Source organism: Sprattus sprattus (genome assembly GCF_963457725.1).
Source record: "Sprattus sprattus genome assembly, chromosome: 8".
Lineage (NCBI taxonomy): Eukaryota > Metazoa > Chordata > Actinopteri > Clupeiformes > Clupeidae > Sprattus > Sprattus sprattus.
The window spans coordinates 25,800,439-25,866,149 of NC_137927.1; the positions used below are offsets into that span (position 1 = coordinate 25,800,439).

Genomic DNA, 65,711 nt, shown 5'->3' on the forward strand with positions numbered 1-65,711 from the left:
GCATCTTTTGTCATTTTACCCATGATAACTGACAATCTGCCTGGGGATTTCTCTCGACAGTTGAGTATCGTTCTTGCAGCTATGCTGGTGTGTTTCATGTGCGGGTCAGTTCAAATTCCTCGCTGACCTCTCAGCAGGCGGATGAGCTGTGTCAAAGCCTGTTCAGCAGCCTTGCCAGCGAGGAACAGATAAGAGAGGCCTATAGCAAAGGATTGGAGACATGCAGGTAAAATATTTAACAGGACCACAACTCTGAACTTTATTTTTAAGGAAGTGTGTGTGTGCCTGTGTGTACATTTGTGTGTGTATGTCTTTTTCATCAATATTTTAATAGATTTCATGAGGGAGCCAACATTAGTATTTTGGGCATCATATAATGATTGACATTTGCTCAGGTATGGATGGATCAACGACCAGAGAATCTTAATGCTCCAACATGAAGTTCAGCCAGACTGCCCCTCCAATGGAACAGGGGTGATTTTTCTTGAGGACACACCAGAATCTGTCTCAGATGCCTACTGCTATGACACGTCAGGTAAAATTGCAAAGGATTTAAGAAGTCATGGTACTAGTTGTAATAGAACTACATGTATTGAATGACGAATTGTTCTTACCCTGGTATCATGAACAGTTACATCAGATTTGGACTGTAACGAGACCATGATACCTGGATCTACACCACCAGACGCACAGACAACAAAAGAGCCTACAACAGTAACATGTAAGTGAGACCCAGTTATTGTCCTGTCATTAGACAAACACTTTTATCTGGCCAGTACAGTGCAGATGTAGTGGGAAAACACTTGGCTGACATTCTTTGTTTGATTAAACATAGTCACTAGTCACTAGGGCTCATTTCCAAATTGAAGGTCATTGCACAGTTTGTGACGTCGTCCTGTAGGTGTGTCTCGTGAAAGTAGAATAGTGAAGTGGGTGTGTGGTTGGCATGGTAACAGCAGCAGCCACACCTTGCCCTGGAGTTTAGTCATCATGTGGGCAAAGCCACACCTTCATTTCACATATTTAGAGATTTGAAAAAGGAGTTTGCGGTGACCTTGTGAATACTTATAATCCTTCCAAAGTAAGGAAAAGGAAAAAACATTTTAATTCATAATAATTGTTTCAGTAATACTTTGTAGTGAACTTTAAGGAATACCTGAAGGTAGTGACACACACAGTTGGTTAGGAAAGACACACTTTCAGTGCCAAAGAGAGTGGAAGTATGTCATAAAAACACATTTTCAAAGGGACCTTTAATCCAAATGTATTGAATTTCCCTTCTTTTCAACTTTTCAGCTAGTCCTGGTGCTAGTGACAATGGTATCAAAAAGGCCACAACAGAAGATTCTTCAGAAGGGGACGGCCTCGAGACCAAAAACCCAACAGTGCAAACAGACACGGAAATAACCCCTGATGCAGTAGAGCCAATCCCCGAGGTCCAGAATCCCACAGATGACCCTGAGGATGGTCAGGAGGGCACCACAAAGTCTTCAGAAATGGCCCCCACTGATGGGGAAGAGTTTGTTAAGGACATTGAGGTCCCCATGGAGCCAACCACTGAAGGCCCCATGACAGTAACCCAGCAGGGGAAAGAAGACGCTGAGCAGGAAACGACTGAGGCCAACCCTTCAGAGGACAACCAGGCTTTGGATGCTAATGCTGCCACCACCAGTTTTAATGAGACCACTACAAACAGTGACCTTGAACTTCCTGTGGCAGAAGATGCAGATGATTCAGTTCAACAAGTGAATGGTACAGAGACAGTCAATGCCTCCACCACTATGGCACCTAATGGAACTTTGGAGCCATCTGAAGTACCTCCTTCAGAGGGAGATGGAGATGAAGATGAAGATAAACCCCTTGGGCTCTCTACCATCAGTCCAGTGGAGGGCGATACGACGGTTGCTGTCACATTTACAGCTTCTTCTTATGCAGATAGAACAGAAGAAAACACAATGGTACCATCCAGTGATGACGTGCCAAAGACCACAGAGACTCCTGCTGACCCAGATTTACAGGAAGAAGTTCCGAATGGAAATAACATAAGCCATGGTACTTGTCCATAACACATTTGTATTCCTTCTTCTTTCATTCGTGTCATTTAGGAGGTGATGCAATTGTGGTAACAATTTTCATTATTGTATTGTGAGGGACCAAAACCGTAACAAGGACTTAAATGTGCCTTTAAACTGAAGGAATTAAGTAATCATGGATGTCCTTTGTGACAGAGAAATGAGAAACTCTGACTTAAATCAAGTATGTGTGTGTATAAATGATATGCCTTTGTGTCCGGAAGCATGGCTTTTCTGAGCATGGCATACAAAATCAGTGTACTAATCCAGATACTTGCATTGTCCACAACTTCCCCCACAGGTCTTCCTGCTCCAAGAGGTCGAATGGGACCAAAAGAATCAGATGCCATACCAACCCCAGCAGCTCTAGAGGAGAGTGGCACACCTGGTGAGTGTATTGTGTAACAGATGCTTTCATTTCAAGCATCAACCAAAAGCATTTTGTTTAAATAATAATCATCATCGACATGTTCTGACAAGCATATCCCTTGTCGGAAATGGTGCATTAATGGAAATGTAATAACCCTTGTTCTGATTCCTTGTTCCCTTAGCTTGGCTGATAATCTTCTCATTTGTCCTGGTTGTCGGTGCCTTGCTCTGTGTATTTGCAGCTGTTGCCACCAAGGAAAGGTATGATTCACACTGTTGAGTAATTGGTTTTGTGTTCCCATTCCCAAACACTGAAATCATCAATAGTTCTTTGTTCACCTTGTACTTCCTCTTGAAATTCCACATTCAGGTGGTATGGACCAAGTCGTCAGACATCAGCCACAACCAAGGACGGCGGTGACGATAGTGAGAAACAAGCATCAGTGTCACTGTCTGTGGAGAACCAAAACGAAATGGCGACTCTCATGAACAAGGGTCAAGTCCAGACAAACGGCAGGACGGATGAGTTCACTGTTATTGCCTTGGAGGAGCCCCCAGAGAAAGAGTTCTTGGCATGAGAGGGGAACCACAGAGGCTAAGTTTAGTTATTTTCTTTGATGAAGCTGTTATAATGGTTGCCCCCCCCACCACCACCACCACTCACAAACACACCTATGCACACACAAATGAAGCAAGGAGAACAAGTGAACAATGACGTACTATTTCATCAAACCTACAGTAACTGTAAGAAAGGGCACTGAATACCAGTTCTGGGAAAACTCTTCCTTATTGCACAGCAGGGCATCAGCTTACATGTGCATATTTCAATATTAGTATTCATAACGTCAAGTTCTATGACTATATTTGTTTCAGAAATTATCAACAAAAAAAAAATCGTTATAACAGTGTTGTAATGAACTATTAAATGTTAGAATTATCTTAGAAATCTCTTAATATTCAATATTCAGGCAAGATCACAAGGGTTATATGAAAATGTCACTAAATGTATACGATTACACGATGGCAGAGGTTCTCAATCCTGCTGTTGGGGCAATCCTGCTCTGCCTACCTGACTGGCCTCCTTTGAAGCACTGTTCTTTAGCTGAGAACACCTGATAGAGTTTAACAAAAGCGTTATAATTATATATTATATTATATATTATATATTATATTATAATTATAATGCATAATCAGGTGTGCTAAGAGCACTGGCAGACAGAAGATGTGGATGGCATGGAGACTCCACACGCAGGGTTGAGAAACGCTACATTATGGGTTATGACATATTGTAACATATCATTTTTTATCAGGATTATGGATATGCCGTCAGGAATCTTTAGACACATGTACATATGCAAAGCCATAATAATGTTTCTCTATTTAACAAATGATTTGTCTAAATGTATATGTGTATTAATTTATAGTACAGCATAAACTGCACTGAAATCCAGAGAAAATGATTTACAGTAAATGTTTGTTTCATACAATTTGTCGACTTGGTTAATCTATGGGATCACTTTAGCCATTCAGCTGAATTATTACTCAATGCCATTACTCTGTCATTTTCGGAATTCTTTGACCAAAATACATGTCATTGTTCCAGAAACCAACATGACAGACTGCCTTAAGTGGCTGGGTCTGATTATTTACTAGACAGTCTGAAGATGAAGTTAGTAATGTGAGGCACTGTTAAAACAGATGAAATGACCATAGAGGTATTCAGTAAAAGGATAGAGATTTGAAATGATAGTATAGAATTGTCAAATAGAACTAATGAGTCCTTTCTTTTCATAACTTACAAATACAATGTACAGTATTTAGAATGAAATCATGAATGACAAACATAGCGTCTCATACAGAAACTTTTATTAATATTCATAAGTATACAGTATGAACACAATAAAATACATTTGAATACATGTACATTAGTTCAGTTGTTGCAAAGTAAAAATAAGTCTGCTTTTGATCTGTCACACTGGAACACACACGAAACATTCACGCATGCATACACAGAGACAACACTTATGCAAAGACATGCACATGGATCACGCACGCTCCAGCCTGTGGCATGAATATGGCTCTATTGATGATGTGAACTTGAAAAGACATGAAAATATCTGCAAATGCTTCTGCACAAACAGTGCTTCTCATCAAAAAAGAGATAGAAAATAGAGACAATATTTGTCTTTATTTACATTTGTCATAACCATAGAAAAAAACAAATTTAAAAAGTGGGTCTTGGTATGCAAGTTACACACTGGCTGTTAAATAAAATTATGTGAGCACAACCTTGGTCCCCATATAGCGGTGAAGAGCAATACATAAAACATTACCAATGCAGGTAACACTGTCAAAGTCATTTGACCTTTTCCTCTGGAGCCATAAATTCTAGTAAAAACAGACAAAAACACGAATCCTGAGACAGAAGACAACTTTGTCATAGACAAGTGAAAAATATTTTTAATATGTTTTTAACCTTGTTTTTTTTTCTCTCAATCTGGTGTGTCTAAAATGTAGTTCATCATAAACGATTATTTACGGACCAAAAAAATGGATATGAACACTGTAGAATAAACTACAAATACCAGTTATGAACTATCCAGAATCAATTACAAACAACCTTTCTCATATAAATGTATGGATATATATTTATATACATATATATATATGTTTTTCTATTTTTAGACACCATGAGCAAGACCTAGCCATTGAGTTACAAAAAGTTTACTACACACCAGATCACCAAAGATGTTTTTTTTTGTGTCTAATATACGATATATATACACAAAGTGCAATGAGGCACTTTAATATGAACATGTAAGATTACAGTGCAAAAAAAAATCAGTAATGCAGCTGTAACAGTTCACTGGTACAGTGTGCCACACAGATGCACTATACTCTTCACGGATACTTGGTCAGTATCACACATCTAACAAACACTTACTACATTTTGAATTCGCCTTTGACAGTGGAGCAAGTGATTTGTAAATATTTGATCTGATAGAAAGATTTATGTTGCAGTGAGAATATAGGTATCCTATCCACCAGAGGATATGTGATAAAGTTGGGCTTTATTTTATAAAATGCTAAAAATAAAATTAATATATTATGGGAATCAGTATTGTCATTGCTGTCACACTGACTGCACACAATGCAGTTGACATCTTCAAGGCAAGGTTGAAATATACAGTAGCATATAAGTACAGTTAACAAAGCACACAAAACATATGCACAAACCTATGGTCTCTTTAGGATGAGCACATGTTTGCAAACTCCTGTCTTCAGACATAAGCACACTTACATCACATTTACACAGACATGCAAACATTTCCCAAAGCTCACAATGACAAAGACAGTGTACCATATAATCCTGTCTAGTCAAGCTTTGAAGCCATGGAGAAGTAAAATAATCCAGTAATCCAAACAGCTTTCTGTGAAATACAGTAAAACATGCTCACATCTCACGGTCAGGATTTACAATAAGTCTTTGGTGCGTCTTGGTCGTAATTGCTAATGCGGCATTTGCGTTGGCTGCTATCTAAAAATACTCTGCAGTACTGGGAGGATTCACCTTTTTGGATATTCTCAGCGCAGAGGTAAGCTCATGTGTTAAGTGGCTGATCATGTGCGCCAACCACAGGGGTTAATCCTCCTAAGCCAAACCAAACAAAGGTTACTCCCTGAAACAATCTGATCCTTTCTCCCTACCCCTGCTGGCACAAGAGGGTCATTGCTTGCCTGTGAGGTGACTATTAATTTGTGAACTTAGAGTGATGGCAGAATAGCCACTTTTTTTAGAAGCAATCAATCAAATTCAAGGACAGCTGTGGAAGAAATAAAAACATACTTTCATAGACATTCAAACTTTCTATTAAGATTGTTGTCAGAAGGCAGTAGGGTTCAGAATGCTCTCGAGACATTCCTTCACCAAAATTCAGATGAAGTAATCATCTAAAAAGACTACAGGGGATATCCTTAGACATTCATGCTAAAACTCTTATGACAAATGACAGTTCTTCTGTTCTAAGATTGTTTTGGTCGTTTGGTCCTTCAACATATTTGCAATAGGCAAGGCCACAACCTCCCCTCTATTGGTTGGGGTGTGCAGCTCCCTCTGATATCTCATGAGGTTTATCAAGAAGTTAGGAGTGCTATTGTTCTCGGCATATTTTGGGTCCTTCCTCTAAGAGGCCATTCACCAAAAGGTAAGGCTTACAGTATAGCCCCCTGTTATGGTCCCTTTTCCAGTATGAAAACAGATATGCTAATGCCCCCTCCTGGCTCTGTGTGCGAGAGCAGTAGGAGCGCCATTGCCATGCGCCATTGACTGCAATATATATGGACTACGAATATTCCAGTGGAGAGTGTCAGAGTTGCATGTGTACGTCCAGTTCACTGTTTGCTTGTTTTAGTTCTGAGAAAGTGATGTTTGGGTTCTTTCATTTTTCACCATGGAGGGGTAAACCTTGAGAAACTCAGGATAAGGCGAAGCAGGATCTGTGTGATGTATTACTCGCGTATCCAAGGTTCCTCCTCAACAACAGAGTACTCCGCAGGGGAGCCATTTGAGGTGACCTGAAAGCAATTATCAGGAACATCTAACTGTAGGACCAAGGCACAATACATATTACATTTGTCTTATCAAAATGTCTAGGATTTGAAGCAGAGAAGCCATTTGGAAATACTCGTAGTGTCACATCCATATCCTACATGAACCTTGTGCAAATTGTTAGTGCTTCAGAGGATACTCAGATAGCTCAATCCATGAATTTGCTCTGTTATGAATAAGACTTACTAAAGTCGGCTATGCCACCTTATTTTTAAATACATTATGCTAGTGTCAAGTACAGCATGGATTCTCTGCCCAAAAATGAGTTTCTAAAAAAACAACAGGGACTTGCTCACTGTCACATAACCACAGGCAAAGGATTTCATGACACCAAACACAAATAGTATGTTCACACTACTAGAACGAAGCGCAGTTACATAGAAAAAATGCCAGTAAGAAAATGATGTATATCAAAAACACATATAGAAAGCATGGAATATGGTTGTTGGTACAACACAACAAAACTCTCCCCAAAGATTGCACATATATTTGAAATTAAATGAAATAGCACCCTTTATGTCCCCACTATTCTCTCAAAAGAAAAAAACATATTTTTGCAAAAAAGAACAAATGCACTTATTGTACAATTACCTAAGTCACTGTTCTTCCCAAGCCACCGACAAATGCCCAAGCCAGCTTGGCATTTTCAACACAAATCATCATATCTATCTCCATAGGTGTCCTGCAAAAATCAATTGTTGTTGAACAAAGTGCCTTCTTCATCTAACTTTGTCATGCTTTCATGACATAATAGGTAATATTTTAACTAGTGACATCTTTTAAGTATGGTAACACCAAATGTAAGTGGTATAATGTCCTCTCCCTGCATTGTCTTTTTTTATATTGATGAGGTTTTGTAGCGGGTGTTACTTTTAGAGGGTTGCATAAAAACTGCTATTTCATCCAATTGGTTGACAATTAAGAAATTTGCATCTCTTATATCAATTCTTTTTGTTCAAATATATCTGCATGCATTCACATAGGGATGTACAACTTCACATGAACAGTAAACATGAATGTGACAATGGACGACATGGGAGTCTCTACATGCAAGTCTCTATATCTGTGAGTTGGAAATGTACCTTGCAGTCGTCTATCAGTACTTGTGGGCAGGAGTGGCGGTGGGCATATACGTGCTGGTTGGTATTGTTTTCATAAAAGGACTGCGTTTTTGACATTTCCATTTCATCCATCTTAGACTGCTGCGCATCAAATTGGTCCAACTCGTCTTTGGAAAGGTGGTAAACAATTCCAGCACCGTAGGAATCACCGACAACGTTCACCGAAGTTCGGAACCGATCCCTGTTTTTTTGGGTGAGACAGACAAAGACATGTTCCACAAGACCTCAAACTAAACTGTCTGTTGAAATTGCAATGGTCTGCAGGTCTGTTTCTTTGGATGGCAATGCACAACACCCAACTTTACCAAGAACATTCAAAGGTCGAAAGTTGCTGCTATGAAAACACTCACATCAAGTCAATGTACAGCATTTAAGTATGATCAGAAATTAGAAGTAATAAAAAAATCACTCAATTATAATACAAAATATAGAATAAATCCTTGTAAATCGGATGTAGAAATAATGTAGCTGTATTTTAGGTACATGAGGCCGTAACACTAAAACTAGCCCTTGCATGAAGCCCATTCAAGTGACTTAATGTACTCACAGTAGCCAGTCAACTGCCACCAGTAAACTGATGTCTGAAGTTGGCAGTCCCACAGCAGTCAGGATCAGAATCATGGTCACCAAACCAGCGCTTGGAATACTAGCTGCACCCACACTAGCTAGTGTGGCTGTTAAGCTATAGTAAAAGGGATTGAGTTTATCATGTCAATGCAAACCACCAAAGATAATCTATTATTAAAACATATTACACAGACAGACATAGTGACATTAACATTTGTCTGGCTTTGCAGATGGCTTAGCCTGTAACAAAAACATGAACATAAGGTGGCAATGGACCTACCTGACTGTGACAATCTGACCATAATCAAGTTCAATCCCATTCATCTGAGCAATGAAAATGGCTGCCACGGCTTCATAAAGAGCGGTACCATCCATGTTAATGGTCGCACCGACAGGGAGCACAAAGCGAGTCACTCTCTTGTCAATGCCAAGATTCTCCTCAAGGCATCGAAATGTGACTGGTAGTGTGCCAGCACTGTGGGGTGAATTGCATGGGGAAAAAAAACACATTATAGTACAGAACAAACAACATAAAAGCATCACAGGAATGCATAGAACCCTTAATTTCAGGACAGTGAAATAGATTTGTTTATTAGATTTTGAGGTTATTTTTCTTCAGTTTGTTGTCACCCTTCAGATTTTGTAGATTGTCTTTCGTGAATTTAAGTAGACAATAAATAATGCCAATGAATCTCAATAAAAAGTGGTCCTCTTTGAAGGGTGTAAATAGAAAATCCTTTGGGTTCTACCCAGAATCCTATTTGTAGGACTCTTTTGTTAAACTTACACTTCAGAACACCCGAGGAAGTTTAACACAACCTTTCTCACACAAACAACAGTGACTTGCATTAAAACACTATGACGCAAACTATACCTGGACGCTGTGCCCAAGGCAGTGACCCAGGCTTGGAATATTCCCATGAAGAACGTGTAGGGATTTTCTTTAACTATGACGAAGTAAATCAACGGCAGGAATATAGCACCATGGATGATGAGACCCACGATGACTGTGACCATGTACAACCCCAGCTGACGTGCAACCACCTCCAGGTCAGCAATGGAGATGATCTTCCCACAAATGAGACAGGCAATACCAACAGGAGAGTACCTACAAGATTGGAAAGCAAGTGAGGCAGAAAGAGTCAACTGGGGCTCTTTACTTAGTCATTTGAAAAGTGTTTGTTACATTCACAGCCCCAAGTCCCTGAGGAGAGATTCTGAGACATTTTACTAGACAGGTCTGGTCTGATCAGTAAGCAAGAAGTCAGAGAGCTTAGAGGTTAGTCAATAACCTACAATGCCCAATTAGTATCAAAACTACTCCAAAATAGAGAAAAGAATGAGAGGATGTACTAGAGTGGTCAATAGAAAGATGACTGATGTGACATGAGAGACTGACCACATGATCGCGCCAACGAGTCTCATGACGATCTCATTCAGGCAGTTGAAGAAGTCCAGCATCAACTTGGCTTTCTCTCCCATCTTTCCCATGATGATCCCAAATGCAACAAAGAAGCCAATAATGCCTGTTTCCAGACAAACCCGGGAGAAAAAATGAAAATGGGTAAATGGATGAGCATAAAAAATAAATGGAAGACTCAAATGCATGAAACAATGTGTGCAATTCCACCCTTTGGATTTGATTTCCACCAATACATGACATCCTCACATGGCAGTCACCAGTTACACATAAAGACACCACGTCGCAATGCCTTACCTAATACATTCATTCCACTCCTGAATTGCAGAGATTTTTTAACAGAAAATGTTGGCGGTGACCTGGTTACATTTCGTCCATTCCGCATCATAGTAGGGGCAGGAATTTCAATCTTACTCGTTACAGTTGATATCTATGGAGAAAAAGAGAGAGGGGATGGAGGAGAGAGAAAATACATGGAGAGATGAAGTTAGAATGCTATTGTTTTATTGCTAGTATTGTTCTTCGATTTTATTGTTCTTGTTCTTATTGTTTTTTACATTTGTTATAAAACACTTCAGTTTTTAAAGCATATGTTTGGCATGCTCAGTCAATCATCCACATGGTGACTGATTGAGATCTTTTTTTGGCGGTTTGTGGGACAGGGCATAGGCAATTTGGCATCTTTGTGCATGTCAACCATTTACGTCAAACACCATATTCCAGCTTATCCTTGCTACAGCATCTCTAGGTGTGCTTCCTGTTGTCTCCCCTGATGTCATACGTGTGACTGCGTAGCAAATCAGGGGGTGTGGTGGAGTTCATTCATCTCTGACATTGTCCATGAGTATTGTTGACATTTCACAGTGACATTTGGAAAGCACCTACTTTGCAATTACTGGGTTTATTATACGGCTCTTTAGAATGTTCCCAAAAAGTTCTGTTGATTTGAATGGGCCACCCCAACATTCAACTGCCAAGTCGGGAATAATGTTTCGATAATGACCGCCGGACTATCCATTATCCCTTACTAAACACACTTGAGGCATATCACAGCCACAGAATGCACAGTTTCAAAAAATTGCACTATACACAGTAATGAAAAAAGTGGTAGGCTACAGTGTAACTGATAATACACAAAAACTGACACTTGCAGTTTCCTACACTTAAAGGAGAGGTAAGAGCACAGACCTCTCTGGGGCATTTTTTGAAAAGATGTATGGTACGTGGTGGTGAGTGAGGGAGCAAGAATACGGGATCCCTTAAGAGCGTTAAAACTCTCTGAACAGCCACTGCTTAAAAGCTATCAAGAGGGCAAAGACTTTTTTGATGTTATAGTAAAGAAAAACTTGCATGTTGACACACAAGTGAGCTGACAAGAGAGACAAGGTTGACAAGGAAGAGTAATAAATAACAGGCTAAATTCATGTATATTTGGACAAATACTTGACCACAACAGGGTAGGCCAATGTCACCATGAAAAACATACCTGCTGGAAGCAAGCCTGCACCAGATTCTCTGGAAAGAGGTTCCTGATGAGGTCCATGAAAGCATCTAAACTTGACACCTCGTCATTCCTTTTTCCTGGACCAAGATTTGTTTTTAACTTAGGGTTGCCTGGGTGAATGAGAAGCACCAGGACCACCCCCAGGATAGCAGCGATGACTGTGGTTGACATGTAATACACCATGGCTCTGGTTCCCAGACGCCCACTGTTCTTTGCATCCAGTCCTGCCAGACCTTCATTGACAGAAAGAAACGTAAATGTCTTGTTGATGTGTTAAAAAAAAAAAGTTTTTACAAAATAACACAAGCTAAATAGTACTAAATATAGCAGTTACAAAAGCATACATTTGAAAAAGGCTTCGGAGGGTGCACATACCTGTGATTAAACTGGAAATGATGAGAGGTAAGATCAGCATCTTCAGCATTCTCATCAGGATCTCTCCAGGGAAGCCAATAACCATTATCACATCAGGTGGAAGTGGCGAGATATAGCGCAGTAGCCCTCCAACCACGGACCCAACGATCACACCTAACCAAGAGGGATTCCAGACAAACATTTGAGCAACACAGCATGAAAAAACTGGTATGGCCTGAAACTGACCTAAAAATCCATTATAGAACTATGACAATAGAAATGTAGTAACAGTTGGCAACTTAGCTTCTCCAATAGTGCTCACTGTTTAATTCAGGGTATCATCATCATCATAGTCACTGGATTCACATGATGCCTAAAATCCATGTTTCAAACTAAACTCCCCTAGTCCCCCTTTTGATGTAATTAAGCTAACCGTATAAGCATTAACCAGATATTACTTAGAATGCAGTGTTTGAATTAAATCTGTTACCAACAGTCTTCACTCACAGGCCAGATGCACAATATTGGATGCAGCCATGGACAACTGAGGAATTTGGCTAAAATGTGAATGGGAACCATTCCAAAGTTGAATTTTGTTTGTTAATCCATCACCTTGTGGAGTTAGAGAAAGCCAGCTTTATCTGTGACAGAGTTTCAACTTTTTGTCCAAATATGTGTGCCTTGAACAACTACCATACGTATCTTTCATAAATCAATCAATACACATTTCTTAAAATCTCAATAAGAAAGCATTCAAATACTTTGTCCACTTTCCAGAGCTGATTAGAAACACCAGGAGCAGAGTAAACTAATTTCGGATGCGATCATGTCCACAAAGGCATGATGAAGCTAAATCTTCAAGAAGCCCAGGAAACATGTGCCATTTTGATATATACCATGAAGCCAATGATATTTGGCTGGCAATACAGGATGGTATAAGGCATAACTAACATTGTTGGTCACCAGATGTTATTATAACATGAGTCTGCGCAGACCTGACTCCTTTTCCATTATCCGATTAGCACTGTTTATTTTTAGCTTGATGCTCACCTCTTAGGGACATTAATAGCACATAGAATAGTTCCTGTCTATATTAAATAGGGGCTGTCTATTTTAACATGTGCACTGTAGCACTGCTCAGATATGCCTTGAATTGTACAAACCTAAAACCAAACACACACTGGAAAGACCACAAAACAAAGTCGACAGTGAGCCAGTGTTGCATCGTTTTGAAATATTCCACAATAACCAGGGAAATTCGTGACCGGTGACGGTTTCGTGATTGGGTGTAAACGTGAGAGGATATGCCAGTGAGTAAACATGCGCTTAATTGACTATCGCTAAGAACGATAAATAAATTGTAGGCTACAAATGAAATAATAACAGAGTATTCTACCCACGGACTGAGTATCAAGTCTATTGAGACCAAGTAGGCCTATATTTGCAACTCAAAACATCGCAACCCGGAAAGATAGAAACATGCCTCTGTCCCAACTGTTTTTGAGTGTGTTGCATGCATCAAATACGAAATTGGTTGATATTTACAAAATACATTTAAGTTGGTCTGTGAAAACACTGGAAATCCTTTCCTTGTACTTTTGTCAGCTACACGGAGGTTCAAGAGAATTAACAAATTACAGATCTTTGATTGTATTGCATTTTACAAAATGCTCCAACTTTTCCTGAAATGTAGGCTACATTTGCACATAATTACTACATGAAGATGTATATTACTGTAAATAGTTGAAGTGTTCCACAAATACTTGGTTTGAAGTAGTTACACTGTTTTGTGTGCCTTTTGTTTGTTTTGCTATTGTGCAGAGTTTTATTTCATCAGTAATCTCCTTTTGAATTCTTTCTTGTGTTGTTCTAGACTTTTGTTGAAGTGTCAGATTCTAACAATGTCCACAGGCAACCTATCTTTGTTTAAGACTTTATGTATCTTGTTTACATATCTTGCAAAACACCACAGTGCAAGACTTAAATAGAGAGAGAAAAAGAGTGAAATAACACTTGGCACAGGTCAGTAAACACAACACAAAGCACACGCCATACAAGAGCACTCACTTAGTAACGTGTGTAAACATATGATGAAAATAAAATTAGTGGTCTGAACAATGCAAATAGTACACTTGATGTAGGAATGTCTGCTCCTTTGCAGAGTTTGGATATTTTGCCGACAAATGAGACTGACCAGATGCCCAATGAATGACAAAAGGCAGTAATTGTTGAAGAAGTGCATTTTTGGCCACTGCACAGCAATGTACCATTTGTTGTGAAAGCTGCTCTGTCATGTGAATCAAGTTTGATGGACATCTACTGCTACTCTAAAAGACAGAACAGAACAGAAACAGAAACAGGACATTCAAAACACACAACTGAAAGGTACATACCGAGGATTGTTACTGTTAGAAGAAGGTTCTTCCTGAGCCCAGCACAAATGCCAAAACACATAGGCTCGGGTTTCTCAATCGTTGGGTCCAGGTGGTTCTCGTGCATCCTGACTTCAACTTGCTTCTCCATAGTGTTCGCACTGGAGAGAAAAGGGCAAATATTAGTCAAACTCCAACGCATCCATGCATGTTTACATGCAACATTAAAAGAAAAAACATTATGCCTACTTTCCATGCACAGGATAGAGTAACTTGATGACTATTTTCAGAAATGTGCCCATGATTATCTGAAAACATTTGACATAAAGTATCTTAAAGTATCTTCAAGTGTTAAAAATATGCTAATGCTATCAATTCAAACCCTAAATCGTTAACTTTACTACACAATTTGTGTTGTGTATATGAATGGCTTCACTTCGCTTAACTTCTGTCTAATATTTGACTGTACTCTGTCATTACATTATGATTTATGTTATATATTATTATACGGCTCTTCAGAATGTTCCAAAGAGTTCTGTTGATTTGAATGGGCCATCCCAATGTCCGCAGGTCTGTAATTTCTAAGGTTCAACGCTGCGAAAAATGTATGACCATTGTCTTTGGAAACGGGTTTTGTGCTTCTAATTCACGTACTTTATATCATTCCACAAGTAGTCCAGTAATTTAACGTAACAGAAAATCATTGTAATTTGAAGTCAGCAAGTAAAGGGCAACAACATCATTTAAAAAGGGTATTTTGGAGGAATGTCTCTTATGGTTTTGGCAAGTAACCGTATAATAAGCGGGATAATGTATAGTCCGCCGGTCATTATTGAAAAAATTAATCCCTGCAGGACGAAACAGGATTTATTTTTTGATGATGACTGCCAGACTATACATTATCCCTTACATATACGATAAAATTTAAAACATAATATATTTTCTAAACTTAAGCAGAGGCTGACATATAGTGATCAGAGAAAAACCTTTAAGTTCCCAACTCAATGCAGAAGATCCTGCATGTGTAGAAAAGAGGTTTTTTCATCTAATTCGATCTCATATTGTGTATTTGAATGCAGATTCTGGTTGGTGTAATAGTACTTTATCTGCAGCATTTATGTGCTAAGAGTGTTCCGGAGTGATCCCTGTCCTTTGCACAAGCTGGAGGACACCCTGTGACCATAGTTCAGTGAATGGGCTTCCAGGTAATCCCATGCCTTTGATCACCTCTCACTTTCAGGTCATTCCCTTTTCCAAGACACCTCCAGCTCATGCCCAACTGGAGATGGTAAACCTTGTCACATGACACAACAGCAAGGAGACCTTCAGCTTTGTTGTGATCTGGCCTTAAACCTCTTAGAACTGCACCCCGCCCTTACTGGGTTTAACCTTGGCTGGTTACGTAACTATTCGCCTCAGTAATTAAGCACAGGTATGGAATCATGCACTGCACACTTGGCAGCGTTTGGGTTGCAAAAATGCCCCCTTGGATCTTCTGCCGTGAAGGGGGCGTTTGCATTGATATTCTGGTTTGCAGTTGGAAATTCTATTTGAAAACAATGGCTTTTAGTTCAAAGTCAATATCAAGGTTCCAATACAGAAAAGAGAATAGAAATGTTATTACTGTGTTTTGAGTCTGTGTTTTAGTCATTAGTTTTACTCTGCACACTTTAAAAGTAAAGAAGACCCGTGAAGAACATGCACCTTATGCACTCCTCAGATTCCACACACTTCACGCGGCAGTACAGGATTTAGGAGCTCAGTGGTGCAAAGTAAATCAGAGGCAGTCTGATACACCTTGCGCCCACTCTAATGGGACATAAGCTCGTTAACTGTTTAAAATTAGAGAATGGAAGACTACAGTGGCTAAGTGTGTTGTGTAAGAGTGGGGGACTGCCCAGCAAAAGTCAAGGGTTACCTGTTGCACTATGACTATAACTCAGTGCTTTCCATGTTACGTTCCCTAACTTCAACCAGTATGCAGCCTGGTAGATATGTTAGAATACACTAAAACTCAGTGAACAATCGGGTGTACATACGTAGGCTATCATAAACACTGTGTTTGGTCAGTGCGAATACCCATGCAGCAATGATCGCTAAACATCACGTACTATGCAATGCGATCAAGGCTCCAGCCTTGAGTAAATTGATGCTGATGTTATGATGAGATCAATAATGCATATAAGATTGAGTGCATGTGTTTAGCGGATGCTGGGTGAACTTCAAGCTAATTCTATTACATTTCCAATCTGCTCAATGATCTTGGCTGGATTGCTGTCAAAATCCTACGCATCAGTGATGTTGCAAGACTGACGCAGAGAGGTCATCGATTTGAAGTCTGGGAAGTGACACTAACAGCTTGTCGGAGGTTAATTTTAGGAAAGGAATGACCTCTGTGGCTTATCCAAAAGGTCAAACAACATATCATTATTGCTGATACTCGATTCAAACACAATCTCTGCTTGCAATCTGAAGAGTCTGCACTCAGTCAAGTTAAAAAAATTCTAACATTTCCAAAGCTAAATGTATACACTTAGGGCAAAGATTATCTCACATTATAATACATTAGTTGAGGAATTCTCCACATCTATTGTTCTTTAGTCCTGAAGCACCTGAGACTAAGCACGAAACTAATTGAATTTAACTTTTCTTTTTTTTTTAACTGTAAATACTGTCACTGTAAAACTTGATCATCTTACCTTGCTGTCGTTTGTTTTTAGGGAAAGTGACTTTGAAATGAATTACTGCGCGGCCATAAGCCACAATGATGTAGCAAAACAATAAAAACAAATGTCAATGTTATGGTTTATCCATCTAGTCACTAAATCCGAATCCTTAAAAGTCTGGGTATTCCTGAACCAATAGAGAACTACTGTAGGACGGCAAGAGCCTGGTCATCAAGATGAGAATAATTCTACTCCACTTGTAAGGGAAGCGTCCAGACAGCGTCCACATTTAGCGAAAGCAGTCCGATTTCCACACAGTGCCGGTGAAATGGTGTATGGCAAGATGAGAGCTCCCCAGTGATCCAGTGGACTCGGAGGGAGGAGTTAGAGCCTCAGATTAGGTGTAAGTACAGCACCAGGTGAGGCTCTGCGTAGCTCTCCTTGGAATCCCCTAATCTCTCTAAAAAGCGTGTTTGAAACGATTCCCCTTTGACTGCTTGATGACTTCCACAAGATGCTAAACACAACCAGACCCCCCCAAAGGGCTATACAATTATGCCTTGGGGAAATGCAATTTCATTGTGTGAGTGCAAGAAGAAAGAGCCATCACTGATAGTCTGGTAATATCACTTTTGCATATCATTCATGTTCATGAACATCTCTACAGTAGCTTTGCCAGTACTTTGATCTGTCACTCCATCACTGTGTGAACCTGAGACAGGACTGAGGAAGAAATTTAGATCGGAGTTCATTGCAGGGTTCAATACTCTTTTTTTCATCAATGTCTTGCCACATGATACTTTTTAGTAAGATAATGAGTGATATAGACAGCAGATACATTATTTGATTTTATTTGATTTTATTTTAGATTTATTGTCAATGTTATATATAATGCCTTTTTTAGGTTGTATAGCCATTTTCACTCTGGCCAATGGAAACTAGCCTTTTAGCTATAATTGGTTGCATTTACATTTTAATGTTCATGAATGTATGCTGTCCCTCTTGATCAAATAAACACATTGATTAACTTTAATTAATTGATTGACTGATGAAATTAACTTGGTGTGGACATATCCATATCTGCATCCATAATACCAAATAGATGTTTGTTGATGTCACTGACCAATAATTTTAGACTCAACTTCACCAAAAAGAGATGAGGAGAGTACAAGGATTTAGTTTTTATATGAGAGATTCGATTTAATGTCTTCGTCATCAAAAAGATTGTCCTTAACGGAACTAATTATTTAACTAAGAACTTTGATCTGCATCTTGGAAAAAGTTAAATATCTAAACTAATACAATACTCAACAAACGTACACGCAAATCGTATACATCCAAATGTATAACCATGTATGTCTTCTGAGGAAACCTTTATTGTCTGTCATTGTTACTTTTTAACAACAGAGTACAACTTTGTTGTACAAATGCTTTGCAAAGAAAAACTTTCCTCTGCAGATGAGCCTCTTACTCCCTAGGCCGTAGCACAGTGTAGGATTCAGACAGACCTTTGACCTAAGATGGCTGGAGCATTAGAGGCAGGTTTTGTGAGGGATGTTGCTGGAAGTGACGGGGAGATGGTACTGGAGCACATGGCCACATGGTTGCTACCTGCTAGCTCATGCCTGCATCAACAACAACTCTCACGTACATCCACCTGACCATACACCATGCTTAGCAGACACGGGTCTATAATTAACTAATCTGTCCTGATCTTTTTCTAATCCAACATACACTCACTCAAACAGACATGAACACACACACGCACATGCACATGTACACACACATACACCCCCCCACACACACACACACACATTTACATGTACACACACATACACCCCCCCCCACACACACATGCATACACCCACACACACACACACACACACACACACACACACTCACACCCACACAGAGAGAGCCACAGTCTTGAAAACTCACCTTGGTTCCTTTACTATCTAATAAATACCAATACATCTCCTTGGTATCTTCTGGACATTACAGCACAACAGTGGATGCCCTGGCACAGCTAGCATCACAGAACGGTGACGATTCAGGAATATCTTGGAAATAAAGATCTTTTATCAAACTACGCCTGAAGTTTCTGCTCGCAATATAGATTAAGAAATATCATTGCAAAGTCTTATAAGGAATACAGTTCCCAGAGATCATGTACTCCAGTTAAATAACATCAACCATGGTTACATAACAGCCTCACATGCGTGCCTGATGCGTGTTGAACAGACAGGATGGTACAGTAATCAACAAAGTCTCAATGCCACTTCTAGTTTGGATAGGTGTACTGCACCTGGACTGCCCTCACTGCACCGCACTGCTAAAAATACTCAGTATTTGTGGGCCTTGAAGTTAATTATGTTGACACTGGTGAAAAGGGTAACAGCTGTTCAAATATATACATAACTAGAACTATGTTATGGTATGTTTTGAATGATGGCTTTAACATTTAACTTTAACATTTAAGTGCCTGAAAAAAAAGAGATATAAATCCATCAATCTACTCATCTAATCGTCATCTTGTCACTGTCACTTTAACAAAAGATCATTGCTCCTTCTGGGTAAGTAACAAGTCGTTGCTTGCAGCTGTTTGAGGGCAAAAACTTTTTTGTGGCAAGAGTTGTTTGTGGCATAATTGACAATGGTGAAAATAATTCAATAGAAGAGAAAATCGCAAACAGAGTGTGAACACTAATACCTTCTACTTTGAAGAAGTGGTGGTGTCGACTGGAGGAGTCATTGCAGAGTGCAACATCATAACTACTGCTTAGAGTTTAAAAAGGTAAAGGTAATAGTGAACTCATCTACCTCTAGTGGCTGATGTGCTTCTTGCAATTAGTCATGTGTGTTGACATACCAATGTATCCTTGATGTATGCAATACAATTCAGTTATAATATATAGTGCCAATAATAATTAAAATGATCTCAAGAGCACAATAAGGTGACAATTGCAAGGGAACACATCCACACTATTTCTTCCCACTACAACTCATGGATGTGAAAAAGTGAGCTTCTTGAATATGCAATGATGACACAGCCAGAAACAACAAACACATTTATCTGCTTTCTCTACACTACCAAAACACATTATCAGCTTTCTCTGCACTACCAAAACACATTTATCTGCCTTCTCTTCACTACCAAAACACATTATCAGCCTTATCTGCACTACCAAAACACAATTATCTGCCTTCTCTTCACTACCAAAACACATTATCAGCCTTATCTGCACTACCAAAACACATTATCAGCCTTATCTGCACTACCTAAACACATTATCAGCCTTATCTGCACTACCAAAACACATTATCAGCCTTATCTGCACTACCAAAACACATTTATCTGCTTTCTCTGCACTACCAAAACACATTTATCTGCCTTCTCTGCACTACCAAAACACATTTATCTGCCTTCTCTGCACTACCAAAACACATTTATCTGCCTTCTCTGCACTACCAAAACACATTTATCTGCCTTCTCTGCACTACCAAAACACATTTATCTGCCTTCTCTGCACTACCAAAACACATTTATCTGCCTTCTCTGCACTACCTAAACACATTATCAGCTTTCTCTGCACTACCAAAACACATTATCAGCCTTATCTGCACTACCTAAACACATTATCAGCTTTCTCTGCACTACCAAAACACATTTTTCTGCTTTCTCTGCACTACCAAAACACATTATCAGCTTTCTCTGCACTACCAAATCACATTTATCTGCTTTCCCTACACTACCAAAACACATTTATCTGCTTTCTCTGCACTACCTAAACACATTATCAGCTTTCTCTGCACTACCAAAACACATTTTTCTGCTTTCTCTGCACTACCAAAACACATTTATCTGCTTTCTCTGCACTACCAAATCACATTTATCTGCTTTCCCTACACTACCAAAACACATTTATCTGTTTTCTCTACACTACCAAAACACGTTTGTCTGCTTTCTCTGCACTACCAAAACACATTTATCTGCCTTCTCTATACTACCAAAAAGCAAATGATCAGCTTTCTCTGCACTATACCGAAACACATTTATCTGTTTTCTCTGATCTACCAAAACATGCTTTGCATTAATATATTCAGGGCTCACTAGCTTAGAATTCAGAGCAAACAACTCCAGTTTTTTAGCTCAGTTCACATCATGCAAGCTTTTCAACACTCAAGGCTCAGACCAGCAGACTAAGTGAAGTTGTTTGTTGGTACAAACAATGGATAAAACCCAGAGATGGGTTGCTCTATATAATTGGTGCCATGCCAAGCGATGTCCACAAAAACTTCAATTGGAATTAACAATGGTGGTTTATGCAACACTCATTCATATGAACACAATTGCACAGTGAACTTTGTACTAACCTTGGTGTCCAATACTCAAAGGGATTTAATCAGCACAGCCTTTTTCTTCAAGGGCCACAGCAGTCAAGGTAGATTTGAAGAATCTGTGAATTAGCAATCCACACACTGCATCTCACTTGCACTTAAAAGTTGGAAAGTTGATGAAATGATGACAGTTATCTTGATGTACATTCTTTAATTACAGTCAAGAATTTTCATCTGTGTTACTCTTCGTTTCTTTGCTTCACTTCCTCTCACATGCAGTCAAGCCCACATAGCACACAACCTTTCCACACACACACACACACAAACACACACATGTGAGCAATGAGAGAAGTCAAGTGCCTACCCACGGGTCATCCTCTCTGGCGGAGTGAAGGATTAGCAAGTATTTACCTTTTCTATTTAGAACTGTATGACATCATCAGGCTAGACAGGTATCCCAAACATTTACCATTTACATGGATCTTCCACCAGTTCAAATACTCTCTCTGAGTAGACATCAGTGCAGTACTTTAAAAAAAAAAAAAATCAAAAATGAACTGAAATAACAAAACTACAATTGCTTAAATAACCACAATATCTGACTTATGGTTAACATTATTGAAAAGAGTAGAGGGAAAAAACACTAGACCTCTTATTTACGGTATTAACTCTTGTGTGATACATGTGATGTGTAAAGTAACCTGGTAAACGACACTGGGGGAAAGACATTTAAGGTTGGAACCAAAAAAGTTTAAAGACTTGGTAAAAGTATGTACAGTATGCAGATATCTTAATGCATGTGCATCTGATTCCTTTGTTGTTAGTAAAGAAGCAAGGTGTGTTGTCTTTTCTTCCCTACAGGCTATCTACAGATGCCCAGATTATAAATAAACTATGTGTTGAAACTGTTAACTACAATGTACTGTATGGTTAAGGTTAGGGTTAGGGGTTGAGTTTGGTTTAGGTTAGGGTTTGAGTTTGGTTAAAGTCATGCTCAGTGAACAATTAGAAAGACTGAACTTGAATTTCAACAAACCATCTGTAAAGTTGGATTATCCAAATAAAGTGCTACCTTTTTTTTCTAATGTTTTGGAAGTCACGTTGGACAAGAGTGTCTGCTAAATATCGTTACTAAGACGATATACCGTAACTATATATTAAAAATGCAATCATGCACATCTAAAATGGTTAAGTGTCTGATTGTAAATTTACAAGCATTCACAAGCATGCATTTTTGTTGCTTTTTAGCATGCATGTAGCAGTGTTGACAGGGGGTCCGCATTCAAAGGTACTCTTGCGTCAGAATGTCATTTTGTGAACTTGCTGGAACTGCAGGAAGGCAAGCAGCTAAAGCTTTCAAATCCCCTTAAGGGTTTCTCAATGAGTGACTGCACGTTTGGCTAATTTCTCCACCCCACCAACACATGCTAAGACACATGAACACGTTTTTATCTCTTCCCCATAACCATCATGAACAGAGAATAATAGAAACACCTCATATTGATATTTCATGACTGAATGCATTCCAATTCCAAGTGTAAATGTCAAATAAAGTTGCAAAAAATGTGCTGTAGGAAAATAAAAATCTGAACTCATCCTGAACCAATGACATGTTTGAGACAGTCTCTGCTGTTTGAAATACCATACTACTAAACAACGTCAGTGTCTTTAAACCCCTAAATGTCCAGAGGCTCCAGAACAACAGGTGGTCCAACATGCAGTAGAGGCAGCAGAAGTATGTATTGATAGTGGTTCAACAGAAGACTTTACTTCATGTTCTTCTCGATCCAGTCTTTAAAGTTATTCAAGCGCGTGTAGATGGTGTAGAGTTCTGGACTGCACTTCCTTTGCTCGTACCCAAAGCTCACCAGACCAACTAGCTCCCATACGCCTTCACCGCTATCTCGCTTGTCATCGCCTGAGAAAGATGATAAGGAGGGGCGCTGAGGGGGAGGAGGGGGAGGAGGGGACTGAGCCACAACCACTCCTCCAGTGACAGCGTAGCAGACCTGTGAGGGGCTGAGGGGATGCTGGTGGCCACACAGCATGTTGTCTGTGATGGTAACTGACAGCCTATTAGCACTGTACTGTCTCTCACACTGCAGGACATCCCTCAACTCAATCAGCCCTGTGCGAGCTGAAGCTACTGCTTGTTGGTCAGTCTCTTCAGGCATGGACCAGTCGGTTGCATACCCCTGCTGGGCGGTCACTTCTCCTCCTTGCAGTCGGGGTAAACACACAGGCATTACGTGCTCACTGATACGGGCCTTGTCCAGCAGCTTCAGCACGGCCAGGTCAGAGTCGGGCCCAGTTGAGTCGTAATTTGGATGAATCAAGACAGCAGCAACCTGTGAACATTGGACAGATAGGAGACCAGCTGAACAGGCACTCCTTATGCATCGCACAATGGCAGCTTGGCATGATTCGAGGCTAAATGGCCCAGCAGGTTGCCTGGCAGAAGATCAGAGCTAATGGCCGGCCATGTGCCTTGAGATTTATCAGATGCAGGAGACCTTGGACACCACTACAGTATGAGACAGACTCATTTCACATTTCTATCATCACAAAGCCTCATGTCAGTGAACAATAAACATTTATAAGGGAGTATCAGATTTTATAATAATAATGACCATTATGCTGATATGCAATGCTTTCTACTACATTTTACCTCTTTTCTTTGTAAAAATGTCAGTTATGTCTGAAATTTGCTGATGGATTGTGACCCCTCTCCCCAAGACACACACACACATACCCGCAAGAGGTCAGATGACTCTGAGTTTATCTGTACGTTGAGATGGCGCTTGCCCATCGCAACCTTTATATCAGCTGGGCGGACGTGTTGGGCAGTGCCAGGCTCTGTCACGCAATGTGCTGCCACCACCACACTGTATTGGTTCACCAAGGTCCCGCTGCATGTTAACTGCCAGCGCCAGCCTGGCTTGCTCTCGCTCCTCCCCCCACCAAAGCTGCCTTCCTTGCTCTCTGTCCTCTCCGCATTGGCACCGTCACTGCGAGGGATGTGGCGGTACATGGCGGTGTGCCAAGGCCACTGTGTGTCTGCCAGCGTCTGGGGACTGACTGATCTCAGTTTTCCACAGACTGGAAAGTGGGGAGAACACAGGGGCCCCGATGATTGCAGTTAGTCGTTTAAAATCGCATTATTCTATCCTTCGTAACAAATTTGGTTTTGCATCTTGTAAACACAGTGTCATTGTCGATTACATTTTTGTCCTTTCTTTACACCTGGCAACACTGCTCTTCGAACCAAATTTATAGAGGTTTGTGAAGTACACCATCTGTCTTCACAAAGACAAGCCTCACTTATCATGAACAATTTAGTAATGGAAAAGCCAGCCATTAGAAGTGCGATGCGTGCCAGTGATTCTGCAGTGATCTTGGTCGAGAGCTAAGCTCAGTGCTGCCCTCACCTGGTGAACAGGAGACATGGTTCCCGCTCCACTTCCCTGTCCTGAGGCAGGTGCGACGGGCGCTGCCAAAGTGCTGGTAGAGGGGGGAGGCACACTCGTACTCTATTTGAGTATACTGAGAGTGGAACCCATCAGGCAGGGGGTCCATAGGGGCCAAGTCCTCACTTAGGGAAGCTGTGCCCGGTCTTCTCAGGTTAGTCAAAGAGTACATTCCGTGGATTGTGGTATTTCTCCTAGAGACATTAAGGAAATAATATATCATCTCATATAATAATAAACTAAATAAACTTAAATCTTAAAAAATAACTAAAATCATGTATCAAAATGAAATGAAATTTAAATAAGTTAAATAAAAACAATAATAATTCTGAATTTGTGTTTTTTTTCTACAGAATTTGTACTGGCCTGATCCTTACCCGAGAGCAACATGAGGTGGGAGAATCTTCTGCTTCACAAGTTTTGACACCTTAGGCTCACGACAAGCTGTAAATATATTCAGGAGGAATGTTAGGCATATTCCTAAACGACAGAGATGCAGCTTACCTTCCTAAAGGGACAGAGGAATGTTGATATTACAATACCTTTCACACATCGTGGCTGCTTGCCACTCCAAGTGCCGTCAGCAAGACAGCGTCTTCGTGGATTTCCACTCAGTACCAAGGAGTTCTTGCAGTGAAACTCCACAGTGTGTGGTGTCTCTGAGGCAGCAGTCTTATAATACCCATGCTGGAACTTAGGCAAGGAAGGGCACTTACTCTTGTTGGAGTCTAAGATAGAGGATGGAGGGGAGGGGTAATATTCTCCTGAAAGGCTTTCTCTGCACACCTCATTCCAAACGTACACAAATTCACACAAAAAGAAACTTCATATTGCTATGGATGTACACATGTATAATATCACTCTCGGATGTTGTCTGTCAGTGGACCAACTGTACCTTTGACACATGTGGGCGAGACTCCACTCCATGTGCCATTTGACAAGCAGATCCTCTGTGATGTGCCCTGTAGTCGGTACGATTTCTGGCAAGAGTACTGAACCATGCTGAGTGCATTTCCAGATGGTTCGTACAGCAAAGACAAATCTCCATCCAGGGGCTTTGGAGGAATGCCACAGGCTTTCTTGTGTGGAACAGCTGAACGGAAAGATAGAGTGATTTATTTTCTCTAATGTGGGTCTGTGGCCATGACCCTTTCAAAAAGCTAACATTTTTATGAAGCCCATAGTCATGACATGCCCGTCCTTAATGAATAGAATAGAATAGACTTTATGTCATTGTGCATTAGATACACAACGAAATTTGTTTGTGCGACCACTAAAAAAAAGTGCAGTTGTGCTGGGTGGAGGGTAGGAGGGTAGTGTGATTATTAAGTTCTGTGATGGCCCTGGGGATGAAACTGTTCTGCAGTCTGGAGGTGTGGGCTTTAGTGGCCCGGTAGCGCCTGCCAGAGGGTAGCAGGGTGCCCCACTGTTGACTACAGCTCGCTGCAAATACAATAGCATTTTCTCCAATATACCCGCTTGTTTTGCTGTTATGACTGGGTGGTAGTTTGTAGCAACACAACTCACAGGTTTCACACTGTGGACCCGTGTAGGCAGCTGGGCAAGCACAACGGAAGGCTTGAACCGGGTCCAAGAAGCAGGTGCCCCCGTGCAGACAGGGAGAGGAACTGCATGCTGTGAGGGGAGATAAAAAGCCAGAGGACACCCATGAGACAGTGGGGGTATTGTGCAGTGATGTTAGGTGCTTACAGTGATGATCTATGACAAAGAATGAAAGAACGGGAGGCTAGGTAAACACTTTCACACACAGACAGGGTGTCTGTACAGCAGAACCACAAGTGGCCTCTTCCTCAAGTCTACTAGAAAAATGTCTCAATCCGAAACCCAAAGTAAACAGTAGAACATTAAAACGGTTTCTCTGGTGATGAAGTGTGGAAAGATGGAATAACAATTTAAGAGAATAAATCTGTGCAGTTAAAGAGAGACTGTACTCATTAAAAAGCATCTCACCAGAGGACTCCTGGAATGTAGCGAAGAAGCCATCAAAGTTGTTGTATCCATCCGACACAAAACGAATGCGCAGGGAATCCCCTGAGCTTCGGATTGGTGGAGGACTTTCATTGCCACAGTATCGACCAATAACACGTGAGTCCATGCTGTCACCATCTCTCACCTCAACATAGTCATACCGACAACTGTGATCAAATTCCAGGTTGAGCATTGTGAATCTGCATGAAGTGGAAAAGTAAGTCGTTTCACTGAATATTCAGCATGTAATATAACCTACACAATGACACTATCAAGTATGTACGAACACAGAAGGTCAGTTCATCCCAGCTTGCCACTATAGGGTCAAGTTGTTCAACTATATGAGGGGGTTTATTTCACTTTTATAGATACAACTGTCATGTGGTGTGCAGAACTACATCAGCAGGGCTATGTGACACTACTGAAGAACTCGACTACACCTGAGGCTAGCATGTACAATGAAAAGCTTGTATTTAGCTTTAGGTTGGTCAGTAATACAATCACATTAGTTGTTAGCAATGATAGCATTTAAAAGCAAGTAGAAAGTCATTGTTCCTTTGATTGTAGCTGAGTTATCCCTACAGTATACCATTTCAGCAGTATTCCAGAAGAGGTTGATTTTGTAAGTGTTAACCACCTGAAGTCCATAGTCACTCCTCTGCTTACATGGATGGTCCACTCACATTGGGCATTTATGGGGTAACTCTCCAGAGCCACATGACCTTGGGGTCTTCTGATAACACCTCCACATGCTAGACAGAAAAGAAGTGATGAATGCAGGTTAAATGAATGAGGGTATTCCTTATGAGAGAATGGTAATTAGCTAGAAAAATATTTGTCACCAAAAAGGCAAATACAACATAGAGCTCCTGATTTCCTCTGTTTTTTTTTTGTACAGTAATTCCATGCCATTACACGATGTTTACACAACATATACTGCATTTCCCCATAATAAGATGATGGTTAAGATGAGTGTTAAATTCACTTAAGGAAGGTTATTTACTTTATTTCATTTTTATGAGCATTAATGTATTGCAAAAGTGCAACTCCTTTAACACCTTGACATAGAGTATGTTTCAGAAAGGCACATTCCCATGTGGGGAAACCAAACTTACTCAAGCAGTCTCCACCTGACCATCCCTGACGACACTCTGTACAGAACTGCTTTCTGATATAGAAATCATCCTGAGCTTTCCATGTCCCATTGTTGCAAGTCTTACAGTTCTCGAAAATACTGCAACCTATGAAACCGACAGAGGGATAAAAAGTAACAGTTGTTGAACATTTGCTTTGTTTTGTTTATAACTGTTTAGAATCTCTTGTTACAGTTGCTATATGACTTGATAGATGCTGTAGGCACGTAGCAACAGAGAGAATGGCTGGAGTGTTTATATTAAGGGGGATTTGGAGACAGTCTAGTCTTAGTGTATTCTGTGTACAATAGCATTACACTGGTGGATGACATCAGGGGAGGTGTGCAGGACTGGGGATAGGCTGCAACATGTTCATTTAACGTCTTGTTAAGGTAACACCCATGGAAAGTTTGACCTACATCTTCACCAAGGCTTTTGTTTCTGTGTCTGTCTGCCCACCTTGATGTATGATGCAGGGGTCACACTGGTCCAGCTCGTTGCGGCAGCAGGGTACAGCGTAACCCACCTGTGTGGCCTGGGACGGACACCTGCAGCGGATCTGCTTGTACTCACAGCACGAGCGACACATGATGTTCCACTCAGCACTGGGGCACTTGTCATCCTGGAGCATGGAAACTGACCAGACAGACAGACAAATATGATGTCAGAACAGATCACTGAAACCTGATGAGGTCTTTATTGATAACTACAACGACCTGTAAAAGACATGAAAAACCTTTGTTTTGAAATGTGGTAAACAGTTTATAAACTAGTCGCCAAAACCTACATTAAAGGGAATAATTGGGATTTGAACAAATATGTCCTACACTGATGATATTCAACCGTGTACGTAATTGACTAGTGCCAACTTGCCTTGTCTTATGCATGCAAACCAGGCGAATGAAAGGGATTGCTTATCCCTGCTTCCCTTACTCCATCTTTCACCATAGGCATTTGATTTAATGCAAATCAATTTAGCTGTAGCCATGGGCTAGATCATTAGGATGAAACAGCTAAGAAAACAACTCACTTCAAACAATTTAAACTGTCAAATTTAAATCTTTTTGGTGTACATGCAATCTATTCGCATCTATCACCACACAACAGTGCATAATCATCACTGACAAAACTCCTCAGGAGAAATGGATAATATTAAGGAAGCATGCATGACTTCATAATTCAGGTTCTTGATTTAAAGTGAGCATTGATTTCAATAGACACTTTGATTCCTCCTGTCTGGCTCTCTGATTCTGCGTGCTGGCTAGACAGATGAAACAGCCGCAGGGAATGTCTCAGAAAAGAGTCATTCCTGTAGAGCAGAACACAGTCCTGCCCGGCAACATCTGTAGTTTAAACCTTGGCCTCATCAGGGGGTGGAAAGTAATGATTAAGCAGAGCTCATTAGCGAAACAACACAAACGAAACAATTTAAAACAGACTTCCTTCCCTTCACAGGAGATAGGTCTATTTCAGCCTTTACCATCTCCTAAATCTAATTCATGAGTCTATGAAAGCACAATCCATACTCTTTAACAGTTGTATTGCATTTCAAACATGACTTGTGTTTTACAGCCCTGTTAGTATTATTTATCAATAAACATTCACTTTATAGAGCTAGAAATAAAGTAATTACAAGATGACATCCAAGAAGAGATGATAGCTCTTACCATCTGGCCAGGCAGTTTCACAGACACCCAGCAGCAGAGCGTGGAGAAGAAAAGAGGGCCAAAACGCTCTTTGGCTTCCATTAAGATGTAACCATGCCCTAATTGTTGGTCTGACCAAAGAATGCATTGTTCTGGAAATGTGGAAAGTGAGAGGTCTGTAAAAATATGCCTTCCTCTCTACCTCTCTCTCTCTCTCTTTTTTAACCACACTCACAAAGACACATTTAATGACAGTTCTTCCTCCTTGCTCCGCTTCCTCAACTACTCCAATTCCCTGTCTTCCTCTGTGTGCTGGGAGCAAAGACTGCTTAACGACTGCTGGGCTTCTGTAAACCATACTCCACTGTTGGAATGATGCAACAGCTGCTGACAGATAGACTACACAGTAGAACACAAACCCCTAACCCCACCCCTTAACACAGCCACATGTGTGAGAATGTCTTTACATAATTACATTCCCAAATGCTTTATTTATAAACAGGCTTTTAACCATAATTGTAAATCATTTTGGCATAACTGTGAGATTTGGCTGAGTGGTCAGTCTATACTGGTAGGGAAAAGATGAGCAGTACTAATGGAGAATGCAGAAATGAAGTTCATGAGTCACCTGACAAGGAACATTTGGGGACTCCTCCCCCCAGTGCCTGATTTAAGAGAAGGATTGCTCTATCTCCTTCTCACTGATGTTCTGACTGACTGGTGATGAAAGCATGTCTGAATGCACTTCTGATAAGTTTTCCACTCCGACATGTTTCCGAACTGGGAATGCCATAAAGGCTCTGTTCAGTACACACTTGTACTGCTGAACAACCATAGGCTAAAGGGATGAAACACATTCCCTGGTTTGTTTTGCAATGCCGTGGACACATATTTTCCATGAACTACTAAATGTTTCCATTTTCCAGCCCTTGAATCCAAATGAAAAAAGGGATTGTGTTTTTCTGACTGACTATTTGGGTATGGGGTGCGTTAGGTACATATACTGTGAAATTACACATACCACATTGTCGGACAGACAATACGGGACTCACCTCTAATGGACTTGCTATGTTATCCTGTGACAGTATTTAGAAAAACAGAAAAAGCATTTCTGGTGACATTCATAAGGCTGACAGACAGACCACATTCTGTAAAGCATGGCTAGAAGCATAACACTTGAGCAACAGTTTCTATGTGGTTAAAATAATATCTCCATTTTATACCAAATTAATCAGTTTAGCAAATACATCACTATCTTTAGGAAAGGAAGTGGCTTTATTTCTGATACACAATGTCTAATGAACACCAACAACTCTATGCAGGTGTAGAATTGTCAGGGTAAAGGCTGAATTATTCAACTGTGGACCACTGTGTGTTTGTATGTACAGTGTCCTGCCACTAGAGGAAGCCATCTACTCTCAAATGATCAAACATCTGAAATAGAAGTTTCAATCGCAGTCATCAATGAAATACAAGGAAACACAAATATCACAGTCTTTTTTATAAACACACATTTAATACAGTACACCACATAAATATACTTTCATTCTATCCATTTAAACTTGATGTAAGAAAGTTATTTGAAAATAAAGGTGCTTCAGAAGTCAAACTTTAAAGCTTACATATTCCTGTTGTGCCAAAAATTGTAAACAGTAGCATCACATCAGAAATAACCTTGTACCTTACATTTTGTTCTTGCAATTTACCTATGACAGCTTTCACCAATCAGTCAAATATTCACTTCTCTCATTTTTTAAATGTCCAAGACACGTTTGATAAAATAGTGGGACCGAGGAGAAAGAGGATATATGAGGTGCAAAAAATGAGAAGCCTGTAAACACTATGTGGCATTACCATTGACCTGCAAAGCAATTAGTAACTAGCTGGTGGTATTGCCTGTAGGGCATTTTGGAATTGTGATGTTGTTGATAATTGTAATGTTGCAATTTCGTTGAAAACTTATTTTGTTGTGAAGTGCACCGCCATAATGCCCTTTTCCTCACTGTTCCACATGCCTGCAAGACACCACGTACAGTGATCACGTGCTGAAGCACAGACTAGCCCTACATAAGCGTTCAATAACTTTGAGTAATTCTCACATCTGAAAATGGCTCTAGGCATTTTTGTGAGTTATCTCCGTTTTACACTATTGGCTAGGCTACTTTGTGACTGGTTGTGTCTAAGGGCGAGCGTGGGAAGGCTTTCTTCATCTTCAGAGAGCGGTTATCTGATAAATCAGGTGCTGCAGATTTAATATCTGAATAAAACTAGCTTCTGAGTTGACAAACAAACATGAGGAAGTCAAAGGAAACTCTTCTTTTCATATTTGTTTCGTCCAGCATCATACTTACGTTCTACATTACATTCGGACTGGACTTGCAGCTTGGTTTAAAGACTCTTACTGGATATGACAACGGTTATTTTCTTACTGGATCATCACGGCATTTGCTTTACAAAACTTCCCGAGTTGTGTCTCATCCCACAAGTCAAGCTTTCGAGCAGTTCCAGGAAGGCTTTCTATGGAGCGAACACCTGGAGACTCTGGAGCCTTCAATGTTTGATGATGAACATATAGGTGTCTGGAGAGAGAGGGCACATAGCCAACAAATAGTGCATTTAGAACCGGGATGCGGCAGGGTAACCAATGGGCTTGCGACGTTTGCTGATGGATCCAAAGCGTGTGTGCGATATGGTATAGATGAAGATCAGGTTCAAGGTGAGATACTGTCTTATCACTTGGCAAGGATGCTTGGTATTTACAACTTGCCTCCCTTAGTTTTATCCAAACCGGATCCAGAAAAAACCCAATGGATGTCTGTTCGTGAAAGTATCGAGTCTTTGCGTTGGACAACACAAGCAATCGTTTCACTGACCGAATGGGTACCGAATCTAACAAGCGTTTTTATCCCGACTGCTCTGCGTAAAGGAGGAGAGGGTTTAAATCCGACCAATATGTGTTTAATCGCATTGAAAAATAAAACTACAACGTTTTTAATTGAGATGATGCAATGGACCGACCTCATATTATTTGATTATTTAATAGCAAATTTTGACAGACTTGCAAGTAATCTATTCAATTTACAGTGGGACTGGCGCATGATGGAGAGAGCCGCTAGCAATCTTCTCAAATCTAGAAGGGGTTTGGTCTTCATAGACAATGAAGCTGGACTCGTGCACGGCTACAGAGTCTTAAACTCGTGGGAGCAGTATCACAGGAGTCTTCTTGGGACTGTTTGTATTTTTCGAAAGAGGACTGTTCAACGTATAGCCGAGTTGAAGCACCAAAGGAACGTTAGTTCACGACTGCTTGAGCTCTATCAAGCAGGTGAGCCACTGGCAGTTGAGCTGGGATTTCTGTCGGAAGAACATTTGGAGACCTTGCGAAATCGGATTGACCTGTTGTATCACCATATAAAGAAGTGCAAACTAAGACACGCTAAACCTATTTCGCATTTAAAGGAATATCATGTCTGACAGTAAAGCACAATGTAACATTTAATACGGTCACACATTATTTGCTTTCTAAAATGAAGAAGTAAGATATATCTACAAACGTGATTGTTACCTCTGCTTGCACAAATCCTGATCAAAACAGCTATAGAAATTGTAATAAAAGACGAACCTGTGACATGTTGTCAATATCATGTTTTTTTATGACTTGATCTCTTCTTGGAAACTTACCTAGTGAAACCTCCATGGCTATTAGCTTAATCCAGTTTCTATCTGGAAAACTGGAAGAGATATGTCACTTTACTCGAAAGCAGTCTAAAACCTTTGAAAAACATTATGGTTCTTATTGTGGCCACAGCCGCACTTTGAGATGTATCTGACAGCAGACACAATCAGACACATGAACAAGTGCAGGCATCAGATCACAAGACTTCCTTCAAGTAAGGACTTAATAAATATCATTCCAGACACCTTTCTGTTTCATGGAGTGAAGGCTAAAATAAAACTCCCCCAAAGCATAATATTGTGCTTTTTAAAACAATCCCAGGCCTATTTTATATGTAAGACACTGATTCTTATATTTAGAATACATAAAGCTGTCAAAATCCAAGGGACACTACATGTCAGCAAGGATTTCAAAGGCTATGTGATAGTTTGTCTGTTTATATATACTGTACTGTATTTTCCATAGGCCTTGCCATCAGCATTTTTAAACCATGATTAGAGGGACTTTGCAAAATGCTAGCTGTTCAATCCAGTGGAATTCAGTGTTTAGCAAACATTTTGATGCAGTCATAAACATACCAAGTGTATTAACAGCTATCCATTTTCCATTCCTGGAAGGGAATTTCACATTTTGCTGCCTAAACCCCATGCTTCCCATGCTATAGCTCCTGGTTAGCATTGGATACATAGTTAGCATACTGCTGTCTTTAGCAAAGGCTGATTCTGAGCCCAAAGCCTGCCAGACATACACACCTATAGCTCCAAACAATGGTGTCACAGTGACAGTGCCATCAGACTGAGCTTTTGCTGGCGCCTGCAGCATCTGATTATAGGCAGGGCGGGATGGCATGACAGAGAAAGAAGGCATACATCGGTTCGGGCACATTTTGTATCCCATTTCTTGTTCATTTGGGGTGTGGGTTCGAGAAGTGGGTTACCAGTCATGGTATTGGGAAGGTTACTCCGCCTATACCATGTCTCTGTACTCCTACTTGGTGTCGTGAAGACGAACCACTAGCCTACCATGACACAAATAAAGTACAAATAAACAATTCTCACAAAGTCTGACAGTTTTGATACCGGGAGGTTAAAGGTGCAGTATATGTAAGACTTAGTGGCATCAGGGCGTTTAATCCTGTGCTGTGTGGGCTGCTTAAAAAAAATGGCAAAATTAAGAGTAGGCCTATACCCACTCCTCCACTGAATAGAAGGGTCAAACAAAGAGTTGGTAAACTTGGGCTCATACTCTGGAAAAGGGAATATGTAAGATGTATGACACATTTCTGTGTCGTGTGGTTTGTTCAGTTAACTTAATATGGTCTTTTGGATGATAGTCTCACCGGGTGTACCAGCTGTTTACTGATTCACACTTGCCCCGCATCGAAGCCCGTCCTCTTGTGCAGGATAGAAAGAAAGGCCTGCTATAGGCACCCTGAGGCCAAAATAGCTCCCCTATATGCTATTCCGTACATATTTGTATGCACACACAGCGTGTAATCGATGAGAGACCTATAACGGAAATAACTGAACATGCAGAGTTCAGCACCACTGACAGCGCGTGGAGATGTCCTGGAGTGTATGAAGAAAGTCGCAGCTGCAAGTGCGTATGAAGTAAGTATCTTAGAAACTACGGGTCGACGGTGCTGCACGACTGTCCAGCAAAACCATAATTTAACCCCGTAGCCTATGTGACAAGAATGCACATTTTCGGGAAAGCTGTCTTGTATGGCTCTCGCATGAGCTGATAACCGTATTTTCATGAGGTTGGTCAAAGGACCGTACAAAATGCAAACAGGCAGTCTGTCTGTCTGTCAAGAGAATGAGAACGTGTATTTAAGTATTTGTGAAAAGCTATATCCATCCTAGATTACAGAGCATGTATATGTCTTCAACCTGGGAAAGAACATCACTAAATGTATCCGTGGAAAACATTTTGCAGACATAGTGCAAGATAGCAACTAGCTCAAGAAATGCATTAATACATTGGCTGCACTAGGGCCGTTATTCATTCACCAACAATCTGTACGACGATGTGTATAAGTGTATATATGTGCGTTGTGCATAATATGTGTGTTGGTTTGGAAAGAATTCCTCGAGTTAAGTTGGGTCTTTATTAATCGTTAGGCCTGCGTAGGTAGCCATCACTGATCTCAAAAAGAAACTGGATAGTGCATCATAATGGTTTCGGTCCGCGATAATTGAAACTCGAGAAATTTAACCGTCGCCGTGACACATTAACGTGTCGTATTCTCGCTGACTCACACACACACACACACACACACACACACACACACACACACACACACACACACACTCTGTGTGTGGGTCAAGGCTAGTGCTTTGGTCTATGTGGTGATTTTAGTCTGTGAGACAAGATGCACTGTCTTTAAGTTGCCGCTCCATCTCTCTGGTAGTGAAGCCTGGTGAGAGCTGGAAGAAATGATGGTTAGTCAATGTTTGGTCTGGTCCATTTATGAAAACTTGCCTCACACATTACTACATTGACCTCATTTTGACATTTAGGAAGCTCCCAGTTTTTTTTTGGGGGGGTGGGGGGCTTTTATGCTTTTATTCGGACAGGACAGTGAAGAGTTATGGACAGGCAGCATGACGGAGAAGACATGGAGAGAGGATCAGGAGAACGACAGCAGGCCGGGATCAAACCTGTGTCCCTGTGGGCAATGAAGCCCGTAAATGGGGGGCTCATCGGCATGCGCCACAGTGCCCCCCCGGAAGCAAACAGTTTAATCTGTTAAAGTGTCATCCCACTGACTACAATGATACAATTCAAAACTGTGTATAGGATTGTTACTTAATTTAATACGTGTAGAGCAAGTGGAACTCGTTAAGTTGGGTTGAAAACTGTTCAACTGACAGCAACCTGATCCATTGTTGTGGTCTGATCTCAGGTGTCAGAGGGAAGGGTGTTTTAGCAAAAATCAACTGGCATTTACCTTCAACACATGGCTCTGCTGCAGCTGAACGTTTGTGTTGTAGTGTCACACATGGTCCGCAGGTCAAAGGTCATTCATTTGGCAGGCTCTCCTCCAGAGGCCTAGCAGATTAACTCATTCAATCTTTTCCGCTGATAGAGTGATGAGGGCAAGGCAGGCCTTTAATGTTCCGCTGAACCTGTGGGCCTGGACGGTAGGAACAGTTTGTTCAAAGTCAAAGTCAACATGTTTATTGACAGTAGTTTTACTTATTTATTTGTGTGGCATATTTTTGTATTCGGTTGTATTAGTTTAAAGCACTGATGTGAAGATGACAAGGTTTGTATAAGTTGAAATGAGTGTTTCTCTGACGCCATAGCATTGTTTCAGCAGAGATAACCACATGGTGGGTTTCCCACATCTGAGGTCATCTTGCTATGGTTTTTGCAACGTAATCAAGAGCAAGGCAGAAAAGAAGGATTACTAGTTATTCAAAAACGTTTTTTTCATTAGTTTTTGTTTGTTAAATTTAAATCTGTTTTATGTCTCACACGACAATGACATTCATCTGATGACATGTAGTTTGACAGTTACAAAGAGAGAGATAACAGGTTTGATCTTCAAAATGGATTTAATTGTTCATACCCTGGCTGTACTGTCTTTTTGCTAAACACATTGAAATACATGTATACTTTTTGTTATTGAATAACACATTTAACAATCCTAAATAGATTTATCCTGAGAATAATTACATTTATTGTTCCATTGTACAATGCTGCCATTACTAACAGTCCATCATGCATGTTTCAAGTTTAGGTTGCAGGCACTGGATTCAATTGAACTGTTTGTGTTGTCACACCATACGGGAGTCAGCTCATTTCGTCATGGCATGTGTTTTTAGTTTCACAATTACTTGGATATCAATGTCCTGATTCTTACCGAACCCTTTTGTATTTAACTGAAATACTTAAATGACCTGGCGAAAGATCTTTCAAAGGTGTACTGCTGCTCGTTGTCTTGTTCAGAGCATCCAGAGGATCATAGCTCTTGTAGGTACATCGCAAACCAAATCTTCTGCCTGATTTTGAGACCCTCTGTCTCTTTTTCAAGAATGGCTCAATACTCACTGTGGCGATCGGGGTGCATTTGCATATGAACGGCACTCTTGCCCCGTATTTGCCACTGCTAACACACACACACACACACACACCTGTTGCACAAACTGAACAAAGGAGGCTACGTCGCCAATCTTGTTTTCCACCATTTATTTGAGTGAGGCGAGTTGGTGCACAAACTCGGTCTTATTTAATTTTGATACACTCGTTGTGTGTTTTGAGCCCTCGTAGCTGGTTGGTCTGACGATCATAGGAGGTTCGCCGGTAACAGGGGGAACATATATTTGGTTCCCAGTTTAATTACACAGGTGATACCGTGATGGCTATAGGGAGAAAACAAATGGTCTTGGCCAAAACATTAAGGTCAGATGTCTTTTTACATGCCAGGGAATATGATTTTATAACATGCTTATTTCTTTGTTGTCTTTTAGCACACTGAGATAGACCCTGAAACAAAAATACGGTATATCTTGTGATTTGTGCATTATTTTATTTTTATGTATACCCCCTTTTTATAAATGTTGCTGGCCACCTCTTTCTATATGTCCACTTGTTCTGACTAGGGGTGAGTCTTGGGTCAACTGGGTATTTTGAAACTGCTGAATGATGGCCTTTGCTCATTTAGGGCCTGATTTACTAACAGGATTGCGCCCATTTCAGGCGTAAAATAGCTGTTGTAAACATAAAACGGTATTTACTAAGGGGGCGCATTTGAGTAGAGTCGCATATTAACACTTTGTGGGTGTGAACTTGAAAACAGGTGGGATGGCACGTAAACGTGGGTGGTAACGTGGGCGTGAAGCGCAATTTAATGGGAGGAGAGAAGTGCGCCTTAAGATGTATTGCGTGGTATTTACTAAAACTGCCTGGCGAGCGCACGTCTCTGATTTGCGGGCTAATTCTCCGCCTCATAAAAGCACGTCTTAACCAGGAAGCGCATTTCCATTGAGTCTGAAAACGTTGATATGGCAGCAGTTATAAGAGCAAGGCGAAGAAAGAAGAAAGAGACAGCGCACAGAAAGAATTTTTTCAACTCGTATAACACTTTTTCAATTAAGCAAACCACAAATCATTAGACGGTACAGGTTAACCAGCCACGCAATACTTCAATTACTGGACCAGATCAGAGACGACATCGAACCCTCCACCCGGCGATCACATTCCATTCCATCAGTTGTTAAACTCCTGGCAACATTTCCAAATATTGGCCTCCGGATAATTTCAAACAGTCTGCAGTTGGTATACCTCAGCCTTCACTCAGCCAAATATTCACCCAGGTACTCGACGCATTGCTACGGCGCACTGGTCAATATAAATTTCCCCACTACGATAGCTGAAATTAAACTTTCCGAACGTAATTGGAGCCATTGATCGCACCACATGCAAACAGTCCGACCTTCAATCCACGAACACATTTACCGAAACAGAAAGCACACATATTCAATGAATGTCCAGGTCATATGTGATGCCAACATGACCATTACTTACGTGGTAGTGGTCTGTTCATGACAGTTTTATCTTCCGGAATAGTGCCATCTATCCATGATTGAGCAACGGTGATTTTGGAGAGGCCTGGCTACTTGGCACTCCGCTTTGTCTGTATTACCAACTTTTTTCTTTTTAAGAAAAGTGTCCATGAGATCAACCCATTCACTCACTGTGTATCAACCCATTCACTCACTGTGTACTTATCTGTGCTATCACCATGGAACAAGGGCGGGTCTTTGACTTCTGACTTCAGCACAACATTAAGCTGAGACATGTCCAATGTAGTGCTCTGGGGCTGGTGGCTGCCGCCATTATAAGTGTCAGGAGTGAATGCTTGTGTGCCCACATAATCTCTGTCAGACATTAAACGGGCTGTGACAGTGTCACCAATGTGTTTGCCTAACTCAGTGATCAAAACACTGAAGTGCTTCAGTGTGTTCTCTGTCTCAGAAGATGGACTTATAGGGGTGGACGTTAAGGGAGCTGGGTAAATATGGGAGAATAATTCATTACTTCTACAAGCACCCATGTGCAAAGTATCTGAATCAAGCACATCTATGTGGCCAGGTGGCACCGCTGACTGCCCCGGATAACGTGGCAGAGCCCTCCAACAACTTATCCCAAAAACGCCCTCCCTGCACCCACAAAATCAGGGGCTCTCCCTACACCAATTTAACCCCTCGCCCTCCCAACCCCTAGGTATTGGAAATCAGAATTATCCATCACTCAATATAAGTAAAGAGAAAACAAAAATGCATAAAAAATACTGTGGCCAAAAAATTATAATTAAACTCCACTTTGAATGTCAAGCTTAAATTGACAAAAGTAATTAACATTACTTTTCTATCAGAACAGTGACAATGTGAGCGAACTAGAGAGTGCTAGCTGCACCGTCTGCATCAAAGCTCATAGATTGCTAGTAGCCTACTAGCTCACGTTAGTTTAAATGTGCTACCTGCTAAGAGTGATCACAAACCAGCTAGCCTTGGACTCCAGCGATGTCGGACGACCTAAATCAATGCGATGTCCCACGGAGGTCAGCAAGCGCTGACGTGATGAAGTGTCGAGTCACGGCACCAATGTAACCCCTCCGATTTCGTCTGCGTTGTGTATTTTCTTTACGAAGTAAAGCCAGGACACGTGGGTGAAGTTATCCAGTTTATTCACCTGGCACAAACAATGTCACGGGACTCCTTAGCACAGCGTGAATCATGAAGTGAAATATCAAATTGCAACAAAACACAATATGAATATTCACAGACAATACAAAACATGTACCTGCCACAAACAATGTCACGGGACTCCTTAGCACAGCGTGGAACACTTCACCGTATGCTAATGTAAGAGGGGAATTAAACATTAGCTACCCACACGTGTGATGTTAAACTTCAATTAAAATATACATACAGATGTGTACAATTACTAAAACAAACCCACTATTTGCATCGGGACAGAATGTGGAACACCTTTTCATAATAAGTATAGATTTATGATGTTGACTTATTGCATTCTAAAATAACGGTGTCGGAGCTCTCTTTATGCACAACTCACCGTGACTAATCCTCAGAAACTCTGAGAAAACTACCCACTCGGAGTCGGTACAACCTGCATATCCCCTAGTGGTCACTATTTCCCAACAGAATGACGTATGCACATGCTCAGTATGATCGGAAAAGCATAAAAAGGAAGAAGTGGAAGAAACCAAATATTCACTGTTACATTTGCTTGTTGAAGAAGGATGGAACTCATCTTTGCGCTTCTGGTCATCCTTCCCTTGGTCTTTCCCTCAGAGGGAAGCCCAATCTCAGTCACCAATGGAGGTCCCTGGGGCATTTGGGGTGAGATGGAGATGTGTCCCCAGTCTTATCAGGCTTTTGGCTTCAGTCTTAAGGTGAGTGCTTTGTTGCCCCGTATATGGGGGAGACTAAATAAAAACCAAATCGAAAACTAAACGAATTACACATTGAAAAACATTTTGTTGTGTAGGCCTACTGAACCAAACAATTATTAGCTTATGTAAGTAAGAAAATATTTATGATGCGTTTATATGCATTAGGCCTACTGTTGGATTGTAGGCTATTATTTGAAGGGGGATTGGGGGATCATAATTTTAGGTCATAAATTGACAAACCGTTTGACCAATGAAAGTATGCTTAACTTGTGAGTTGTGTGAAAGGAGTTATTAGAGGCAGCGGAAAGAATTAGCAGGTGGTTGTGGTTGAGGTGATCACCTGGGTGGTAGCCTATCTGCCATTCTAATCCAATACACTCTTTGTCAAATTCAGCTAATTGCTCCCCACGGTCCTAGCGGTCCGTGTTCGTACACAGTCCTATCCATGTAATTGGGTAACAAACAAAATGGCTTGGAATTCCAGCTAACATACAGTTTCATGTTCAAAATACCAATGTTTTTTTTAACAAATGGCGGGGAGGATGAACTGCATAGTCATGATATCATGTTACCTCTCTTCACACCATTGCCGTTCTGGTTGGTTGCTCCTAAGGTGGATAGCGAACAAGGCTGGGCAGATGACACGGCACTCAATGGAATTCGACTCATGTGCCGACACACACAAAACAATAGCACCAAGTTCATCGAGTCATTGGTTGGACGGTAAATTAATAATCTGTAGTATTTATCATTTGAGGCTAATGATCAGAAACCATTTAATTCAATAATATCTTGTGTATTTTGAAGATGGGGGGATTGGACCGTTTTCCAGACTTGTGGCTCTGCATATCTTCAGTCCTTCCATCTTCGTGTGGAACATCCCCGAAGAGGAAGAGATGACACCGCTGCCAACAACATCATATTCCGCTGCACCAATGGAACGATTCTGACTGGTGCTGGCATGTCCTGGGGTGACTGGGGGCAGTGGAGTGGTCGGTGCTCTATGGGAATCTGTGGCATTATGACCAAGGTGGAGAGACCACAGGGCTGGAGAGATGACACTGCCCTGAATGATGTCAAATTTACATGCTGCAAGTGAAGTAACCTGGATGAGGATGTACAAGGAACCTCCACCTCAGCAATTAACAGTATAGCTTTCTGGTTTATAGATCCACCCGTGCCCTCTCTCCACTGGCTGTCTGACTGGTAAAATACTGTTAATTATTGATTCTACCATCATCCATTCTATCAATAAAGAGTCTGACTCATTTCCCACTCTGATGTGCACTGCATTGCATTTGCAACTGGTGCATACACACACACACACACACACACACACACACACACACACGTTCCTCTGCGTGTGCGTCAAGGCTAGTGCTCCAGTCTAGGCTGGTCCTGTTATTCTTCTGGGTACCGCTCCATCTCTAGTTATGTGAGGGAGCCTAAACACCTTTAAAAACAGACTAAAGCAAATACAAAAACCACACATGTCATTGTGTTCTGAACCCACATTTACATTTACATTTAGTCATTTAGCAGACGCTTTTATCCAAAGCGACGTACAAGGACAATCACGCTAAGAGCAATAAAACCTGGTGTAACAATAAATACTGCTTTTTTCAAGAAATAGAAAACAACATAGAAAGAAAAAGAAAGCTTGTGTAAGTTAGAAAAATACACATGATGTTGGGTGCATTGCTATGTGATTTAAAGTATATCAATATCACAGAGTCAGGTGTATGTTTGGCTTTCATGCTGTTTTTTGAGAACAGATTGGCAAATGGAATGTGCTGACACACATTAAACAGGCTCAGGGTAGACCAAGATGCTAAAACACCATGACACTTGGGCACTTTTTACAACATGCATCAGTCAAACATAAAAAATAAACATCAATCGCTCCAATTTAGAACTTTAAAAAAGAACAGTTGGTTCGGTAGCTTTGTTCGCCCATCATATTTTTGTAATCAGATTTATTAGTTTAAAGCACTGCTTTAAAATGCCATATTCTTTCTTCTCTGTTGTTCCTTTGGGAACCACTCCCACTCATCGAAAGGGCCAGAGTGGGAGAGTTTTTCTTCTGAACCAGTGCAATGTGCAAGGACCTAAGTTAAGACCTTGTTAAACAAAAAAAGTAAAGTCTTTGAAAAGCTATAAGTCATGATCAGTTTTTCTAAATTAATTATATTGTAATAATATGGATATTTTATCTAGATAATGATAACTTTAAAAAAAAAAAAAAAAAACATTTGTATCTTTAAGAATTTTAAGATTAATTTTAAAGTTATTTTTCAATGGTGCTGTCCTGCCAAACTATGTCCATTCCAGGTTCATCTTTTGTGGATTGAGGAAGGATGTCGCTTATCTTTGCTCTTCTGGTCACCCTTTTCACCAAGGTGGGCAACAGAAGGGTCACTAATGGAGCCGCTGGGGCAACTAGGGTATGATGTCGGTGTCGGTTGTTGTTTCAGGTGGAGATCACACTGAACTTAATGGGGTTTGAAGGCACACACATGTATTTGTTCCCATCAGAGTCGTGTGGATGCGTATAGACAGTGGATTCATAACCTGTGGTCAGCGTAATTTGAGGCTTGTTTAACTACTAATTACTGTTAAATCACCCGACTTTGTGACCTTTTATGTGGATGGGGTAGGTGGACTTACCAGACGTGCAGCTGTGAATACCTTCAGTCCTTCTATCTCCATGTGGAACGTCGCCAGGGCAGAGCAGACGACACCGCTCCCAACAGTATCATGTTCCACTGCAGAGGTGGATGGGTTCTGCATGGTGCTGGCATCATGGGGTGGCTGGGGGAGGTGGAGTGGTCGGTGCTCTAGGGGAATCTGTGGCATTGTGACCAGGGTACAGAGTCTACAGGGCTGTTGAGATGACACTGCCCCGAATAATGTCATATTCAGATGCTGTTAGTGAAGTTACCTTGATGATGATGCATGAGTAATGAGAACTAATAGTTCAGTAGTTCACAGTAGCTTTTTGGTTCATAGATCTACAGTAGGCTCCATTTTCACTGTATGTGGTTCAAAATGCTGTGGGAAATTTCAACCATCAGCTCAAGAAATATCAATAAACTGGCAGTCACACCAGAAATATGCTTACGCGCCTACTTTTTTGGGGGTTTCAATGAAATTAACAAACATAAGTAACAAGTAACTTTCTTTAAATCCAGGCTAATTGTGACATATTATGAGCCTGCTGTTATACAGTATATATAGTATATGTACTGTATATACACCGCAGCTAAAAAACAGTTATCCACAATTATCCACTGGGGAATATGCACCATCTTCTGCTTTTACCCAACAGATTGGTTACAAGGGAACAAATGTCAGGATTCCCCACTGACTATTGTTTCTGGAAGAGCAAGATATATATATTGTATATACTGTATATATATACATATGTAAAGCCCACTTCAATGAGATGCGCCCAAAGAACGAACTGTTATCCGCCAATGAGAAGCTGTCCTTGCTCAGATGTTTCAGCCCTCTGCTCCCTCTTGCTTTAAATAGACTTCCACTTGGCTGGCGCCCAGAGTGGCTTCTCTCAGTGATAACTAATGGCAATATACTATATTTGGTCACATTTAAATGGTTGTTGGCAGGAGGTTACGGTCTCCTGCATACATTTAACGCGTAAAAACAGTACATTTCTTATTTTAATTATTTGACTTATAATGTTTTTTTTCATCTCAAAATTGTAGGAGGGGCGCCCTGTATTGACGCACCGCCACTGGGCATATGTACAGGCATATGTACGGGTTCGGGCCAGCGTCCACCCTAAGACATTTTCTCTGGATCAAACAATGTTCGCAAGAACTATAAGAGACTGTGGCAAGCACTGGCAAGTTGGCAAAGTTTGAGGGTCTGCCACGCCCACACCTTCCGACTAATGAGAAAATCCAATATAACTTTTAGTCGCCCATGGCTGAAGAGTAACCTGACCACATTTCAAGGTGTTACCATTAAATTTGTCGGAGGAGTTCGATCAGATGCGAGGTGTGCAAACCATAGACATATATATATATATGTATATACGTATATGCTGGGTTTATAATTCAGCATGAAAAAGGCACCCTGTACACGGAGCAGGCAGCATCTACCATCTCATACCTGGTGGGTTCATCTAAGTAGTTACAGCTTTTTTAAAACAAATCTGTATTTAAGGGGATTTACAAATGTACAAAAATCAGAAATGATATAAAAAGATCAAACACTAGAAAGATGCTCATTGACATCGAACCTACTTTACTTACTCATTGTAATTATCTTCTTCGTAAAGGCCTGCTCCAGGGAACAATCTTTGTAACATAGTCAGGGTAACCCCCAGAAATGACCAGGTGCAGCAAGGCTGGTTGATTCTCCCTCTCCCAGCCATGCTGTCGGCTGCACACCCAGCCAGTACGCCTGTGTCCTACAAGTACCACAGACTGGGCCGCACACCCAGCCAGTACGCCTGTGTCCTACAAGTACCACGGACTGGAACGGTTGTGGGAAGCACTTTGCATTTCATGACAAGGTAAGAGGTGACTGTTGTTTGGTTGTACATTGAACAGCTTTACAGAATACTACAAACTAAGAGGTAGACATGCATTACATGTTGTTCATTGGGTCGAACCAGTGGTGTAGTCCAGCAAAGGAAGACTTATTTTTCAGTCAGCATTTCGTATACCCACTTCTCAAAACAGGGCGTTTATCCTGTGCTGTATGGGCTGCTTAAAAAAATGAAGAGTATACCCACTTCTCCAGGGACCACTACACCACTGGCTACAGGTGATTATACACTATTGAAAATATGATTGTGAATACTATATTCCCTTTCTGAAAATATATCACCCTAAATCCTCCATACTTCACCTTTAAATATCTTAAAAGTGCCATTGTTACAAGTATGCAGACCTTACAAAGCCAGCAGCAGCAATGTGCATCAGCCAACCCTGCGAGCAGTCCTGGAGAGAAAAGAGATGACTCCTAATGACAGCTCTGAAGATCACCAAGGCTCTATCTATCTTTAGGCAACCAGCCCCTGTTTAAATCAAAGTAGGCTACTACTAACTTGGATTGTAACTATCTGCCAATAAATTCAAAAGAGGACACTGATTTAACTTTTTCTCCCATCCAGTTATAAACAGTTTCTGTAGCTGAGTTGTCATGGGATAGCCTAGCCTGCTGTACCAAAATGTCTGTTTTGATTTATTTCTGCAGAGATCTAGCATTTAGTTTGTGTTGGATAATCATGCAGCCCTCATTATGTTGCCCTGATATTTGTGCTGTGGTGTTCTGTACATTTAGCCTTGATCTGTCCTTATTCTGTCCTTGATTTTGTCCAGGTTTGAAAACAATTGTTCCAACAAAATAGCTTATTAATTAATCATATCTAGAGGAAGAAAAGGAGTAAAGAGTATAAATCTATGACAGAGCAATATGCCTCTGTGAATGTGAATTTAGTCAGGGTACTGTACATCCAGGCTGCAACGTCGCAAAAAGAATACATTTCCTCATAAATTGCACATTGCTAAACTTCTTTTTAAAGATAAATGTAGTAATTAAATGTTATTTCACTCCTTTGCATTCACGTGTCAAATTCCTTTCTTTCTTGATCTCTTTCTAGCTGCCTCAGGTGCCTTTTTTACCCACTACTCCATGCATGGCTCATGCTCCTTGTCGTATGATATTTGTCATGGTTCTGTCATCTAGTTCGTTTTTCCTCAGGGGGAGGGATTGTTTTTCACCTTCATTTCTAGCTTCTTGAGAGGCTACTTATGAAAACAATATTTGTTTGGACACTGCTGCTGAAAAGATGTCAGCGTATTACCAAAAACACCACATGAAAGAATGATCTGCACACCAACACTCCTTGATGAGGCATGAAATTGCACAATAATGCTGTGGATAGATTTTTTCTTTGAACTCTTTTTTCCACCCTTCAGTTGAGTTCCAGTTGTAAATGAAACAAGCCTCAAGACCAGAAAAGGTATATTAACTCATGCCACCCAGATCTCCTGCTGCATACAATACGCTGTATTGAGAAGGACTACCTTGAAGGAAGGCCTGATCTGAGTCTTGTCATCTGGTGGCATAATATGTACCCTTGGCTATAGCCAACAAACTAGAAATGTTGGGTAATGTCAGTAACCCAAACTCTGCAGTGAGCACAAGTTTGTATTCAAATGTAGAGCATGCTCTTCCAGCCAACTGGATTATAGTTACTTGACTTATTTCTTGTTTTCTGTTATGTTTTATTAATGTGCAGTGCTTTGAACTCTCAGGGCCACCATATATTTAGCTATTTTTATGTGATTTTTAATTCTGTTTCTCCTTGCACACAGGACACTCTTTGAAATACAGATGTGGCTCTCAATGATGGAATGTAGAACCAGACATACATTAATTTCATGAAAAACAACAGCATAATGCCATAATGAATCACAGATAGACAGATAGACACTTGGGGGCCCTCATTTTATTGAAGGGCAAAGTGGCTGGCGGCAACACGCAATGTCCGCCACCCATGTCCTGAAGCTAATTTAATAACTTGGCAAAATCATTTAGCTAATTTCAGAACACAAACAACAGTATAAACGCAACCAGGGTGGGTCAGTGTAATGCTGGGGTGTCTTTTTCACGAAACTTTTAAATGATTTCATGTCGGACAGACCTCTCGCACCGGAACCTCTGTCTCCTCTGGCGTTAACCACTCAGTTCATGACTGGAATTGTGTTGATTGCTCCGTTGAACAATTACTGAGCTCTGTGTAATAATCATTATGATTGGCTGATAAAGAATGACTTCATTGCCACATCCACTAATTACTCGACCCATTTATGCCTGATTGTGCCCTGCTCTGTGTCAATAAATATAGGTATCCCCGCCTATTCTCTCTGCGCGATTGCTGATGCCCAAAGACCGACTGCGATGCTCGTTGCCCTATGGAATTAGGGCCCTTGGTCTTGATGAGTTTCATTACTTTAATGTATTTGTTGCATACATTTATTGCCTCATAGCCTCTCTCAACATGACACTCAACTCAACTCAAAACTAAGTTAAAGAGAAAATCACTGTCCCCTAAAATATGTTCTGGTTACTGTAAGACTGAAACTATTATTCCCAGAATAGTCTTTGGTAAACCACCTCCGTGTATTCCTCTGAACTCTGAGAATATAACTTTATTTGACTACTTTGTGAAGAGGAGAAGATTTCATACTTTCCCCATAAATCGCAGCCCCAAAGCTTAAAACAACAGTTATGCATCACCAGCACCAAATTTAAGATAAAGTAAGTCCCCATCACACAATATCACTAGGCCTTCAATGCTATCAGCCTGTTTTTTTTAGGAGTGAGGATTTAGTATTATTGACTGTGTCAACTCAATCTTTTTTATAGTTGCCAGCATGGGCTGATTACCTGGATGGTCGGCAAAATATAGTAATGATCATTTACCTTGCATAAGCAGTGAAAGCAGTCTTCAGTAGCTACCTCCATGAACCTCTTCATTCATTTAAAGGTTTTGGGAAGTTTAGAATATTTGTCATTGATTGTACAGAATCCTTTTCTGCATTTAACTGACACATTTCTGACTTACAATCATGGTCAAGTATTTAGTCAGTATGATGAGTAGAAGCAACCACTTGTGAACTAAGCTTTTCCACTTTAACATAATTGTTGTGTGCTTCTCAATACTTTAAATAAATTGTAAATTGTTACTGGACAAGTTCTGATTGCAGTATAATTAATATTATAAAGCCATTCCTCTCAATCCTGCTGGCTGCTGGGCTGTGTTTTACTTTCTTTTACAAATGTTTCCTTTTATTTGTTTAATCTGATCCTTTTTTCTAGCACTGTGAATTACATGCCTCATGAGTGCTCAAAAGCTCTGATGAAGATATTTTGAGATACTGTATATACCCATTGAAAGATACATATTGTATTTGTATCAATCAGCTGCTAGGACAATGCACAATAGTCCTCCACAAAACATCTTTCGCATGAGAAATAAAAGAAACTGAAATGAAATCCTGAAGTGAAATGCAAAAGAGGGGTTTTAGCTGCTGATATTAGAAATTAGTTTCTTATAATTTGTTTCTTATTAGTTTTTGCAGTGCAGTTAGTAAATCCCACCCCCGATACCTTAGACGTACTAGCGACTGACGCTAGCACCAATGGGTTTTATCCTTCTTGTTAGCACACCCGCCTCCCATACCATGGGACTGTACTTGTCAACACATCACAGTCACAGGTTACATTGGTGCGATGACTTGGTTTGTGAATGAGGTTTAGGGGGGTGAGTGTCATGGTAGCCAGCACGTGCTGTGCAGTGAGTAAACCTCAGTCCCTGACACCTTAAGAGACGTGCTAGTATCAATGGGTTTGGGCCTCTTTACCAGCACACCTGCCTCCCATGCCTGAGGTTGTGAGGTTGAGTCTGCTGCATGACCCTGCTGAAAGATGGTTGCTAGACTGCTCCCAGCTCAGTTTTCGATGGCATTATGCTGTTGTTTTTCATTAAATGAATGTATGTCTGGTTCTACATTCCTTCATTGAGAGCCAGCAACATCTGTATTTCAAAGAGTGTCCTGTGTGCAAGGAGAAACTGAATTAAAAATCACATCCGATGAGGTTTTCTTAATTTGATTGTGTATTTTGCATGTGTTTTCTTTAATTGCAGTACGTTTAGCTCTCACCATAAATAACACAATAAAATACTTAAATATAAGATATTAGATAAATGCAAAAAAAATTATAAAAAAAAATAAAAATAGACATGGACAGCAAAAAGTAAAATTTTAATAAGAAAAAAAGGATCAAATTTGCATAGCTGAAATATACTTTTTAGGCTGAATGTAGTCAAGGTGAGATACTCACGGCAAGATTGGTCTTTGATCGCCTACTTCATTTTGTTATTCGTGCGTGTGATGTAGGATTGCAATTAAAACTGGACTTCCTTCCCAATGCCACTTCCTGGTCTGCCCACTGACAGGCACTGTGGGCAGCCGTCGCAAAGCGCTCATCAGTCTCCGCCTCTGCTAACGGGAGGACTCGACGAGACTCGAGCCCAATTCGAATTTCCCTTTTATATTTGTTCGTCCCGTCCATAGCTTTCTTTTCAGTATAAAGATATTGGCCTGCTCTCGCTGACGTATTTTGTTTACAGACCCTTGGTAATGAGAAAAGATCTCAACGAGAGGCGGAATCTGTGCTTGGTCGTGGGATGTAGAAATCCGTCATGCAGGCCTGAGGCTATGTAGTAGGCTACTTCTCCAAGCTGGGTAGGAAAGCAAAGGATGTGGATTTGGTATATTTTGCTAACTTCTGGGTCAGGACCTAACTTGGCTGGTGAGTTAGAAAAATCAACAGGGCACATATAGAGCAAAAACACTTTTTAGATAATCTTGTTGAGTGAGTTATTGTGATGTTTTGCAATGCTACAATTACAGCGTTTTTCATGGGCTTGTCATTCCGTTAGCATGAGAGCTCGGCAATGTTTAGATGGAGGCGGACTGCTCAGGGCAGAGGGGCGGGCTGAGGACGTGAAAGCACAGATTCAGAATTTTGGGTAAATAAAACGTCTGGAAGTCTCTGCAGGGAAGGAAAATCAGCATATTGCATAAGTGCTATGCTGAGGCAGATAACCAATACAAGTCTTTCGCATCGTTAAAAGTCCGCTGGACAATGTGTTCCCAGAGCAGAGCCAAATACTCTTTGACGCTTAATATTTGATTTGATTCATGATGTGATATTTGAGTTGTCATGTGAAAATCAGATGCCATGCAAAATGTCAAAATACTTTCGGCTGAATGCCTATGATTAAAACGATTATAAACAGCCTTAATCAGTTTTGCCTTCTGTAAATGTGTTATCGTGCTTTTGGTATAAAATAGACCGGCATCCCATGGCAGATGCTTTGCTTACGTATTAAAGGGATGGCAGCCTGCAGTGGCTGGTGGAAGTCAGATAGCATCCTTCCTTTATTGTAGTCGAGTGTCTTGGGGAAGACTCTCCTTCTGATAGGTTGGCTACATTACTGCTACTCCTTATATGTTGTCTCATAGTCTCACTAAATATGTAGTGTTTCCAACTCACGAATGTTTAGTGAAACAGGACAACTTGTTTCACTAAACATTCGTGAGTTGGAAACATGCCTTCAGAATTACTGTCTTGCCCTTTTACCAAACATGGTACACCTTTATGACTTTACTCTGCCAAGATACTTTATGCTTTTTAACACAAGATTAAAAAAAACCCAGAAAGATTGAAAATGATGATAAACAGGAACTACCGGATTTTTTATTTGCAGTTTTCTCAGTTACTGTACTTGGTGATATGTCAGCTTTGAAACATACAGGCAAATAAATTGTTGAATGTGTTCTTGCATTCTGCCAATATGTTCATGCTTTAAATATAAGATAGTCAGTCATACAGTTGCACATCTGCAAAGGTATGATTAATATTAGCGACTATGTAAAACAACACAATATAGCCTAAATTCTAAACATTTGCATACTCAAGAATACTGCATGAAATAGATATTTGTAGTTGTTATAGTAAAATTACATCTTGCAGGTTTTTATAAAGGCTTCACTAACTATTGTTGGCTAATTCTGTGCTCCCCAGGGTGTGTTCACCTGCACAGAAGCAAAGTAAATATCTATGTGTGTGTGAGTGTGTGTGTGTGTGAGAGAGAGAGAGAGAGAGAGAGAGAGAGAGTAAGACAGAGAGGTTGTGAGTCTCTAATATTTTGGATGTATTGTGGCATGTTCTGCTTGTGTTCTCCATTATAGCATAATCTATCTTCCGCTTTGTGTTGCCCTACATATGTATTGGGGCGACAGTGGTACAAGAGGTAGAGAAGTCGTTTAGTAATCAGAAGGGTTGCTAGTTTGATTCCCTGTCGAAGCGTCCTTGAGCAAGACACTGAACCCCTAATTGCTCCTGATGTGTAGTGTGCCATCAGTGTAAAAAAAATGTGTATACATCCTTGTAAGGAGTGTTGGATAAAAGCGTCTGCTAAATGACTAAATGGAAAAATGGTCAACGGTATTCTCCACCTCCAGGCAGCCAGCCTCCCCCAGGAAACACCACCGCCCCCGCCGCTACCTGCAGCATCCCAGGCAACTTCACATGTGAAGATGGACAGTGTGTCCCTGGAGCAGTGCGCTGTGATGGACGGCCTGACTGCTTCGACAAGAGTGACGAGACGGGCTGCGGTGAGTCAAACCCTGGAGATTCACAGGAGGGACCTTTATGCATTTTTGAACAGTATTGTTCTGTTTTCTTCCCCCTGCAGCCTCAGGCTCGGTTTATGATGAAAGTGTTGTGCACTCACACAGTGTGTGTGTATTATGGGGGCAGATCCTAAAAAGTCTAGTACTTGTAGATAGAGGTCGACCGATATGGGTTTTTCTATAACCGATGCCGATGCCGATACTTAGGGGTCAGGGTTAACCGATAGCCGATATGGGCTGCCGATTTTTTTTGGCCGATTTTTAGGGCCGATATCTTAAAGTTTTCCCATTAATTTGCATGCTAAAGCGTCACACTAATAATAAGTAGATGCACACAATTTTACTCCCCTCCTAGTATCTTAAGTCTGAAGTCCGTGCCCCTGTACACACACACACACACACAGCCTAATACTTACAAACATCCATATTATTATTATTATTTTAGTTATTCTTTTCTTCAATGTATATACATATATGTATGTGTACAGACTATGATTTGTCTTTATTTTAGGGTTGCTGTCTGGGCCGTGGGAGGGGGGAGTTTTTTTTTTTTTTTTTTATTTAAATCGGCCGATGCCGATAGATTAAAAAATGACAAATATCGGCCCGATACATTGGCCGACCGATATATCGGTCGACCTCTACTTGTAGACAGATGGATAGATCGATAGAGAGAGAGGTTATTTGGGATTTAGTTGGCTCCACTTACGATGTTTGACAGGAGGTTAATCCCACCTGGATAAACTTTATCTCGCCTGTCATAGACCCTTCCATTGAGAGTCGATCCAAAAGAACTTGTCAGACTTGTACACAAATTGATTTTTTTTTTGGTCCATCAGGATAGACATTTTTAGGCTGGGGATGAGGATCCTCACTGTAATCTCGTCTGTGTCTATCACAGCAAAGGGGCTTTGTGTAGGTCACCTTGTTTCTGAGTGAACCGTCTTCGTTGCTTACTTGTTTTCTTGAGATTGTGTTTTTCTATTTCGCTGGGATTCTAATAAAAAAAGTATTCCTTGGTAAAACAGGAGACAACACTGGAGGCATATGACCTGCCAAGAATATAACATTACTCATAGTCTCTCTGAGACAGATGTTGCGTTCAGAACAAGTGATTCACATTTAGGATTACATTTTTATGTACATATATCCACTAGCTTTGGAAAGCGATCGCTGTCTGAGGTCTTGAATTCTTGAAGCAAATCTTTTAAAGCCATTGTTTCTGTTGCTAAAATTGACTTTGTTGACAGAAAAACAAACTACGGTCACAAATCAAACGACCCTGTGTAACAATATCATCTTTCACTGCCAGAGCCTATGTATAAATTCCAATAAGCGGTGTTATTTTCAAACCCAGGTGAAATGAGGGGACGGGATCTCCATTTGTTTACACAGGGCTTTAGGCTACTTTCAGAGTTTGCTGCACAGCAAGTGCATTTCTCTGCGTATAGGCTGCTAAAACAACATGGCGATAAAATTCACTGAGAGGTTGCCATGCATGCAGTCATCCTCACACACTGAAAGAACCAGTCGCCAAGTTTTCAGACATTGATTTCTCTTCTCATTCTCTGTCCGTACAGCCAGGGTGAGGTCCAAGTGCTCCCCTACTTTCTTTCCATGTGCCAATGGTGGTCACTGCATCATCGGGCGGTTCCACTGCAACGGCTTTCCGGACTGTCCAGATGGCAGCGATGAACATGATTGCGGTGAGTGTCCCGTCGGAACTGTCTGCTAAACACTGAGCCCTGTCAGGCATCCAGCCTGGCCAGAACAAGTACACGAATAATCTGGCCAAATGCTGCCTCTTTCTCTCCCCCACATCTAGCATTGTCATCATTTCAGCATGAGGGGATGACCTACTTTTGTTCATTAACTTTAACGACCTATTAAGACGGTCTGTCTGTCTGTCTGTCCGTCTCTCTCTCCGTCTGTCTCTTCCTGTAGCACAGTGACTAGAGCACGAGGTTTGAATCGCAGGGTGCACTTACACTGATAAAATGTATACCCTCCCCGTGCTGCAAATGGTTTATGATACGTGTGTCCTTATCTGTAACAGCTAAACACATGGTGCCACTGATCTGCAGTACAGTACCAGTTACACGTTGTTCTTTTTTTTGTGATACATTTTTTATTGTATTTTATAATTAATACAAGAAACAGTTACACATATACACAAGTAAGACAACATTACACATATAATACTCAACCATACCCCCCCCCCCCCCCCAAGCCCACCCACCCCTAGGTCTTGCCTCCCACAAAGACAGAATCAATAATTTGAGAAGCTCAGCAAATTTGTTAATAGTTGCACGTTGTTCTTGTGACCTGCAGTCGAGAATCCCGACCTCTGCGCAAGTGCCAGCAGGTTCCACTGCAAGAACGGCCGCTGCGTTCACCGCAGTTTCCTGTGTAACGGTGAAGACAACTGCAGGGACAACAGTGATGAAGAGTACTGCGTGATCACTACAGGTACTCACTGGCAGCTGTGGCACACATGTGTACAAGAGCGGTCAAATCAGCAGGTTCATGGCAAGAGCATTCTGAAGCATCTTACATTAGCATTAGAGTTACATAAACCTCTGCTCTTCTGTCTAGAAGGAGAGAAGTGATAATAGGTTACCACTAATAGTTTATTTACATAGAAAAATGTGTTCTTGCCATGTGAACGTGGTGGCTTTTTACTTATTTAGGTTGGACTACATTATCAATTAATAGTGATTGACTCAGTGTCAAAACATGTTTGATGGAGTTGGAATTGTGCCCGCCTCAACCAATTTTGAAAGCGTGCATCTCAACTGTCTCATCTTATACTTTTTTTGGTGCCATTTTGACTGCCTTCTTTTCTGAAGTAATGGTGCCATTTTGACTGCCTTCTTTTCTGAAGTAATAGAAAGAAACAGAATAAACGAACACAAAACAGAAAACATTGAGTCCCAAGGCACAGACAACAACTGAGCAAACGATGTCCTCTGAGCTATGCTAAATAAACATCTACATTTAAAATATTAAAATAGCACAATGTTTTTTGCATTGTGGGTATATTATTCAATATGAAAGCCAACAGCCTTGTCTATCAAGGCTCACAACGTTTTGGCGAGCTGCAGTTAGCGCACCCACCATTCCCAAAAGCAAGGGTTTGAAGTATGTGGAACACATATAGCCATTCCCCTTTCACATGTGAAAAACAAATAGCTGATAGAGGCTGTACACGACAAGATTTTGCCTCGCCAATCTCATCCAATGTTTATGGAACTCGATGGGCACCATATTTTAAAATGACAAGTCAATATAGCAGTGTGGCCGTGTGAGAAGTCACGCTCTCTCCGAATCGGACTGCGGCGTCATCCATCACCTCTGGAGCGGTATCAGCGAGCACCATAGTTGGTGAAATCAGTGAAGAGGAATATAACTGGGACTGATTTCACAGACCTTTTACAGCCTGGTAATGGATTGTTTTAACACAGAGTTGGTTTTGGAGTTGTGAGTGAAACTTTTCTCCTGCCAAGACTAGAGAGGGAAGTGTACTGTCTGTCTAAACATGAGAGATTGCAAAATTGCATTTCATTCACTCATTGGGAATAAATTGACTGCTTCTACCTCATGAGTTTGAGAAATCACCCCATCTTGTAGTGACAATTTACAGAGACATATTGAGGCAATACGTTTTTGATTCCATTTACCCATATGAAGTTTTCCCAACACAAAAATATTACTAGTAGATGAAATCATAGGCATTAGGTGGTTTCAGCCGCTTTATAAGAAATGTCTTCTACGTTTGCAAGATGCATGAAATCAAGAATGTACACACTTATGCAACACAAACCAAAATCAATGTCGCAGAACAGAACAATTCCACTGTACAAGAAGAAACATACTAGGTGAAGAAGGACGAGACTGGGAGTTGTATTGATAAAGTGGGGGCTGAACTAAAAAAGGCCTTGCAGGGTAAAGAGGGAAAAGGAGGCTTGGCGTGGACAGAGGAAATGAAACAGACAGTGGGGGTGTACCTGTAGGGGGCTGCGGCGCTGACCTGATTCATTAGTGTTCATTACTCACTGTCACTCATCTGCACAGAGGCCCTCTGATAATGCACAAACTCCACACACCAATATCTCCCCGAGCCCCCATCTCAGCCCTGAAGGGGACATTACAGAGAGAAGCCAATCGATCATATTTGCTCAGGGAGGAACACATCTAATTTATATCACTCAAGCCAACCCCGCTACTTCCCTCCTTTGTGATGCTACAGGGTCTTTTTCTCTGCCTCATAAAAGCAACAGCCTTCTGTGGTTCAATATGAAGAATCTCTGCCCTCCTCGCTTCATGTGCTTGCTTGCTTCTAATCTGTCAGCAGAGACAGCTTCTCTGACTGGCAGATGTATTAACTTCTTAGTGCTGGGGAGTTTTGAAGGTTCTTTTGGAGCTTGTAATCAAAATGTAAATTTCGCTAAGTCATGCAGTGGAGTGAAGTTCATTTCAGGTGCATCCAGGAAGCATGAGAAGAATTTACCTCCGTCTGCCTCTGAAAAGGCGCACCATTTTCTGGCGGCACTGATGTGGAACATTGCAAAATTCTGAGAACTAATGAAAGATTCAAAGTGTTCTGTGGTGTTCTGCCTCATGAGCTCATTGTCAAGTCACTGGTGATATGAGAATGTTATTCGAGGAACACACTCAAAAGTGTTGTTTCCAGGGAGTGTTTTGTATGGAAGACGGTACACTCACGCATGTAGGAGGCATAATGTTTACTCTCTGGTAACTGCTGTCGGTAGGCATAAAAACACTAAGAAATTATAAATAGTAATTAAGGAAATAGATTTTTTTTTTAAAGCCGTACTGATAAGATACACATTATGAAAACACACCCCAAGTGTTCTCCGCTGTCATTCAGTGCTGTTGATAAGAATAAAAAAGATTCTCCCTCCCACCTCACGCAAAGGGTTACCATGGCAGGAAGATGCCAAAGCTGAAGCATTCCCACTCCAACTTCCTTTTCTATGGCCCTCACTGAAGACCCTATTTACCCTGCCCACAAAGTGCACAAAGGAGGCATAAAAGTAAACAACAAAACCCCACAGAGAAAGAGGCCTCAGACTCCCCCGGTCCTCCCGACCGCTTCCAGCGTATGTGGAGAAAGTGTGGAGAGAGAAGCAACCCTTTCAGGCCTGAGTGCCAGACCCCAGACACCGCTTCCTGCTCTATCTCCACTCAGAGCGAGCGGATGAAATCATCCTTTAATTCCCAATGTTAATGCAGCTTGAGGGAGGGAAAAAAAAAACAACTTTGTTTCCGAATTTCCTGTAAACCTGCAGCATCCTCCCTTATTCTCCTGTGTTCCACACAACAGAACCTGTGTCCCCTCCAAGACTTCAGTTGGTAGTTGCCAATAGATTTTCCTAACCAGTGAACTGAATGTGTTAATTGTGTTAAAAGTATATATATATACATGGTCTTCTTAAAAACTATGGCAAGTGTCACCAATGAATTGCCTGATGAATCGAGTTCTATGGACAGTTGATCTTCCGTTGGCAGGAAGGCATTGGAGTGTGATGTTTATAAGTACTGCATCATCAGCAGGATGAGCTCACTAGGTGTCTCTGTACCCCTTCCCCCCCCCCTCAGTTGCGTCCCCCCATCGAGACTTCTCTCGCCTGGACTACTCTGGCATGACTGGGGTGGTGACGTGCTGCGCTCTCTTCATCGGCCTGCTCTCTGCTCTGTTTGGCCTGGTCCTGCACCACCAGAGGAAGCGCGGCATCCTGACCGACCACAGCACTCAGGCCAGGCACCATCAGCCGCTGCTGCTGTCTCACTTTGTCATCCTGGACCCGGGCTACCCACGCCTGTCCCCTCCCTCCACCGCGCCCTCCAGTCCCAGCCCTTTCTCCTGCAGTCCGCAGGCTCAGCCGCTCCCGGCCGGTTCTCCACCGTCGTACTCGGAGGCAGCGCTGGATGCCAGGTTGGTTTGAACGTTGAGCAAGAGTGATGAGGGTGCATTTCTGCGTGACACCGTGGATGGAGGTTGTGCATCTAGCTTCAGCCTTTTCGGAAGAAGTTGACTTAAATATTTTCCAAATTTAAAATGGTGCTTTACAGGAAAGCTACAATTGAGCTCTCATATCGAATATACAATCCAAGTGTATAGTATGCATGGCTGACACGTATGTTCGTATAGATTTTCTGTTCCATGCTCTTGGGGGAGCCTCACTTCAGCTTTCTTGTTGTGCCTTTTGCTTCCTTAGTTATCCCTCCTGGTTTGACCTTCCACCTCCACCATACCTAGCCGATGCAGACGGTCCGCCCCAGACTGCCCCAGATCTACCCCCATATGAAGCCTGCGTGGAGCATCCAGAAACGACTCCACGTTACAGCCCTCCCAATGTGAGCCCACTCCTGGATTAGCACTTCGACAGAACTCACAGCACTGTCCAGCATGTACAGGAGTGGACCCAGGCTGACTAGCACTCACATAATAAACTACATAGCATCTATCCATTTAACATGTTATTTGAGGCATGTCGTGAAAATGCCTTTTTTGGATTCACACAATTCTTTCCCCCTGGCTGTCACTAAAATCTTCCAATTGGATTGCTATCTGAAATGTTATTCAGAATATGCAGAGAATGGTTGTAGTGCAGATGACCCAGCGAAAGAATGAAGGACATTGAATGAATATGACTGTGTGATTCACACACCAAATGCTTTTCCCCTCCTCTTTCTTTCTCCTGAGATAATGAAGAGTGTGCAACCGGTACCATGACCTAATCTGAATGACATGCTGGTTGTTGCCATAATCATCAACACTATTTGACAGCCACAATCAACAGAAGAGACTTTATAGTGTAAATAATAATGAGATGTAGAGTGTGGTTCTGGAAACTGGAATAGGTAAATGTGGTAAGGAGTTTGTCTGAATGGTTATACTGCTCCCTGGTGTACGTTCTGGTATTGCACCAGATTTAAGCGGAACAGAAACTAGGTTGGGTAACTTGTGTTAAAAGGACATTCTGTTAAATAACAGAGTAAGAGAAGTCACAGATATTTATACACATAACACACCATGGGGACTGTACATTTTCAAAGTTTACTGTATTCCTCACATTTCTGTCTTTATGTTCCTTGTCATTTCGTATTTAGAGAAATATTTTTGTAAAAAACACAAAAAAACAAGATAAATGATAGAAGGAAATTCAATAGAGAGCGACTGATTTTTGTCAGATACAAATTATTTATGAATATTGTTCTGAGATGTCGACATTACTGTGTTTGTGATCATTGACAATGTTGAAGTGTTTACATGTAGAACCCACTAGATGGCGCTCCTTACATTTCAAAATGCTGCTGTTGTCCTTTTCATTTATAAAGACCATATGAAGTCACCCTCCACTCAGGTTTACTTGAGCTGTGTGTTTCAACTGTAAAGCCTCGTCTTGAGAAGCTTAAAGAACTTTGCTAAACTTCTGCAAGGATCATTCTGTGTAAAATGTTTGTGCAATGTCCACACACAACATCCTCAAACACAATACCTGACACTTGAGCTCTTTAGTTTGGGTTTCTGTGCTGGTTAAGATAACATGCTGTGTTCTCATGGAAATCATTCTGATCTGTGGAAAGACTTGCATTGTGAGAGTAGCAGGGCTGGAAGAGGCTTTCAAAAGAAGCAGGGATGGAATCTGGTATCATATTTGTGTGTGTGTGTGTGTGTGTGTGTGTGTGTGTGTGTGTGTGTGTGTGTGTGTGTGCGTGTCCGTGTGTGTGTGTGCGTGTGTGCGTGTGTGTGTGTGTGTGTTACTTATTACCCATTTGCACACATATCATTGATCTGGGAAGCATAAATAGATCAGGATGACAGGCTAAAGAGCCCAGACAGCAGGGCCAGTGTGAATGGAGAACAAATTGTTATTTTGCAATCAGAGGAATGCATAGACGCCTATATTTTACCTCTGCTTCTTCTGTATTTATGGCTGATATAGTTATATCTGCCCCTCCCCGCCTTCCCTTTAATCTTTTTCTTTCACTTTCTCTCATTAAGAGGAAGTGATATGACCCCACCCTCCAAATTAAAACCCTGGAATGCCTATTGACACAAATCAATTGCCTTTCCCTGTCCTCACAAAGACAAATATGTGCCACTGCATTTTTATCAGCAGCAGAGTCCATCAAACCAGCCGGGCGTCATTGTTGATGGGATCGTCCCCTATGGAGGAACAGACAGTGTGTGTCTTACTTTCACTCTGCCAAACAGCAAACATACCTATTCCCTCTGCCTGCACACAAAGGGGGAAAAAAAGGGAGAAATGCTAATCACCGGCCTGTCAAACTCAGAGGCAGGATAGTGGCAGCCCTCTCTGTTGCTCTGTCAGCCCCGGAGGATCCCCCAGCAGTCAGTCCATGCCAGGGTCCATTCTTGGGGAGAGGCATGGTCCGCGGCTCAAACAGTGGCCAAGGGAGGCCAGGAAACAAAAGTAATGGGACCCAGGGCCCAAAAAAAAAGAGGAGCTCCCATTAGCATGCATTCCCTGTGTGTTTTCTTCATTGACTTCTGTGCCGAGGACAAGGCCGCAGGCCCGCTCTTTTATTAGGCAATGAGGAGATTATCTCATTCAATCTCGCAACGCCCCATTACGCATTCATTTTGATAAATGTTTGTTATCTGTCTCTGCATCAGCTAATTATGCAATTATGTAATTCAATGGATATAATGAAAATCTCGATGAGTATCTACACATGCAGCAGCAGGCTGTGGTGAGGAAGGATACAGGGAATATTTATAGTGGAAGGAAGAGCAAACATACAGTCCGTCCTTCTGCGGGGCCTTTGTGTATAGGAGCTGTTGAGGACATTCCTCTGTGCAAGGTGGACATTAGACAAAAGGATGAATGATAACCAGCGCCACTGTCCCTGAGGACATTCTGTCAAGCAAGGTGCAAGCTTGGAGGAATGCAAACACTGTTCCTCAGCATGGGTAGAGGGCAGGTGCGGGCACAGAAATGCATCCACACACTAAAAATAGAAGAAAACAAATGGGTGTGTTCAATGAAACATAGTGTGCCTCACTGTTTGTGTGGGCTTTCATCATCCTCCACTCTCCTGGGGCCAAAGACAACACTATATTCATAGGTTTGTTTGTTTTCGGTTCAGCCAAATTGGGGATGAGAATACTTGATTGTCTTGTTTATTATTCTTTGTATTTTTACCCTCGCCATGCACTTCTTTTTACTTCATGGCTTTAGACCTACTTTTAAGATTAGTAGTAGGCCTGGTATTAGTCTTAGTGTTAGTAGTAGGAATGTTTATTCATTCATTCATGTTGTATCATCTTTATTACAACAACATATCAATTTATTTGTGTTTACATAATCCAAGCTCATCTTATTTTAACATAGTTGTCTTAACATCAGTATTTTTGAAAATCTACAGCCATTGCAGTCAGCCACACTCTTTATTTTGAAAACTCGGTACATATAATGTTGCATTCAGTGGGGTATTGTGATTTGTAAGCTGTGTATTTGTAGAGCGCCCCACGACAGCACACAGCACAAACGTGTCTGCAGCCTCGCCTGCATTGTTTGGTGGGCCCCCAAACTTCACTGGGCTTGAATCGAACCCCCCCACCACCCCAGTGCACCCCTCACGCCTTCAGCAACAAAAAGGGGGTGCAGGGACAGGGAGCACGTCCCAAGAAAGGGGCACACCACCAGAACCACCCCATAACCCATCCGTCACGCTGACACCCCCACTCCTCAGTCGAAACAAGGGAGGACCCCAGAACACCAGGCCTTAGGAGCCCCCAGCTCTTTCAAGCAATGGGGACTTTTGTCTGGCTTTGCAATCCGAGGCCTGATTCCCCACATAATACAGCCCAGGCGCCGGCAGAGAGAGAGGGGAGTGTCAGGGCTGAGGCAGCGGTCCAGCCCATTCCAGCCCCCTTTACTCGGGGCACCAGCAGCCTCTCTGTGTTCCCCTCTGGAAGGGGTTGAGCCGGCCAGCCCCCCATTGCACCGATACCGCAACAATACACTGGTGTCCATTCACGGCTGGAGTGGCTATACATTGCTGCATTTCAGCAGTCAGTAAAGGTGATGTATTGATATTGAATGGTCTCAGTTCTGCCTTTGAAAGTGTCTTAGCATTCACCAGCACAGAATTCAGTGAAACGTATGGACTTTTACATAATTCGTAGCTGAAGCATGACCATTCTTTCAGGGCTTCTTAGGCCATGGAAGTAGTTTTCATGTTTGTTTTAGTTATACACAGGCAAAGATGATCAATTTATTTGAGTTATTGGTTGGGGTCTTCTCACAGCAGCCTAACCATTCACTGTCCCATGTTCATATCAAACAACCTAGCCTAAGTATTGTTACAACAGGGTGCACTACATCCATCATACTGAAACTTAACAATACCTAAGAACAATAACAACAGAGATGCCTTTGTGAGCATTTCACTGGAGTTGTCAAGTGAGCACCTTCCTTCATCAGGGTTTCATTAAATTAGGCCCGCGACACCTCCAGAAGGCCCAACAGTTGGGTTTGGACATACTGTATGCCTATACCAGGGACACCAACAGATATTACTCCAGATACACCTCAAAAAGATGTCACATGCATATCTCAGTGTCTGAATGATGCACAGCCTAATTATCCAAACATCAATCTCATTATGCTATGACATGCCGCAGGATATCCAGGGTAAGGGGTGGGAAGGTTGGGGGGGGAGGGGGGGGTGACTCCCTCGGGAGTACGAACCCGTGTGAGGGTAAGCGTAGGAATTGGATTCGAACTAGGGTAAGGGAAGGAATAACATACATGCATACATACATGCATGCATGCAATACATACAGAATGTCAGGCCTAGTTGTATTAATTCCCAGACCTTCATTTACATGGCCAAAGCTCAGACTAAAACCAAACTGCATTCAGACAAAAAACAGCGTATTCACATCCAAAAGTGACTTCAAAGCTTTGCTTGAGGTTCTTTACTTTTTTATCAGATTATCAGTATAATAGACATAACCTGCTCTGTAGGTTTTGTAGTGAGATTGAGTTAAAATGCATCTGCTTATTTTAACAGCTCTAACAGTTATTCAACAGCCATTCTTGGATTTTTACTCTAACTTACAAACTTTTGAGCCCATATACACTACATGATAATTAAGCAGGAGCAGTTTACCTGTTTGTGAACCTAAGGTGTCATGAGTACTTTCTTACAGTGGCTTTGTCTTGCGCATGGGGTGTACTTGTTCAGAGCTTGTTCACGATGAGGACCTCACCTCTGCCTTGGCCTCTGTGGAGTGGGCATGTGCCATGTACACAAGAAGGACATGACCTCGAATTATGCTTCGTTTGTGCTCCACACAACCATCCACAGTCCCTTTACGAACCCCCCTCCTGCCTCCCACCCCCCACCCCCACCCCCACCATCACCCCCAAAAAAGAAAGAAAGAAAGAGAAAGAAGCCCTGGTGCGCAGAGAGACGAAAGGAAAGAATGAAGAGTTCCTCACACACAACAATTGCAATGATTTTTTTTTTCTGCCTCGAGGTGGATTGTTTGATTGGCTGCGTGGAGGAACCTCATTTAGGCCCTTTATAGTCTAGCTGATTGAGCTCTCTTCAGGATTTGCCATGGTTGTCTTGTCCTCATGCAGCTGCCCATTCAGTGCATGGCAGCTAGGTTGAAAGAGCTTGTCCTTAGGGGAGCAGAGGCCTGTATTATGGATCCCATAAGAGCATGACGCCTCTCATTAACTAATGTTATTGGAGGGAGAGCTTTTTGTATATCTCCCCCTCTTCATCCTCTCAATTCAAACAATTGCTATTCATTTTACTTGGACCCCCCCACCCCACCCCCAACCCAAATTACACAGGGATACAGAAACACTGTTTCCACTATTCAAATAGATTCAGTATTAGCATAACTTCAAGTATCCTGGACCATTTCAAAATGTTCACATAACTGTTCATTGACCACTACTTTCTTTCTGTTAGATTTCATCAGCTACCTAGCCTCTGATTTTGGAGTCACTGACAAAGAGCAATACAAACCATAGGGATTTCTTAAAACACAACATGTTCTTTGGAAACAGGATTGGGACAGAAGTGGGAGAGAAAGAGAAAAAGAGAGAGAGAGATCTAAGGAGTAACTGCTGTGTGCAGTTATTCCAGTCCTGTCCTAAGGTTTTGTCAACAAAAAAAAAAGTTGTACAAGTGAGCTGCTTTTGACGCTGAATGAATGATATCAACCAATCAGAAGGACTTTGCACGCGCACGTGTGTGTGTATGTGTGTGTGTGTGTGTGTGTGTGTGTGTGTGTGTGTGTGTGTGTGTCTGTGTGTGTGTGTGTGTGTGTGTGTGTGTGTGTGTTTGTGGTGTGTGTGTGTGTGTGTGTTTGTGGTGTGTGTGTGTGTGAGCAGTCATAAATGAATGGGGTAGTGACAGGTAAGATGATATTTATGAAGCTGAAATGTTTATCTAGGAAACAATAACATAACAGCAAACATTTTTTTTTTTACAATGGGGTGAAATGACATACAAATATTGGCAGTAAACACTCTAACACTAGGAATAACGTAAATGCATAGCATGTGAAATTGTTCAAAAAGTAAAAACATTTTTAGTTTTGACACAAAATGGTCTGTTTCAAATGGAATACAGATGGAAATACAGTCATCATCCAGTCCTTGGTGATTTCTGAAATCCAAGAGCGGATTCATTTGTTTGTCATCTTACAGAGTCGCTACAATTTGCACAAGGCTCTCCATCCGCTCGTGACTGATTGAGTTTATGAGCAGAGCGTGCCCACAGCGGAGGGGAGTCCAGCCCCTGACTGGTTCATCAGGCAGCTCAGGCATGCAGTCCAGCCAGGGGACAGGCTCCGTCCCTCCTCAGAGGTGCTGTAAAGCCACGCCATGTAGAGCTGGTACATCGTCAGAGGTCAGCTCGGGCACAAGCTGGGGTCAGCCGGTGACTCCCCCTGCCCCTTGGCCAGGCCCAGGACAGAGCACCAAAGCTCCAAAGCACCAAAGCCCAACGGCAGCGTAATTATCTACCTGCTCCAGAGGCGCTGAGCTGTGGACTGATGAGGGCAGATTTCAGGAGCTGGTCAATGAGAAGTGTCCTCAGCCTGTAATCCACAGCACTCATTAGAGTCGCCCCCCCCCCCCCCCACACCCCCCTCAATCTCCCCTGTCCTCGCGCTCACAAAGAGCCCCAGCTCCTCAAGGAGAGAGGGCTTTCTCCAGGCACAAAGGAGGGCTCTCCGCACCCCTGGCCCTGGCACAGGGAGGCCAGGAGATGGAACAGCAGGCCTCATCATCCGGTTAATCTTGGTGCCCCAAAGGGTAAGATGTCGAGAATGGGTGCAAATCCGCATCTCAGCGACATAGCACAGGGCCTCCTTCAAATCAAGTATGTACTCTTGGCTTGGTCATCAAAATGGGTTTTAGGGATAATGCTATATAAATATACACCCAGTATTCACAACCCCCTTTTAGAAGACTGATCCCCACGGACGCAGAAGAGGGGCTACTTTAATGAACATCTATCTAAGGCTGGGAGGGGTTCCTCTCTCTGTTACTGTTCTCACACTAAGTAGCCTGAAACATTTCTTGTGAATTTCTGGCAGGAATACATATATAAAAACATGGCAGGTAAACTACCAAAAGTTTCCACCCTAAATATGTGTCAAAAAAAAATACCATTTTAGGATTTACTAAAGGCATTTGAATAATATAAAAATA

General features: G+C 41.5%; 6 protein-coding genes across 6 annotated transcripts in view; 4 read left to right on the top strand and 2 right to left on the bottom strand.

Annotated features, from left to right (window-relative positions):
* cd44a (CD44 molecule (IN blood group) a) overlaps window positions 1-3,019 on the top strand; it is a gene marked incomplete at both ends in the record, with an annotated part of 4,130 nt that extends 1,111 nt beyond the window's left edge. The window contains 7 exons of the mRNA XM_080843785.1: window positions 61-226; window positions 396-535; window positions 632-721; window positions 1,297-2,052; window positions 2,374-2,460; window positions 2,624-2,702; window positions 2,812-3,019. Of these exons, the coding sequence (XP_080699911.1) occupies window positions 61-226; window positions 396-535; window positions 632-721; window positions 1,297-2,052; window positions 2,374-2,460; window positions 2,624-2,702; window positions 2,812-3,019 (1,526 nt within the window). The remainder of the gene's footprint in view (window positions 1-60; window positions 227-395; window positions 536-631; window positions 722-1,296; window positions 2,053-2,373; window positions 2,461-2,623; window positions 2,703-2,811) is intronic.
* A 3,931-nt stretch (window positions 3,020-6,950) lies between these two features.
* On the bottom strand, window positions 6,951-14,542 carry slc1a2a (solute carrier family 1 member 2a; the record flags this gene model as incomplete). Its single annotated transcript, XM_080843787.1, has 10 exons — window positions 14,410-14,542; window positions 12,038-12,190; window positions 11,645-11,895; window positions 10,456-10,588; window positions 10,138-10,264; window positions 9,613-9,846; window positions 9,019-9,213; window positions 8,719-8,853; window positions 8,133-8,352; window positions 6,951-7,016 (listed from the first exon to the last, which is right to left on the bottom strand). The coding sequence occupies exons 1-10, from the start codon at window positions 14,537-14,539 to the stop codon at window positions 6,951-6,953; spliced, it is 1,644 nt and encodes a 547-aa protein (XP_080699913.1). The 5' UTR covers window positions 14,540-14,542.
* A 7,191-nt stretch (window positions 14,543-21,733) lies between these two features.
* Window positions 21,734-29,810, bottom strand: pamr1a (peptidase domain containing associated with muscle regeneration 1a). The gene is made up of 12 exons (XM_080844087.1): window positions 29,649-29,810; window positions 28,441-28,617; window positions 27,964-28,089; window positions 27,486-27,600; window positions 26,831-27,048; window positions 26,387-26,494; window positions 25,755-25,952; window positions 25,402-25,587; window positions 25,237-25,303; window positions 24,821-25,053; window positions 24,145-24,491; window positions 21,734-23,740 (listed from the first exon to the last, which is right to left on the bottom strand). Exons 1-12 carry the CDS (start codon window positions 29,773-29,775, stop codon window positions 23,159-23,161), a joined length of 2,484 nt encoding a protein of 827 aa, XP_080700213.1. The 5' UTR covers window positions 29,776-29,810; the 3' UTR covers window positions 21,734-23,158.
* A 2,109-nt stretch (window positions 29,811-31,919) lies between these two features.
* Window positions 31,920-33,101, top strand: fjx1 (four-jointed box kinase 1; the record flags this gene model as incomplete). Its single annotated transcript, XM_080844131.1, has 1 exon — window positions 31,920-33,101. The coding sequence occupies one exon, from the start codon at window positions 31,920-31,922 to the stop codon at window positions 33,099-33,101; it is 1,182 nt and encodes a 393-aa protein (XP_080700257.1).
* A 7,475-nt stretch (window positions 33,102-40,576) lies between these two features.
* On the top strand, window positions 40,577-41,828 carry LOC308369208 (vitelline membrane outer layer protein 1-like; the record flags this gene model as incomplete). The annotated part of the gene is made up of 3 exons (XM_080843550.1): window positions 40,577-40,729; window positions 41,343-41,452; window positions 41,537-41,828. 3 exons carry the CDS (start codon window positions 40,577-40,579, stop codon window positions 41,826-41,828), a joined length of 555 nt encoding a protein of 184 aa, XP_080699676.1.
* Window positions 41,829-49,858: 8,030 nt separating this feature from the next.
* Window positions 49,859-58,534, top strand: LOC308368858 (low-density lipoprotein receptor class A domain-containing protein 3-like). The gene is made up of 6 exons (XM_080843140.1): window positions 49,859-50,083; window positions 51,802-51,954; window positions 53,553-53,678; window positions 54,304-54,441; window positions 57,595-57,931; window positions 58,215-58,534. Exons 1-6 carry the CDS (start codon window positions 50,032-50,034, stop codon window positions 58,372-58,374), a joined length of 966 nt encoding a protein of 321 aa, XP_080699266.1. The 5' UTR covers window positions 49,859-50,031; the 3' UTR covers window positions 58,375-58,534.
* The last annotated feature ends 7,177 nt before the right edge of the window (window positions 58,535-65,711 follow it).

Excerpts from the sequence above, each read along its gene's own strand:
- pamr1a (XM_080844087.1), bottom strand. The coding sequence starts at position 29,775 with ATGCATTCTTTGGTCAGACCAACAATTAGGGCATGGTTACATCTTAAT. Across the intron at positions 27,049-27,485 it reads GGAGTGACTATGGACTTCAG|ATTCACAATGCTCAACCTGG; the intron begins GTGGTTAACACT and ends CACTTCATGCAG. Across the intron at positions 23,741-24,144 it reads AGTCATCTGACCTCTTGCGG|GTTGCTGCTGTCTTGATTCA; the intron begins GTATGTGTGTGT and ends CAATGTTCACAG.
- LOC308368858 (XM_080843140.1), top strand. The coding sequence starts at position 50,032 with ATGTGGATTTGGTATATTTTGCTAACTTCTGGGTCAGGACCTAACTTG. Across the intron at positions 53,679-54,303 it reads CAGCGATGAACATGATTGCG|TCGAGAATCCCGACCTCTGC; the intron begins GTGAGTGTCCCG and ends TGTGACCTGCAG. Across the intron at positions 54,442-57,594 it reads GTACTGCGTGATCACTACAG|TTGCGTCCCCCCATCGAGAC; the intron begins GTACTCACTGGC and ends CCCCCCCCTCAG.